The sequence below is a fragment of the Rhizophagus irregularis genome, chromosome 10 (genome assembly GCF_026210795.1).
Source record: "Rhizophagus irregularis chromosome 10, complete sequence".
Classification (NCBI taxonomy): Eukaryota; Fungi; Glomeromycota; class Glomeromycetes; order Glomerales; family Glomeraceae; genus Rhizophagus; species Rhizophagus irregularis.
In genome coordinates this window covers 3,676,716-3,733,228 of record NC_089438.1, presented here as the reverse complement: position 1 = coordinate 3,733,228, position 56,513 = coordinate 3,676,716, and the positions used below count along the sequence as shown (strand labels likewise).

The 56,513-nt window shown below is 31.5% G+C and overlaps 17 protein-coding genes across 18 annotated transcripts; 12 read left to right on the top strand and 5 right to left on the bottom strand.

Annotated features, from left to right (window-relative positions):
• Nucleotides 1-1,277: 1,277 nt before the first annotated feature.
• OCT59_002290 (uncharacterized protein) lies at nucleotides 1,278-2,763 on the top strand (the record flags this gene model as incomplete). The annotated part of the gene is made up of 3 exons (XM_066144404.1): nucleotides 1,278-1,434; nucleotides 1,549-2,661; nucleotides 2,741-2,763. 3 exons carry the CDS (start codon nucleotides 1,278-1,280, stop codon nucleotides 2,761-2,763), a joined length of 1,293 nt encoding a protein of 430 aa, XP_065995568.1.
• Nucleotides 2,764-7,103: 4,340 nt separating this feature from the next.
• OCT59_002289 (uncharacterized protein) lies at nucleotides 7,104-7,520 on the bottom strand (the record flags this gene model as incomplete). The annotated part of the gene is made up of 2 exons (XM_066144403.1): nucleotides 7,104-7,226; nucleotides 7,383-7,520. 2 exons carry the CDS (start codon nucleotides 7,518-7,520, stop codon nucleotides 7,104-7,106), a joined length of 261 nt encoding a protein of 86 aa, XP_065995567.1.
• Nucleotides 7,521-8,963: 1,443 nt separating this feature from the next.
• OCT59_002288 (uncharacterized protein) lies at nucleotides 8,964-10,244 on the bottom strand (the record flags this gene model as incomplete). Its single annotated transcript, XM_025309735.2, has 1 exon — nucleotides 8,964-10,244. One exon carries the CDS (start codon nucleotides 10,242-10,244, stop codon nucleotides 8,964-8,966), a length of 1,281 nt encoding a protein of 426 aa, XP_025189814.2.
• Nucleotides 10,245-15,313: 5,069 nt separating this feature from the next.
• OCT59_002287 (uncharacterized protein) lies at nucleotides 15,314-15,943 on the top strand (the record flags this gene model as incomplete). The annotated part of the gene is made up of 1 exon (XM_066144402.1): nucleotides 15,314-15,943. The coding sequence occupies one exon, from the start codon at nucleotides 15,314-15,316 to the stop codon at nucleotides 15,941-15,943; it is 630 nt and encodes a 209-aa protein (XP_065995566.1).
• A 212-nt stretch (nucleotides 15,944-16,155) lies between these two features.
• Nucleotides 16,156-16,513, top strand: OCT59_002286 (uncharacterized protein; the record flags this gene model as incomplete). The annotated part of the gene is made up of 2 exons (XM_066144401.1): nucleotides 16,156-16,164; nucleotides 16,241-16,513. The coding sequence occupies 2 exons, from the start codon at nucleotides 16,156-16,158 to the stop codon at nucleotides 16,511-16,513; spliced, it is 282 nt and encodes a 93-aa protein (XP_065995565.1).
• Nucleotides 16,514-17,796: 1,283 nt separating this feature from the next.
• Nucleotides 17,797-18,241, top strand: OCT59_002285 (uncharacterized protein; the record flags this gene model as incomplete). Its single annotated transcript, XM_066144400.1, has 2 exons — nucleotides 17,797-17,826; nucleotides 17,897-18,241. The coding sequence occupies 2 exons, from the start codon at nucleotides 17,797-17,799 to the stop codon at nucleotides 18,239-18,241; spliced, it is 375 nt and encodes a 124-aa protein (XP_065995564.1).
• Nucleotides 18,242-19,645: 1,404 nt separating this feature from the next.
• OCT59_002284 (uncharacterized protein) lies at nucleotides 19,646-20,295 on the top strand (the record flags this gene model as incomplete). The annotated part of the gene is made up of 2 exons (XM_066144399.1): nucleotides 19,646-19,721; nucleotides 20,036-20,295. The coding sequence occupies 2 exons, from the start codon at nucleotides 19,646-19,648 to the stop codon at nucleotides 20,293-20,295; spliced, it is 336 nt and encodes a 111-aa protein (XP_065995563.1).
• A 5,419-nt stretch (nucleotides 20,296-25,714) lies between these two features.
• OCT59_002283 (uncharacterized protein) lies at nucleotides 25,715-26,218 on the top strand (the record flags this gene model as incomplete). The annotated part of the gene is made up of 1 exon (XM_066144398.1): nucleotides 25,715-26,218. One exon carries the CDS (start codon nucleotides 25,715-25,717, stop codon nucleotides 26,216-26,218), a length of 504 nt encoding a protein of 167 aa, XP_065995562.1.
• Nucleotides 26,219-26,241: 23 nt separating this feature from the next.
• Nucleotides 26,242-26,628, top strand: OCT59_002282 (uncharacterized protein; the record flags this gene model as incomplete). Its single annotated transcript, XM_066144397.1, has 1 exon — nucleotides 26,242-26,628. The coding sequence occupies one exon, from the start codon at nucleotides 26,242-26,244 to the stop codon at nucleotides 26,626-26,628; it is 387 nt and encodes a 128-aa protein (XP_065995561.1).
• Nucleotides 26,629-28,539: 1,911 nt separating this feature from the next.
• OCT59_002281 (uncharacterized protein) lies at nucleotides 28,540-30,218 on the top strand (the record flags this gene model as incomplete). 2 transcript variants are annotated; one of them, XM_066144396.1, is made up of 14 exons in its annotated part: nucleotides 28,545-28,547; nucleotides 28,641-28,677; nucleotides 28,772-28,808; nucleotides 28,898-28,904; nucleotides 29,030-29,065; nucleotides 29,150-29,190; nucleotides 29,289-29,327; nucleotides 29,422-29,430; nucleotides 29,561-29,577; nucleotides 29,674-29,682; nucleotides 29,807-29,830; nucleotides 29,922-29,959; nucleotides 30,053-30,091; nucleotides 30,183-30,218. In XM_066144396.1, 14 exons carry the CDS (start codon nucleotides 28,545-28,547, stop codon nucleotides 30,216-30,218), a joined length of 372 nt encoding a protein of 123 aa, XP_065995560.1. The 2 variants fall into 2 exon arrangements, with proteins under 2 accessions (XP_065995559.1, XP_065995560.1); XM_066144395.1 differs by lacking the exon at nucleotides 28,772-28,808 and having other exon boundaries at nucleotides 28,540-28,547; nucleotides 28,898-28,937; nucleotides 29,030-29,079.
• A 2,604-nt stretch (nucleotides 30,219-32,822) lies between these two features.
• OCT59_002280 (uncharacterized protein) lies at nucleotides 32,823-33,023 on the bottom strand (the record flags this gene model as incomplete). The annotated part of the gene is made up of 1 exon (XM_066144394.1): nucleotides 32,823-33,023. One exon carries the CDS (start codon nucleotides 33,021-33,023, stop codon nucleotides 32,823-32,825), a length of 201 nt encoding a protein of 66 aa, XP_065995558.1.
• A 2,482-nt stretch (nucleotides 33,024-35,505) lies between these two features.
• Nucleotides 35,506-35,811, top strand: OCT59_002279 (uncharacterized protein; the record flags this gene model as incomplete). Its single annotated transcript, XM_066144392.1, has 1 exon — nucleotides 35,506-35,811. One exon carries the CDS (start codon nucleotides 35,506-35,508, stop codon nucleotides 35,809-35,811), a length of 306 nt encoding a protein of 101 aa, XP_065995557.1.
• Nucleotides 35,812-37,151: 1,340 nt separating this feature from the next.
• On the top strand, nucleotides 37,152-37,658 carry OCT59_002278 (uncharacterized protein; the record flags this gene model as incomplete). Its single annotated transcript, XM_066144391.1, has 1 exon — nucleotides 37,152-37,658. The coding sequence occupies one exon, from the start codon at nucleotides 37,152-37,154 to the stop codon at nucleotides 37,656-37,658; it is 507 nt and encodes a 168-aa protein (XP_065995556.1).
• Nucleotides 37,659-38,825: 1,167 nt separating this feature from the next.
• On the bottom strand, nucleotides 38,826-41,623 carry OCT59_002277 (uncharacterized protein; the record flags this gene model as incomplete). The annotated part of the gene is made up of 6 exons (XM_066144390.1): nucleotides 38,826-38,885; nucleotides 39,316-40,156; nucleotides 40,224-40,730; nucleotides 40,815-41,034; nucleotides 41,107-41,142; nucleotides 41,263-41,623. 6 exons carry the CDS (start codon nucleotides 41,621-41,623, stop codon nucleotides 38,826-38,828), a joined length of 2,025 nt encoding a protein of 674 aa, XP_065995555.1.
• A 1,346-nt stretch (nucleotides 41,624-42,969) lies between these two features.
• Nucleotides 42,970-43,595, top strand: OCT59_002276 (uncharacterized protein; the record flags this gene model as incomplete). Its single annotated transcript, XM_066144389.1, has 2 exons — nucleotides 42,970-43,110; nucleotides 43,455-43,595. 2 exons carry the CDS (start codon nucleotides 42,970-42,972, stop codon nucleotides 43,593-43,595), a joined length of 282 nt encoding a protein of 93 aa, XP_065995554.1.
• Nucleotides 43,596-43,660: 65 nt separating this feature from the next.
• OCT59_002275 (uncharacterized protein) lies at nucleotides 43,661-44,101 on the bottom strand (the record flags this gene model as incomplete). Its single annotated transcript, XM_025331278.2, has 1 exon — nucleotides 43,661-44,101. The coding sequence occupies one exon, from the start codon at nucleotides 44,099-44,101 to the stop codon at nucleotides 43,661-43,663; it is 441 nt and encodes a 146-aa protein (XP_025189820.1).
• Nucleotides 44,102-52,815: 8,714 nt separating this feature from the next.
• OCT59_002274 (uncharacterized protein) lies at nucleotides 52,816-53,742 on the top strand (the record flags this gene model as incomplete). Its single annotated transcript, XM_066144388.1, has 6 exons — nucleotides 52,816-52,903; nucleotides 53,207-53,272; nucleotides 53,340-53,387; nucleotides 53,450-53,512; nucleotides 53,583-53,651; nucleotides 53,735-53,742. The coding sequence occupies 6 exons, from the start codon at nucleotides 52,816-52,818 to the stop codon at nucleotides 53,740-53,742; spliced, it is 342 nt and encodes a 113-aa protein (XP_065995553.1).
• Nucleotides 53,743-56,513: the final 2,771 nt, after the last annotated feature.

Sequence of the window (56,513 nt, the reverse complement as noted above, 5' to 3'; positions counted from 1 at the left end):
TCAATATCAAAGCTATATAAACATAGTTACGAACTATTTTTTACATTTAAATGAAAAAACTTACGTTTGATAGGGCAGTTTGAGATTTTTTTTTTGAATATAGGATTTAAATAGGAATTTTCTCCAAACTTGCTATCTGATGTAAATAAAAGCTTCGTAACTTTGTAGCTGTGGTACGGAAGGACTGATTTATATTCAAAAAAATTTGGAGAAGAAAGAAATTCGTGCTGGGCATCTAAAAAAAAAGATCTTATTTTTTATAGTTAATTTATGTGTGGAGTTACACTGGTAAAAAAATGATTTATCCTACACATATCTTACACATATTGGGTACTCAAAATGTAGAAAATCATACACAAATAATACACATATCATACACATATCGGGTACTAATATATATATCATACATATATCAGGTACCTGATAGGTATACTATATATATAAGTACCCGATATGTGTATGATATGTGTATTATTTGTGTATGATTTTCTACATTTTGAGTACCCGATATATGTAAGATATGTGTAGGATATGTGTAGGATAGACCATTTTTTTACCAGTGTTACTGTAAAGTATATTGTTGATAAACTTTAGCCAAAAATCATTTACTAATTGAAGATCAGTGTAACTACAAATAGCTTTGATTTAATTAGTTGACAGCACACCCCAAATTGTGACGAGTGTTCCACGCGTAGTCCCACGTGTGATCTGTAAACGCGTTTTTTAAAAGATAAATTATACATTATTTAACACGTTGTATATTTAATAAAGAAGCTTTAAATTTCTTATATTATGTGTTGAGAGTTATAACAATAAATTACTTAGATTTTATTTTGTAATGAATTGTAAATATATAAATAAATCATTTTTTTTTTCTTAACATAGACCATTATATTAAATTTTTGAGTATAATCTTTTTTTAAAACAATAGGATATTATATTAAGTTTTCTAAGCAAAATGTTTTTTTTTTTAACAATCAACTACGTTAATAAAGATACGTATTATTTTACACTTTGTATATTTAATAAAATTTCTTATATTGTGTGTTGAGTGTAATATATGTCCAAATTTTAATTATTAAAAAATAAGAAAAAAAAATCTGTATATAAAAAAAATTTATGCTCCTGATGATTTATATGAATATTAAGTATGTGTTCGCGTGTCAATTCTTTTCCCCACATATGTCCGAAATGCGTGATATTTGATTAGACATTTGCATCTGGGAATAACCTTTTTCTGAACCACCGAATTCGATGACGTCCTATCTGATACTCTAATGCCGTCTGGATACGAAAAAAGTGAATCGATTGAATCCTGTCGAAAGAGGTTAGCTAGAGAGAAACAGGCCAGCTTGAGAGAAAGGAGAAAAATCAATGATGAAAATCGTCATCCCGATCATACTGAACAAGAAGTAAATGAGACTCCTGAAATACGTAAGAAGAGATTAGCTAAAGAAAGGCAGGCCAGTTTGAGAAAAAAATGAAAGATCAATGATAGAACGAATGAATTGGAACGTACGGATAATGGGATAACACGTCATGAATTAGGTAGAATGAATCAAACCTGCATCTATTGTGGTGCTAAGTTTTGGATGGAGGAAAAGAATCGGAATTCTTCTCTTGCGTCTCCTGCATTCTCAATTTGCTACGCGCATGGCAAAGTTCGTTTGGCGCCTTTGATTGTTCCACCTCCTTATTTGTTAAATCTGTATACTTCGTCGGACTCTGATGCAGTCTCTTTTCGCAAAAACATTAGACGGTATAATAATGTTTTGGCGTGTACGTCGTTTGGTGCAGATATAAATGTGATAGCTGGCCAAGGCATTTCTGATTTTCGCATTCATGGCCAGGTTTATCATCGAATCAGTTCCTTGCTGCCAGAAGATGGTCTCCAGCCGGCGTTTGCACAGTTATATATCTATGACACTGAGCATGAGAATGCAAATCGTCATAATGTAATGTCTGATTTGAATGATGGCATTCTACATAATCTGCTGATCATGTTGGATGAATGCAATCCGTATATCCGAAACTTTTGTCGTGTGAGAGACCTTATCCAAATGAACGTGCCTGATGAAATTTTTATGGTCATTCATGCTGATCGCACGCGAGATTCCCGACGCTACAATGCTCCCTCAACTTCGGAAGTTGCTGCAATCATGTTTGGTGATGGTCATGAACTGCATGCTTCTAATCGTGATATTGTTCTTAGACTACACAATGGAGGCCTTCAAAGAATATCGGAAATACATCCGTCATATGATCCTCTTCATTATGTGTTGTTATTTCCGCAAGGTGATGATGGGTGGCATATTGATGTACCTCTTGCAGGATCTGAGAAAAGAGAAAGGGTGACGACTATGCAATTCTACTCATACAGGTTACAAATTAGAGAAGGTGATTGGCTTCACAATGCTGGACGTTTATATCAGCAATACATTGTCGACCAGTATACCAAGATAGAGCAAACTCGGTTGAATTACCTTAAATTTAATCAAGACTCTCTACGTACTGATTTGTATTGTAGAGTTTCGGATGCATTACATGCTGTCACCAGTAATGATCTTGGTCGTCATATAATTCTGCCTTCCTCATTTTCTGGTGGACCACGGCATATGTATCAGCTATATCAGGATGCAATGGCCATTATGAGTTGCTTTGGTAAGCCTGATCTCTTTGTAACTTTCACCTGCAATCCGAAGTGGGCTGAAATTACTAGGGAGTTGTCTTCTTATCAAAGTGCTAATGATCGACCTGACTTGACTGCTCGCGTATTTCATGTTAAACTGCGGGAGTTTTTAAAAGATCTGTTACACAACAACTGTCTTGGTAAGGTCATAGCATATATATACGTAATAGAGTTTCAAAAATGTGGTCTGCCACATGCCCACTTCTTACTTATATTAGCCCCAGAGAGTAAGTTGCGAACAACGGAAGATTATGATCACATTGTTTCTGCTGAGATCCCGAACCCTTTGACGCATCCTCTTGCATATAAAACTGTGTCTACCATGATAATGCATGGTTCGTGTGGTGCTATGAACCCTTCTTCTCCATGTATGAAAGACGGCATGTGTCAGAAACATTACCCTAAAAACTTTAATGAATCTACTCAGGAAGATAATAATGGTTATCCTATTTATCGGAAGCGTGATAATGGTTCTTTTGTTAATACTAGAAATGGGAGCCGATTGGATAACAGATGGGTTGTACCGCACAATGTTGATTTGGTCACTAAATACAATGCCCATATTAATGTGGAAATTTGCAGTTCAATATTGTCCATTAAATACCTTTATAAATACGTATATAAGGGTCATGACCGGGTAACATTAGCATTGTACCAATCAGCCCACAATGACACTGGACAACATGCATTGGATCATACTGAACCTGTTGATGAGATAAAAATGTATCTGGATGCCAGATACGTTTCAGCATCTGAAAGCATTTGGCGGATTTTCCATTATAAAATGCATGGTCGTTTCCCAGCTGTACAACGCCTTGCGGTTCATCTTCCAGATCAGCAATCTGTTACTTTTCGGGAAGGAGAGGATCTTCAATGCGTTGTGGATCGTGCTAACTCATGTAAAACGACACTAACGGCTTGGTTCCAGGCTAACTTAGATAATGTTACAGCCCGCTCATATATATATAGTGAATTTCCTGTTCATTGTACTTGGGATGAGACTAATCACATGTGGAACCCCGTAAGAATGCTGCATTTGCAATCGGAAGACTTTATATGGTGCAGCCTTCGGAAGGTGAAAGGTATTACCTTCGCACTTTACTGACACATGTTAGGATGCAACAAGCTTTGATGACTTGAAGACAGTAAATGGTTATGTTTGTAGCAGTTTCAAAAAGGCTTGCGTTCATTTGTCCCTTCTACAGGATGATGACGAATAGAGTGCATGTTTACTTGAAGCAAGTGCAGTTCAAACAGGTAAACAATTGCGAAGCCTTTTTGCGTCTATTCTTCTTTTCTGCCAACCGTTGAATCCTGAAATATTGTGGAATGATCACAAGTTCGCATTATGTGAAGATATTTGTTATAATAATCATATCCCGCTACAATCCCAAAATGATCCTATAAGTCATGCAATTGAATGTGAGGCGCTCCATCAATTGGAAGATTGTCTTTTGCTTAATGGTAAATCACTGAGAGATTTTCCAAATATGCCGATTCCTCCACCAAGATCTTTGGATATTAATCATGGTGGTGAGGATTTGGATCAATTGATTCGTAAAGAAAGATCATATAATATTGCTCAGCTTAGTGATGACATCACGCGAAATGTTCCACTGTTGAATGATGATCAACGTAATATATACGAATCTGTTATGCGTGCAGTTACATGCGGTGATGGATGCTTCTTTATAGATGGACCGGGTGGCACTGGAAAGACTTTTTTGTATAATGTCTTGCTGTCAACTGTTAGATCGTCTGGTGATATTGCAGTGGCAGTAGCATCATCTGGAATAGCTGCGCTCTTGATGATAGGTGGTAGGACTGCTCATAGTCGATTCAAAATTCCGCTTAAACTTAATGAATCTTCTACATGCAACATTTCTCGAAATAGTAAGAAAGCACGTCTAATTCTTTTGTCAAAGCTTTTTATTTAGGACGAGGCTCCTATGATCCATAAGTTTGCGATTGAAGCACTAGATCGTACATTTCGTGATATTACTCAAGTTGATAAACCTTTCGGAGGCAAAGTATTTGTATTTGGGAAGATTTTCGTCAGGTGCTTCCTGTGATACCACATGCATCGCGTACTGAAGTTGTTTCATCATGTCTAAGACGTTCATCTATATGGAGACACATGAAGGTAATGAAGTTGTCAATTAATATGAGACTTCGTCAGTCTAATGACCACGGTGAGAACCACCAGCAGAACATTTTTGCTAAGTTTCTTTTACAAGTCGGTGATGGGAAGTATCCTGTTGTTCCAAATACAGAAGATGTGATTGAGCTCCCTTATGCTATGGTAATTTCTGGTGGTAAATTATCAGATCTTATTGATTTTGTCTATCCGAATTTAAACGAAAATTCTGCCAGTGTGGATTTTATGGTTGGCAGAGCTATTTTGATTCTGAAAAATGACGATGTTGAACGTATCTCAACCTTAATAATGGACCAATATCCAGGTGAATTTCATACATATCCTAGCGCAGATTCTGTGGATTTAGCAGATGGTACCAATACGGACCGGCCTCAATTGTATGCCCCAGAATTTTTAAGATCCTTGCAAATTTCCGGCCTTCCTCCTGGTGATTTGAAATTGAAAGTGGGAGTTCTGATCATACTTCTACGAAACTTGAATCCTTCGGAGGGTCTTTGTAATGGAACACGGTTGATTTGTCGTGGCCTTTATAGTAAAGTCATTGATGCCGAAGTTATGACAGGTCCACAAGTAGGTAGGCGTATCTTCATACCACGGATTTCACTAACACCTTCGGATACCAATTTGCCATTTGTTTTAATACGACACCAATTTCTGATACGAGTTGCCTTTTCAATGACGATTAACAAGTCGCAGGGCCAGATATTAAACCATGTGGGTCTGTATCTACCGCAGCCAGTTTTTTCACATGGTCAGTTATATGTTGCCTTATCAAGGATAACTTCGAATCAGTGCATCAAGGTTCTTCTTAATCACGATCGCCCATGCCAAACAAGAAATGTTGTGTATACTGAAATATTTCGTTAGTTTTATTATTGTATTATTTGCTTATTATTAATAAAAACTGTGACTTGAATTGGCAAACCAGTAGGAAGGTTTTAAGTGTTAACATTCTAACTGTTCGATTAATTTTTAACAAAAAAAAAAATTCTCTTTTTTAAATCTTTATGTGTTACCATGAACATCTGACAGATTGATAAATGCACGTGATTTTATATTGTGATACATGCGTAGCGTTTATTTATTTAACACCCATTAAACCGTTACAAAGTAACAGGTCAACAGCTAGTAGGTATAAAAGAAATTGTTCGCAAAAGCAACGTGAAATCAAAAAATGATGGAAATTGGAAAAAAAGAGCCTGAGCACATTTTCTTTAAATTATTCATTATTTCTTTTTTAATAAAAATATTTGACATTTCTTAACTTTTCTTATAGTTTCAGGTTAAGAATAACAGAATGCGTTTCACAAACTTAATTATCATTTTATGTACGAGTTATGAAATCGTATGATGAGCATGCAAATGAGTTTGATTATATGTAGTTAATTAGATATTATTACTAATGTACTTACTGTATTAATGTACTGTATGCATAATCATTATTATTAGCAATATTACATATAAATGTGTTTACTGACACGTCAATATACACATTTTTAACAATCAATATACGCATTTTTATACGTGTTTTTAAACGACGCCATAAAATTGTTTAATATTTTTAAGTAGCGTTGATTGACATAAGGTTCGTTACTCTACATTTTTTGGTACATTTATTAACACTTTATACGCCATTCAAATTACCATTTGTAATGCATAGTACGTAATTTTATAAAAAAATTTATTTTTTTAAAAAATTATATTAAAAATTATAAAATAATTATAAAAAAAAAGTCTGACCCCTCCCAATCAGACACGTCCAAACCCTATTGGACAAAAAGAATAAAAAATTATAAAATAATTATAAAAAAAAAGTCTGATCCCTCCCAATCAGACACGTCCAACCCCAATTGGACAAAAAGAAAAATAATAAAAAATTATTTTTAAAGCCATGGCTCCTTTCTGGCGTTAAATTTACACAAGTTTTCGCTTGGTAAGATTTGCTGGACCAGCATTTAACACAGTGACCTTTAAACTCGGAAGGGATTTTATCGCAGTAAGCTACCCAGTGGAAACCGTTACAATAGATGCAAGTTAAGTTCCTACAGTATTTTTATGTTTAAATTTAAAAATAAATTATTATTAGATAATTTATAAACTTTAATTTTATAGTAAATTGATAAATACCAGATTGTGATGATGAGACGCGTGGTGAGGATAAGCGTGATGAGACATGCGACCAGACATTCGAGCGTGACGGGATATTTGATGTGGTTGTATCCGCTACTTCCTTTGCAGCTTCTTTGATTTTCATTGTTAAACATCATCTTCATTTTCTTCAACTTCTTCATAGTCTGAATCAGTTACAGAAATTATGTTAGAAGCGATATCTGTGAACTTTTGTGTCTTTTTATTAGACTTGCACGAAGACCTAGTTTTCTAATATAGTAGAATTAATAGAAAGTTTTATTTTTAGTAAATTGATACATACATTTGGGCATTTAAAAAGATGATATAGTTCATTTAAATGTTTTATCTTTATCTATATTTTTATGAAGTAAATTAATTATTCACTAATAGTATTTGACATACTACCTTTAATATTATGCTTATTTCAATCGGTAGAAAATCAATGAGCCTAGCATATCGTTCCAACCAATAATTTCTGCTTGTTTTTCCATAAATACGCCATATTTGACGTATGTCTTTTTTAAAAGGCCGTAATTGTTTCATTCTTGAATTGTTAAATATATTTTATATAATAAAATCTATTACCAAAACCTGATAACTTATTCACGGCTTCATGTCAAAAAAAATAATATATTAAAAAAATCATAAAAGAATTTTTTTTAAAAATCAATTATTTTACTTACTGTTGATTATTTTTATTGAGTTAATAGCCATAAGGAAAACTTCTTTAGCATGTCGTTACGATTTTTTGTGCTTTAAGAACTTGTTCGCTCGTTTATTTCAAAATTCGTTATCTGTAGTTTTTTTTTGATACGTTACTTGTAGTTTTTTTTTTGAGTCATTTTAAAAAAACCAAAGAAAAAAATATTTGAAAAATAAAAATTTCGTTTTTTTTTTATTCTTTTTTTTTTTTTAATACATTTTCTAAAGAAATCACATTTTTCTAAAAGAAAAAGTCATGGCAAAATTCCAATTTAGGGAATAGAGCATTATTTTTTTAACGCTTTTGAAAAATCCGAAGTTTTTAACTGTTGTTAACTCGAAATACAAAAAAGGACCTTTTACCACTTTGTGGGCAGTTCCAAACGTATTCGGTCCGAAATTTATTAGATAAAACTTTTGCCATCACTAAAATAATTTTTTAGACAAGAAAAAATAGATACACCTTAACGAGTTTTATTTGAAAGAGAACCCTTGATAATAATAGATATTTGTTATACACAATTTTATATTTGGTTTAGCTATTGTATAGCGTTTATTCCTACTTTTTACTTTCTTTTTGTTATTACGTATTTCCCTCCTTTCTTTTCTTTCTTCTTTGGGAAAAATTTTTTTTTCCTTTACATGGATATGACGATTTTGGTAATCTAGCTTGTTGAATTTCATGCAACATCTGTGAAGATTGAACCAATCAATGGATAATCAGATAACGTGCAGATTTTACGAATTTATTTATTTATTTATTTATTTATTTTATGTAAAGTCAGAAGAACTATTCTAAGAGAGCATCTATCCAAAGAATATGCCCAACATTTAGTCCATCATCTATCCCGAGGGGCAGACCCTACCTAATTTTTATATATGATAGACTGCTCCAACAACACGACCGATGAAGGAGCAGGTAAAAGGAAACATAGAACTAGGGAACCAGAAAAGAATAAACTGCTATCTAATAGCTACATTAATGTGGTAAATTATGATGTATATATAAAGTGTCGTATATATAAAAATTAAGTGTGGCAAAACTATACATTATAAAATAATGAACTTCTATAAGGGGTGAGAAGTCCCATATTTTTCTTTTGCCTAAAAGGGCGCCAACTGTAAATACTGTCAGAGTTGGAATGATTCACACTATTCTTAATTGTTTTTTGGTTACTCAAATTGGGTATCAATAATAAAAGGAAAATAAGATGTAGAAATAAACTACTGGTAAGTAGGAAAAAAAAATTTTTTTGACTCAAAATATAATATAAATGTTTAATATTAATAAAGCTCCGCTCCTGTTGAGTTATCCATAACGGCAGGAGAGAAACGTCTACGTTTAAATCGATCAGTGTTGTCAATCAAAGGGTAAAGGTTAGTATGCGAAGAAATTCTTTTTTTTTTAGGTCTGAGTTCAAGTTCCTTAGCATCGTCAGAAGTGTCCACTGTCACTTCTGAAGGAAAGAAAGAACGGCCGCCACGTGCTAGTTTGCTGTCAAGAACACGCGCTTTAGCTCCCTTAATCACTAATGCGGTAAATTTAGTCATTTTTTCATAAATATCTGATTTGATCTTATCATCGTCAGATGCCAAGTAGTCATTTGTATAATCCGTCATTTCATAGTGAACACGCTCACTAACTAAGGTTAGCGTAAATGCCAAGTGTATTCGTCTATTAACACGATTAAATGAAGTCCCATGAAGAATTGCATCTTCTTTAGTTTTTCTAATTACTTCGATATGCTCATTCTCAAGTCGTAAGGCACGATGTTGTGCTTTTATAAGTGGTGGAGGCAAGTTGATGTGTAAATTATACATATAAGTAAACCATTCTCTAGAACCAGGAACAATATATATACCATCAGCGGTATAAAGAGGCTCCTTAGGAATTATATTACGATATTTGCGAAGAATAAACATATTAGGGATAGGATTGTACGGGGCCACCGTATGAACAATATTAAGTGATAGAGTATCCTCAACGATGTTAGTCATAATTTTTCTACCAGGATGTCCAAAAAAAGGCGTCCAAAATTTGTAATTTCTATGATGAAGACCTTGGTTGTAGAGTAGATGTTTGATGGGTTTAAGAACAAATTGTGATTCGGTAAACATAAACTGATATCGTTGCGCTGTAGCAAATCGATGTTGCTGATGATCGAGAGGATTGTGTTCTTTCATATGAAAAATGCGTCGTTTAGCCCGATCAAAACGAATCTCTTGAGTCTTGCTCACACGAGGGTTATGACTTCTTCGAAAGGAAAAATTATTAAGTCTCTTTCTGTATATATGTTTATTATTAAGGTGATTAATTGAATAACGATCATGAGCGTGAATCGTTTCTTCGTAAGAAATTCCAGATCTTTGGGAGTAAATTCTTTTTGTTCTGTGTGTATTCCAGTGAGTGTATAAAAGGTTAGCATGATAATAAGCCTTTGGGGTTATTGAAGGGTCTGTGATGTCAATATTTAATTCTTTTTTAGGGTTTTTAATATGTGTAAACATATCATTTTTAAAGAATGTAGGTTGATGTAAGACGCAAGCTCTTCTAAAGTCGGACATCAAGAACAGTGCTGGTACTTTACAAATACTTTTAGCAGGGGTATAATCAGAGAATCCGGGGGTTATATGATTATGAGAACAAGGAGTATAAATTCCAAAGTGAAAGCGATATCTTTTGTAGGTAAAATTAAAAAAAGTTTTAATGCTAATGTTACGTGAGTCTATTTTACAAGCACGTGATATAATGATCGCCTTGCGTGCAATTAATTTGTCTTGGATAAAATTAAAAAATTTTTGTTGTATACGCCTGGGTAAAACTCTTTGTAAAGAAAAAAAGTGCGTGAGCATAACACTAATCTGGTATTTGTCATTGGGGAGTTTACTTGTGTTGGGGTAACTAATCGGGGTAGTTTTCATGTGATAATCATTTGTATGGATCTTAAGATGAATTTCATTGGTGTTTGTGGTCTGATCGACAAGCTCAAAAAAGAAACTTTTTCATCTTCTGATTTCATAAATCTTGTTGTAACCAGCTCGATTAGGACGAGTCATGTGAAATTTGGAAAAAGAAACGTCAAGAGGATATTTTTTCTCAAGGGAAGGTAAAACGTTTAAGGACTTTAAAGATGACATAACTACAAAAATTTTGGTATACTATAATGAAAAAACTTTTTCCAAAAGCAACGGGATGTATAAGGAGTACTTTCCGTCGAAGTCACCTAGTGGTCCTCACTCCTTTTATACCAACGTAAAGGGTTAAAAGTTTATTTTTTAAAAAAATTTGTATATACTGCGGATTTCCATGAAATCTGACGGAAAGGGGGAAGAGTTTTGTTTTTTTCAGATTTTACGAATTTAAGAACTATCCAAGAACACCACCAAAAAATCTCCGGTAACGTGACTTTTGGCCTGCATTACGGCGTTATGCACTAACACATGAAAATAAACAGTGACGAATAAGGGTGCGACAAATATGTTTTTACTTACTTGAAAAAACTAAGTCCCTCAGATAAATATAAAAAGTGGAAATGCGGTAGGGTGTGACGGTTGTGATAAATAAAATGGAGTCACGTTACCGAAGGATTTTTGGTGGTGTTCTTGGAGTAGTTGAATTTAAGTCGTCTCCACGTGCATGATACGCAGTTCCCATTGAAATCTTATGCAGGAGTGGGATACCACATGTGATATAATTATATCACATGTGGTATCCCACTTACCCTAGATTATAGTACCACATATAATCTAAATATCACATATAATCTGAATACTACATGTAATCTAACTATCACATATGATCTAAATATCACATAAAATCTGAATACTACATATAATCTAACTACCACATATGATCTAAATCATATAATCTATATATCATATATAATCTAAAACATATAATCTAAATACCATATATAATCTATCAAGTCGAATTTAAACAAATCTACTGCGCCTATTGTGCCAGTCACGTGACTTTGCTATCCCGCAGGTTAGAAAATTCAAAATGCAAAAAATAAATTACATTATCGGTCAGAGAATTGGAGGTGCGATATGCATTACTATGGCCGCCCATTTGATTGCCAAAAAGTACGCCATCCATAATTATGCCAATTTTGCATCCCAAAGTTTGCATTATTAGAGTGTATTCATATTGTATTTCCAGTTGGTTTGAGAATTGGTGGTGCGATATGTATTATCATGGCCGACCCATTTGATTACCAGAAGTGCATCATTTTGTAACCCAACTATTGCGCCAGTATAAGTATATCATTTTCGCGTCCCAAAGTTCGAATTATTAGAGTGCATTCATATTGCCTTTGGTGGTATATTTTCAGACATATTTGAGCCAAAAGAAACATACCACTTACCTGAATTCATACTAGTGATAGGGTAGCCAAGTGCCAATATTTCCAAAGAAGCCTTCATATCATATCCGGATACATATCTAGGAAGGATAAGTCGCGAAGGCTATACCCACATATACCTGAGTACATGACTAGAAAAGTGTAACCTTTTGCCATTTTTATATAATATAATTCCGCAGAAGGCTACACTTTCAGATACATATCCATTTCCCTTTTATTTACGATTTATCTACTAGCTTGCTATATGTCTCTTTTTTTCAAAGGACAAAAAAATTAATTAAACATTTCAGAAATATATTGTGATATAATATCTTTACCTACTGTCAGCATGTATACCTCAACTATTTCCGACCAAACTGATCAAGGAACTCTCGCCCGCTACGACGGTGCCAACCCCGGTGAATACTTGAGTGACTCAGTTAGCTATAATAATGATTCTGATTGTGGATCAGATGATTATAATAACTACGAGTCTAATTATGAGTCCGATAATGAAAAAGCTCCCTGCGCTTCAACCAGCACTACTGAAGCTGTAAAAGAACGAAAGGTTAATGTGACATATACTTTGAGGCAAGAAAACTTCAATGATAAATTTTCCCCTAAAGATTTGCTAAATACCATTCGGGGGATTCTCTCATCATCGCCTAGAGATATGTCAGACGATAAAGGATCGTTGGATTGCCTTCCAATCTATTCGTTCCTCTTTCCAAATGAAAAAGGCTCTAGTTTATATAATGCTTATGACCAGGATAAAGTGGAAGATAAATTGGTTATCAAAATCGATCAAGACGATTGAGCCCCAAAGTTTTCTGTTGCAGACAACATTTCTGAAGTATATGGTCTACCTGGGATTCACGAATGTATTAATAGACAAAAACCTTTAAGAGCCGTGATTGACATAGATGCTTTGCAAGAAGATATGGAAGTGACTGGTGTTAAGGCACAAGAAGTATTCTTTCGAATCTGCCTATCTTTCATAAGAGCTTTGTATCGAATTCTTGATTGTAGCTGGGAGGATATTCTTAAAGGGTTAATAGTTACTACATCAACGGATCCTAACAAATGTAGTTATCATATTTTTTATGCACTAGCTTTCCTTATTGATCATCATGAACTCAAAGCGTTTACAGAATTAGCATATACCATAACCGGTGAAAAATTTGGCAAGTATATTGACAGAAGGTTGCCTGGTCAGAATTTCAACCTTCGCCTAATCAGATCAGCAAAAAAAGGTCAGGTGAAGCGCATTCTCCAATTCTCTCTAGACAATGACTAGAATGAACTCGATCACGTTAGGGTTCAACTGCCTCCTAGATTGGGACTTGAAGTAAGACCTCAGATGCTTAGTGAAGAAAAAAATAATAATCCACTAAGAATAATCGTGGGTCAGAATGTATTGCAAAAATGCGCGAATCTTATTTTGCAAAAGCATTCTAACTATCTTAGGGATTGGACTATCAAAGAAAAAGATTCGGAAAACTTCGTATATTTCAACCGGAAAGGTCCACTAGAATGTTCACTATGTAAACGTATACATGACAAAGATCAGCAGTGGTTCAGTCGTGTATATGCCAGCAATGGAACATTCATTGTAAAATGCTTCTGGCAAGATACTGATGAACTTAGGGAAGTTTTTGAATGCGACCCATCTATTGCAGAAAAAATTCAGCAAGAAAATAAAAATTCTCCACAATCTTTCCACAAGGTAAAGGCTCCGGGTTTCCCTAAAGCTTTCGTAAAAATGCCATCTTGGGTCAAGTATATTGATCCCCTTACAGCGACAGAAACATATGAGGAGAGATATGTAAGATCATTACCCAATGAAGGCGATATATATGTGAAGTCGCCTTGGGAAACAGGAAAAACATATGTTCTTAAAAATTTGGTTATTCCTGATGACGTAAACTTACTAGTACTGTCTACGCGCTACTCTTACTCGAATGCTGTTACTACAAGGCTTAATCATAGGTCATATTTTGATATTGATGGTAATATAAATCTACCCGATCACAAGAGGGTGGTATGTCAAATAGAGAGTTTACATCGTATTGTTAATAAATGCAAATGTAATAAAAAATGCAAATGCCTCCCAATCCAATATGACTTATGGCTTGATGAAATAGTATCTATAATTGCTCAAGCACAAAGTCGACTGGCGGGACAATCAATAGAGAGATTATATAAATTAATCCAAGAGGCTAGACAGATTATTGTCATGGATAATGATCTTACTGATCTAAATATTGAATGGATTAAGCCCCTTCGCAAGGATAAACCATTTTCAGTTATCTACAATACTTACCAGCCTCAGAATGGTAAAACATTCCGCTTGGCTCTTAATAAAGACGGAAACTGTGTTAGCCGAACTCTGGGATTGGGCTAGGCAAATATCTTCACTGCCTTCTGAGAAATGAATAAGCGCATCGCTCATGCATCTGTCACCTTAGAAAAGACATGCAAGGAATTGTTCGTGCTCTCAAAACTGATTTTCCAGAATTACGGATCAAGGAATATCATGGTAAATCTGATCTGGTGGAGAAGGCTCATGACTTTAGCAACGTAGAAGAATCATGGAAAGACGTAGACCTAGTTGTCTATACTAGTACTCTAAAGATAGGAGTGTCTTGCACCAATCCCAAGTTTGAACGAGCATTCTGCATCTTTAACAGTTATATAGAAACGAATGCTGGGACAAATCAGATGTTATTCCGCATGCGATATATCAAAGACTATATATGTCATATCGAACAAAGATCGTTTAATATTCCTATTACAGAGAAAGGATTATTCCAATGGTTGTTGAATGCCAAACGAGAATGTCTTCCCCGAGAACTTCAGAATAGAGGAATATTTCCTGACATAGACTCTATCATCCAGAATAAGGATGTACCAACCATTCGATTATGGGTAGCATTTATGTTGGAGAAATTCCGTTCTCAGAGATTATTTGGTTAGAGGATGGTTGATTTTCTTCGAAAAGCGGGTATGATTATTTCCATCATAGAACCTATTCCTAAATACGATGAAAATGTTACATTATTATCTCAAGTTGTAAAGTTGAATTCCGCTACTGTTAAGACAGAGAAGATATCAGCAATAACTAATGCTAATATCCTCGATCATGAGACTGCTGAATTATTGGAAAGCAAGTCGAAGAAGACTTTAAAAGAGATACGCTCTTTAGACTGGCATCATATTGCAGATTGTTATGAGATTTCATCTGAATCATTGACCGAAGAGTTCATCTCAAAGTATGGGAATTATAACCATATGAAATGGTTCAGAGCTTATAGGCAGTTACGAGATGCTGGTACTGACAACGAAACGGCTGTTGAGGCTATCACCCATAAAGATTATAGAGAAGATAGGCTTACAACTATAACCCGGGCTGAGAGGCATCGAATTTGTCTAGAATTATTAAAAATTTGTACACCAGCTAGAGATATCGATGATAGAGCCAGATATAAATCTGATGTTGTTAAGATGCGTCTGAATTCTCCTGAATCGATATCTCATCTCCAGGATTTAGTTCTCAAAATGGCTCGGGTATTTGACAATACAGATGCATCGCGTAGAGTTAAAAAATCAGGATTGAAAACAGATCAGGCAAAACTTGGTTTACTGAACTTAGCACTATATGCAACTTATGGGTTGAAATTTAAGGCTGTAGATAGGAGTCACAGGTATTACCGCCTAGATGGATCATTCGATACTAAAGACACTCCTAGATTACCTTCATATCAAACGGGTGAAGAAATTTATTGGGAAAATGGGCAAGATACTCGGTATGGATATAGTAAACTCCCACCTGATAAATTAATAGATAATTTTACTATTTCTAGCAAAGTGGACAATATGCAAATTACAGAAGATATTCAGGACTTATTTGATATATGCTAATACTATTTGGTATGTGTAGCCTTCTGCTATTTTATATAATATAATTCCGCAAAAGGCTACATCTATCGGTAAAAAAATCTATTCATGTATCACTCCGGCCAGAATACATAGTCACATACTTCTGAGATGCAGGCTTCTGCCAATTTTATATGTCTAATGAAATAATATTTTTTTTGCTTTCTTTCTGGCAGAAAATTCAGAGAGGATTCCTAATGCTCTGGGTCGAGCAATCACTAATCCCCAAAGAGGCCGAGACCCATATCCTCATCATCTGACTTGGAAACTGGATCTTCATAGATTCTGGGTGTCTCTGTAGCTGAGCTATTAATTACAACCCTATCACCTAGTATTTCGACTCAGATTGAATCCATTAAATCTCTTCTTAATGAATTTGCAAATAGTTGTAAAGAAGTGGGAAACAAGTATTCATGGATCGAAGCATTATTATCATCTGACTTGGAAATTGGAGCTTCAGGGATTTGGGTTGAAGGGCCTCAGCTTCATACTTCTGCCTCATCCGATAATTTAGCAAATGAAATCTACTCGAATGATCAGGACAATATCTCGTAGTAGAAAGAGTATATTTACGACAACCACTAACAAGGCAGGGTTTTTTTTCTATATTTTTTTTATATAATTTCCAGTGTCTATAATACCCGGTAGGGTCACAGCACTTATTTCCACAAATAGTATTATCCTTCTTAATATGTGCGCAAGTAAAGCGAGCTATGGTCAAAGACACTAAAGCAAAAGTATTTTAGGATATAAAACCCTCTTTCACTTTTAATTTCATAATAAAATATGTATTTAAATTAATCAGCATTATAATGAGATAAATTATCTTTTCATACTAACGTTATGGACATATCAGGCCAACCGTCAGAGCATGAGCCCGCTTACAAAAAAATATATAATCCCAAATCTAATCGCATAATAGTTATAAATGGATCAGTACATCATAAATTACTACTCGAAGGCTATATGCATTGGAGAGAAAGAAGGCTTTTGATTCTGCCTTTACATGAATTACCAATACTAAAAAGATATCTTTCTTTCATCTCCTATCGTATTTGGGGTATCGTATCAGAAAGAAGTTTACTAGCGGTGGTTAACGAAAAAATAAGCCTATTGCAGATTCTACTTAAAGCTAATTGGCATAATTTCACTTTATGTCAACTATTAAAATTATACTGGGAGCATAAAGAGACAAAAGTTTGGAGGAATGACATACTCATGAAATTCCTCTATCACCACAGGTCGAAATATAATATACCAGTCATCAATCAGTCATATAACTGATTGGTACCTGATTGGTAGCTGATCTGTTACTGATTCATTCAATCAGATACCAACCGGTCATCAATCAGGCATTTAGTTCAATCGGCTACACATCAGTTATATGACCGATTGGTGCCAATTGGTGACTGATTGGTGCCAGTTTAACAATCGATAAACAATCAGCCATCTGTCATCTATATTAGACGTTGACTTATTGGTTGCCGATTGGATATTGTTGATTATCAGTCATCAATCAGCTATCAGCAGGTCGAATTATTGTCAATCGGGTACCAATCAGGCATATGTCCGATTGATACCACACGTCAAATGACCAAAAACAGGCAAAAAAAATGGCTAGAATTGCATAAACTATTCGCAAATTTATATAAACTATTTACAAATAGTATAGGTTAATTCGCAAATAGCCAAAAACAGCTAAAAACAGCCAAAAACAGCCAAAAATAGCCACTGCTTTTCACGCCATTTTTTTTGCCAATTTTTAGTATTTCGACCTGTGTACAGATTACAGCTATTTGCGAAAATAATGGACCACCTAATTCATTTTTCGACTGCGTATGAAATTTTCATATGCAGTCATATGCATGGTAATATCTGCCCAGACCGTCAAACTCATTTTTTGAATTTTTCATATGCAATCATAAATACAAAATATAGGAAATCACCACCACCACAACACCACCACCATCACTTCCATTTCAAGATAATCATCGTCAAAAGTTGGCCAGAAGGTTGGCCAGAAGGTTGGTTGGAAGATTGGTCAGAAGGTTGTTGGTTGGAGGATTGGTCAGAAGGTTGTTGGTTAGAGGATTGGTCGGAAGGTTGTTGGTTAGAGATTGGTTGGAAGATTGGTTAGAAGGTTGGTTGGAAGATTGGTTGGAAGATTGGCCAGTACTTGTTAATAAAACAGTCTCTTCTCCTTCTTCAACATCAGCGTCATATCCATCATTAAAGGACTTTTCACTTTCCGCAAATTTCATCAAGTCATACTGCTGGTCTTGACGCTGGTCCAGCTGCTGGGTGACCTTTAACTTTCCTTATATCTGGAACGAGTCCAATGCGGTGCAAATAAAGGCGCCGCCTATACATGCTGCCCAAATTATTTTGGGATGCCATAATTATAATTTGGGATGCCATAATTCATTTGGTTTATATATAATTTACTATGTAAAGTGCTAAAATAATTTGGGATGCCATAATTGAATTTGGAATTTTACTTATAATTACGGCAGTCCAAAATAATTTGGGTGGCATGTATAGCGCCGCCAGTTCATTATTACAAAAATTATTGCCCATAACTCGCTCACAGTCAATATATTCACGTAAAAATAATCGTAACTTAAAATTAAAATAGTTAGTAAAATTAAATATAGTTAGAAATAGTTAGAAATAGTTAGAAATAGTTAGTAAATAAATTAAAAATAGTTAGAAATAGTTAGTAAAATTAAAAATAGAAATGGTAAAATTAAAAATAATAAAAGCAGGAAGAAATACTCACTGTGTTGAATCAAATTGATGATACAATTGTCGGTAGCGAACCATTTCCTGGTGAAATGCTTATGCCAAGTAGAAGTCGGATTGCTTTACCTGATAATATTTAACCGATTATTATAACAATTACAATTTGTAACAATTGCCGAAATAATAGCCAGTCCAAGAGATTCAATTGATTCAATTGTTGTGCCGAATATGGTTAATCAATTTGGCTGTGTTAGGATTTCAGCAGAAATTTTTGGATCAGCAATGGCATCCTGATACTTGAAAAATTCTAAAATTTTATCAAACGACTGATTTATTTCCTGGCCAGGTGCAATATTATTTTGAGCAGATTTCCGGTGAGCTTAAAACTCATCGATTAGCATTTATCAAATGGTACAAACCAGCACCAAACCAGCAAACTCGATTTTATACAAAAATTGATGAAAAAAGCTCAAATATTGAACTTTGGCGAAATGAATTTTATGATATAGCATAATTCCAATTCATTACTTATATAGCCGATTTGTATCTACTAAGTTTGTAATTGGTAAAAAGAATCCTATTGCATATAATGCTGTAATCCCAATAAATCAGCAATTTCACTTATGAAATTAATTTTATTTTAAAATTGTATTTTTTTTTATAGAACAAAAATATACAAAGTATAACTATGAATGTGAAAATTCTAACCACTAAATTAATTTATCAATTTATCAAAATATTGGATATTTAATTAACAATAGAAAATTGGACATTCAAATATAAATTTCACATTATTTAGCTGATTAATGATTAATCAAAAAATATAATTTTTTTTGATTTTTATTAATCATTATAATTGTTAAATAAATAATTGATATTAAAAATATATAATGACAGATTTCTTTCTTTCGTTAATGTAAAGAAAAAAAAATAAATATCGTTAATATGTCTGATAAATCTAATAAACCTAATCAATCTGATAAGTCTAATAAGAATATCGAAAATGTTGATGAAATAGTTGGTAAGACCGGCAATTGCAGATCATGCTTTTTTCCTTTTTTTCAAAAAATAACTAAATTTTTTTTAGCTCTAACGGAACAGGTTAAATACCTGGCACAATGTATAGAAAAGTTGACTAATTTCTAAGAGTCGCGAGAGTCGGCAGGTTTGCCCTACAGAATACCAGGGCCTTCCTGAATAGCTGGCTTTCAAGAAGATCCAGTTATTATAAGTTCAGATGACGATGTAAAAATAAAAGTGGAAAAAAATAATACTAAAAAATCTGCTGACAAAAAAGATACCAAAAAAAAAGTTTCTAATAAAAGAAAAAAAAAGCTCCGGTTCATTCATCAAGTAGTTCGTCAAGTAGTTCTTCAAGTAGTTCGTCAAGTACCAAAAAAAAAGTTTCTAATAGAAAAAAAGAAAAAGCTCCAGTTCAATCATCAAGTAGTTCATCAAGTAGTTCATCAAGTAATTTATCAGATTTAAGCGGTTTAGAGAGTGAAAGTAGTTCACATTTAGTTTTTTATTTAACAAGAAATGACATGCCAAAAGAACTTGACGATGCTTTGAGGGTAAATAAGGATTCCATCTGATCTGATTCATTTTGACTGAAATGACTACTTTACAGAAACCTTGAAAATTTGAGCGATGTTGAATTGATATGGTTACGATATAAATTTCATGTCATAATGGTATCAATTTCCGTGATAATATTGTTATAATGTTGATTCGATATCGTTACTTCATCACCATAATTTATCGCGAAAATATCGTGGCGATATCTATTTAAAAGAATATCAAATCGGCACAGTCTTGATATCATTACGATGTCAGTAATTTCAAAAAAAAAGATGTAGTATTTTCGATATTGATTTGATATCGTCACTTCATCACCATAATTTATCGCAAAAATATCAGGACAACATTTATTTAAAAGAATATCTGATCGGTATAGTCTTGATATCGTTACGATATTGTTAATTTCAGGGAGAAAAAAGATGTATTTACGATATTGATATGATATCGTCACATTATCACCATAATTTATCACGAAAATATCGTGACGATATCTATTCAAAAGAATATCAAATCGGCACAGTCTTGATATCATTACGATGTCAGTAATTTCAAAAAAAAGATGTAGTATTTGCGATATTGATTTGATATCGTCACTTCATCCCCCAATTTATCGCCAAGATATCATGACAATATCTATTCAAAAATATCTAATCGGCACAGTCTTGATATCATTACGATGTCGGTAATTTCAAATAAAAAAAAAAGACGTATTTACGATATTGATTTGATATCGTCATTTCATTGCCACAACTCATTTGTGGTATCGCAACTCATCCGCAATACCGTAAATATTAAACTTTATTTTTTTACAAATTAATAAAAAACTTTTAAATGTATAATGTGCTGTCATATTAATAAAATAAAATTCTGATATTTTATGCGATTTTGAGAAGCTATTACTGATAGAGTTGCGTTTTACCTTCTAATTTTAACATTGCATCCTTAAAACATACGAATATCGTCAAAAAATCCATGATTTCTCAACATTGATTTTATTTGTGATTATCTAAGTAATATTTTTAAGTAATATACATTAGTTATCTCAAAAAGTAACTTCTTTTTAATAGACTTAGAGAATACAATATTGCAAAGCATCTTTTAACGCCAAATTAAGCTTGTGCATTCATACACTGTCATCCACCTTGTCTCCACGTACGATTTTAGACCTCCTCCTTGTATATTTTTTAATTGAATAGCGCTTTAAGTAATGCCGCGCCTATAGCCGAATTTTTGAAAAATCTTGTGAGATTACATTTGCGCATTTAATCATGTCAGAACTGATTAAATTAACGTAGCGCGCAATGCACCGTATATCGAGAATTGATGGATGATTTTGAGAGATAATTCGGCGGTGTGGTCCCATAGAGCTGATAAAATGATCATGTGAATCTTAGAATAGATAACAAATAGAAGAAACAAAATTAAAATCAGAATATTAATAAAGAAATAATAATGAAATTTACCAATCGTACAATTAGTTTCCTTAGCTAATTCATTATAGATTCGTAAATTTACACGAGCCAATTCAGCTTGTAATAACGTTCCACTTAAAATTTGTTGAGTTGGTAGTAGGTTGTACGCTGGTTGTAAAGTTTTAATCATATCAATAAACTAAGGTTTTCAATAACACTAAATGGGATGCTACTCAATACTCATATCAAAAGCTTTAGTAACCGAACGGTCAATAGCATCAAAATATCTCTTTTCCAATTTGTTGTTTTTTTTGTTAAAATTTTGAATTGATGTATGTTTGTAATTTTGTCTTTGCTTTTATTTGGTGATTACCTCCAGTTTAATTAATCACGATATTGCAGATTAACTGTGATTAATTATGGTATTGCGGAATAATTGTAACGTTGCAGAATAAATGCGGTTGCGAAATTGCGAAAATTTAGACATCATAATTCATAATGTTCGCAATATCATAACCGTCATCCTTAATTATAACAAAAAAAAAATTAATTTGCAAAAAATTAGACTTTTGTTTATTTTATTACTAAAAGCATCATGTGGTATATTACAAAATTTCCTTGAATATTGAACTTCACGTGATACAAACCTACAATTAATCAAAAAAAATCTTGATATCGCTAATATCGAAGCGGTATATCACGAAGACATCCCCATGGTTTTTTTTTTTTACTTTCCCTCCTACGTTCAAAAAAGATTTTTCAGAAAAATTATAGATATTAAAAAATTGTTACGATGTAAAAACTGATAATTCCACGTGTATAAATATATATAATAATAAAAACATATAATATACAATATACCTTATTTCGCAATCGTGATTTTCTTTCATCATTACTACTCTCTTCATTATCAACAGAACGTCAGCGCCTATGTAATAGCGAGATAAGTCCAATGATCTTGCAACATTTATTTTTTCAGCTACGAGCTGTCTTATCGTCTTTTTTTTAATTAAACATATAATCCAACAACATTTCGAAGAGCTTTTTTCATTTCTTCAGGTAATTCATTTGAAACACACGTTAACCACTGACGAAATATAGCCAAAACTTCAAGGGGAAGATTGCGAAAATTAGCGCCAATACTACTACTATTTTGATACGCGCTACCTATATTCAGCCACAATTCACTCCTCTTAAATTCCTAGCAGAATGGTCAAGATAGGACCCCGAAATATACATAAAAAGGTCAGATCCGAGTTTGCGTACAACCAGCCAAGAAAAACATGAAAATCCTTCCTTTTTTAGATAATTCCTGGTGAAAATGTATTGCCTTTTTTGGTCATTCGCCAAAAGTATCATAATTCTGGCCCTAAAAGAATGCGTACAGCTATTAGTAAAAATTTTTTGGCTGCCTCTGACCTTTCTATATATATTTCGGGGTCCTGTCAAGATGCTGTACGAAGAAATAATGCTCTTAATTCAACGTATATGATGTTTGATCCCCATTTGGGAGGGAACTATAACGTTGCTTTCTAATAATTCGCTCATCTATTTCTGACTTTATTCACTAGATCTTTGCTCTTGGAAAGGACTTCTGGGTAGTAACGGTCTTTAACAAAGTAACTCCAATTATTAACTAATAGTAGTTGTTCAAATTCGTCTCTATAATAAAAATTAAAATAGGTTCGAAATATATGAATTATAAATATTACAGATTTATTATAATGATACTAAGGATGGGTCCACAAATGATTTTCAAATTCGCAATATTGCGGATTTTGGAGTTGAATTGCGGTTAGTAGCCCGCAATTCCGCAATTCTAATTGCTGCCCATAACTGTAGTTTCGTATATTTATAAAAACGCTGGAACTATGGGTTCTGGCGTTTTCTTTTATTTTTTTTACATAAAAACACTGGTACTATAGTCCCGGCATTTTCTTTTATTTTTTTTACATAAAAACGCCGGTACTATAGTTCTGGCGTTTTCTTTTGATTTTTTTTGCATAAAAACGCCAGTACTATGGTCCCGGTGTTTTCTTTAGAATTTTTGCATAAAAACGCTGGTACTATGGTACCAGCGTTTTCTTTTATTTTTTTTTACATAAAAAATGCCAGAACTATAGTTCCGGTATTTTCTTTTAACTTTTTTTTACATAAAAACGCCAGAACTATGGTTCCAGCATTTTCTTTTAACTTTTTTTTACATAAAAACGCCGGAACTATGGTTCCGGCATTTTCTTTTAACTTTTTTTTACATAAAAATGCCAGAACTATGGTTCCAGCGTTTTCTTTTAACTTTTTTTTACATAAAAACGTCGGAACTATAGTCCTGGCATTTTCTTTTAACTTTTTTTTTACATAAAAATGCCGGAATTATGGTTCTGGCGTTTTCTTTTAACTTTTTTTTACGTAAAAATGCCAGAATTATGGTTCTGGCGTTTTCTTTTAACTTTTTTTACATAAAAACGCTGGAACTATGGTTCTGGCGTTTTCTTTTAACTTTTTTTTACATAAAAATGCCAGAACTATGGTTCCAGCGTTTTCTTTTAACTTTTTTTTACATAAAAACGCTGGTACTATGGTTCTGGCGTTTTCTTTTAACTTTTTTTACATAAAAAACGCCGGTACTATGGTTCTGGCGTTTTCTTTTAATTTTTTTTACATAAAAACGCTAAAACTATGGGTTCCGGTATTTTCTTTTATTTTTTTTACATAAAAACGCCAGTACTATGGTCCCGGCATTTTCTTTTGATTTTTTTTTACATAAAACTGCCAGAACTATAGGTTCTGGCATTTTCTTTTATTTTTTTTTACATAAAAACGCCAGAACTATGGGTTCCAGCGTTTTCTTTTATTTTTTTTTTACATAAAAACGCCGGTACTATGGTTCCGGCGTTTTCTTTTGATTTTTTTTTACATAAAAACGCCAGTACTATGGTTCTGGCATTTTCTTTTAATTTTTTTATGTAAAAACGCCAGAACTATTATTTTCGGCATTTTTTTTTATTTTTTTTTTATTAAAATTGCTGGAACTATTAGTTCCGGCATTTTTTTTTGCAGTTGTAATAAGAGAAAATGCCGTTTCTGGCAGTTTTTCCAATTACCAATCCATCTTTTTCTAAAAAATAAAATCATTTTTATTTAAATTTTGTTAATGAAAAATGATTTTTTTTTTATGATTAATAATAAGAGGAAATATATTTTTTAGTAGTTAAATTAAAAAATTATATTTCATTAAAAAAAAAATAAGTTTTTTTTGTGGACATTCCTCAAATCCGCAAATATTCCGCAATTGAATTGCATTACTTTAGATATTTGCGGATTTGCAGAATATTTGCGGGATTGCGGACAATTGCGGATTTACGGATCTGTGGATTTTAGATTTAAAAATCCACAATATTCCGCAATACCGTAAATCGCAATTATTCCGCAATTACATATTTGCGGCACCATCCTTACACATATCTAATAGAGGTGTAACTGGATACGCAAAAAACCGAGGTCAACAGGATATTCCTAGGGTGTTTAGATCGCTAAAAAAAATGAGAAGTGGGCAAGGCAATTGCTTACATAGATTCAGGAAGCAATCGTCTCCAGAGTGTTAAGGGATCCAGGAAAGCCTGAATCTACATACTTAAGTGCATTTCTGAAAAAAGAAGAATTTATTCCTAAACCTTATAAGCCACTAGTTCCTAGCTCTTTGCGCAAATTAGGAGCGGTGTTTGCAGTTGTAGCGAGTGGGATTAGGAATCTGTCAAAAGCTAATACTATTGCTAGTCAAGCACTTTGCCACTCTCCCGACAACCATACTGCTCCATCTGATAGATATACTATAGTTAATTTCAGGCGAAGAGGGCAACCTTATGATCAGGCAGAGGCATTCAAGTTTTTCGATGAAAACTAATCAAATACTGTATATGGATTAGAGAATCGGAAGGACTGATTTATCAGTCTGATATCATTTATTAAATTTTATTTTTTCGCCCGAGGCAAGATATAGCATATATAAAGTATTGTAAAAATGGTAACCGATCAAAATCATTCATCTGACGTATCCAGCGAGCAGGAAGTTATCAGGCGTACAGAGAAAATAGCCAAGTTATTAGGAACAGATAAGCAGAATGCGGAGGTATATATTACGCTTTCTGACAAAAATAGGGTGCTAAAGAAACAGTTAGAAGAATATCATTCCCAATATAATACTTTAGAAAGGAGAGTAAAAAGGTTAGAAAGGGATGTAAAAGATCTGGACGAATGCGTAGATAGGGAAACTGTGGTTGACTTAATACAAAAAATAGTCCTCTCGCTGGTTAGAGAAAAAAGCCTAATAAAGAATAATCCTTTCTCCTCTTCGTCTGACTATTCATCTGATTCTAATATTGATGAAATAGTAAAAATGATTAAGCATCAAAGAATTCAAATCAGATCCGGGAGCGCCAAACCCAAAGGAAGGTTTCAGAAGAAAAATGTATATCATCCAACTAGTCTGGATCAGTTATCACTCCACACTATAGCTAACCGATAAATGCTATATATGCCATAATAAAAATGGTATTTGTGAATTGTGTAATCGAAGAAACCAGCCCCAGCCAAGCAGTACTCTATACAAGCGCTGATGTAAGTTGTGTTAGCAAAAAACATATTGGTGAATTAGGAATTGCATATCATGATGAAAATAATAGCATTAAAACTCTGGATGCAACCTATTCCATAATAGGAAAAGTTAATCTGCATATCGGCTTTAATGATGGCGAGAAACATAAAAGCACATCCAGTGAATTCATAGTTGTTAGACCAGATTGGCCGGGACCTAATTTAATTTTAGGAGGGCCTTGGTTTCGAGAAAATGGTGCAACTTTGGATATATGCAATTCAAAACTATTATTAGACGATAATTTTGCGATCCCATTCAAAGTATGGACCCATGCAGAATAACGATTATCTGAAGTACTAGTGATCATCAATATGCGTAATTTTATTTTTTCGTTTAAAGATACAACATATAACATGCACTATGTATGGCGCAATCAAGCATCTTTTATTTACCAGAACTATTAAAACAGATTTTACATTTCTTATTGATAGATAAATCCCTCTATCCTGCTCTATATGTATCCCGATTGTGGTACAGATGCGGTGCCCCTATTCTGTGGAAGCGTATCGAATTGAGAGGGAAAGACTTATATCCTGGACAATCTCTTCCAAATGATTATAAAAATTACTGTGCAAAGGATCACCCTCGATTAGAGTTCCGAATGGGTCAGGTCAGGTCAGGTTAATTGATAAACCTGACCTGAAATTTTTTTTCAGGTCAGGTCAGGTCAGGTTATATCAGGTTGTCTGTTTGACCTGACCTGACCTGAAACCTGAAAAATTTCACACAGGTCGAAGGGGCACCATTGTCCAAAATTCAAAAAATGCAAATTCCACATTTTTCTGGAAAATGGTGGGAAATTGTGGAAAATGCTGCATTACGCTGAGCAATTTTTTGGAATAGCATTGTTACAACATTGTCCGATTTAGCAAATTTTATGAAAATTTGGGAAAATGCTACATTATATCTCAAATGTAACATTTCGTAACATTTCATAACATTGTTATAACATTGTCATTAAAATCAAATTTTGCTTTTTTTTTGTCAAATGTTCCGATTTTCTGGCAAATGGTGCATTTTTTTATGAAAATTCTATATTTTTTGTCAAATGTTGCATATTTTCAGCAAATTTTATGTTTTTTTGGTCAAATGTTTCATTTTCGTCAGAATGTTAAAATGTTACATTTTTTTTTTGAAAATGCTCAATAATATGGCATTACACTGGAAAATGTAGCATTTCACCAAATTACACTAAAAAGCATCACAATTATCACATTTTTTAGAAAATTCCACATTACACTAAAAAATGTAGCAATATACTAGATTATGTAGCATTACACTAAAAAATACCGCAATTACACTAGACGATGTAGCATTTCACTAAAAAGTACCACAATTATCATATTTTTTAGAAAATTTCGCGTTATACTGGAAAATGTAACATTATGCTAGAAAATGCGAAATTGCATTAAAAAACGCGGAATTGCACTAAAAAATACAAAAGAATACTACAATTACACAGGATAACGCAGCATTACACTTAATTACATTAGATAATTTTTTATTTATTTGTAAAATTACAGACATTATTAAATTTATAATATTTATATTCTAACACATTATTTAACATTAAATTCACATTGTTAATATTAACAATGTATCAACACGATGTGTTGTTTAATTTATATATACGAAATCTTACTACTGAAGACTCCCTCTTTTTGTCACTATAAACAGGCGGAGGGAGCAGCAATGGCTCTCCCCCTATAGGTACTTTATGGCCTCTACCTGTTTACAGAGGAGGGGCTTTTCATAAAGTTATTAGATAGATATATATATATGTATATATATAAGTATATATATACATCTATCAAAAAAATTATAATAAAAAAAAAATTTTTTTTCGGGGAAAATGCCCCTATTTATATAAAATTATATATCACGTGCGTCACGTGATATTACTTAATAATTACCGCAGCTTCAACTGCGGTATAACGAAAAAAAAAATTAAGCTTTTTTTAGCAAAAAGCTTAATTTTTTTTTCTCACGGCCTTTATTTCTCCTTTCTTTCGCCCTTTACCTTCCTTTCTCTCTCACCTTCCCCTTCCCTCTTTCTTTCACTTTCACCTTCACCTTTCCTCCCATTCTCCTTCGCCCTTTTCCCTTCTCTCTTTCTCTCCCCTTCCCCTTTCCCTTCCTACTATTATTAACAATAACCATATTAATTATGTAATCAGCGTCGGAATCTTCCAATGAAATGGTAAGTTTCGAAGCGTTTCGCTTCGAAACTTTTAATAATTTTTTTTTATTTTTTAGAAGCATTTCTAACGCTTCCTATACTTTCTTTTTTTAGGTCTTTCGGTATTCGTCTTCGGAAAGCCAGGAAATGGGTAAGTTTCGAAGTGTTTCGCTTCGAAACTTTTAATAATTTTTTTTTTATTTTTTAGAAGCGTTTCTAACGCTTCTTATACTTTCTTTTTTTAGGTCTTTCGGTATTCGTCTTTGGAAAGCCAGGAAATGGGTAAGTTTCGAAGCATTTCGCTTCGAAACTTATTTTTTTTTTTAATTCCTTTTAGGAAACGTTTCTAACGCTTCCTTTTTTTTGTGTAGGCTTCCGGTGTTTTAATTTCGGGAAACAAAGAACTGAAAGGTAGCTTTTCGTTTCGAAAACTAAAAAAAAAAAAAAAAAATTTTTTTTTTTTATAAGGAACGTTTTTAACGATCCTTTATTTTTTTTTATAGGTCTTTCTGGCGTATTCAACTTGGAAAAACGAAATGGTAAGTTTCGAGGCGTTCGCCTCAAAACTTTTTCTAAATTCTTTTTTTTAGGAAACATTACTGATGTTTCCTTTTTTTTTGTAGGATTTACGGTGTTTGAGTTTGGGAAATGAGGAAACTAAAGGGTAAGTTGCGAAACTCTTCGAACCCTTTTTTAAAAAATTAAATTTTTTTTTTATTTTTTTTAGGAAACATTTCTAACGTTTCTTTTGTCTTTTTGTAGGAACGCCGGACGTTTGGATGATGAATTCGAAACGAACCGGTGAGTTTCGCAACATTGTGTTGTGAAACTTTATTTTTATTTTTTTTTATTAAATGAAACGTTAACTAACGTTTCTTTATTTTACTTTTTGTAGGTTCTGGACGTTAGGATGATGGAAACGACTTGTAAGTTTCGCAATGTTACATTGCGAAACTTAATTTTTTATTTTTTTTATTATAAGAAACGTTAACTAACGTTTCTTTATTTTACTTTTTGTAGGTTCCGGACGTTAGGATGATGGAAACAACCGGTAAGTTTCGCAATGTTACATTGCGAAACTTAATTTTTTATTTTTTTTTTATTATAAGAAACGTTAACTAACGTTTCTTTATTTTACTTTTTGTAGGTTCCGGACGTTAGGATGATGGAAATGGCCGGTAAGTTTCGCAATGTTACATTGCGAAACTTAATTTTTTATTTTTTTTTATTATAAGAAACGTTAACTAATGTTTCTTTATTTTACTTTTTGTAGGTTCCAGACGTTAGGATGATGGAAACGACCGGTAAGTTTCGCAATATTACATTGCGAAACTTAATTTTTTATTTTTTTTTATTGTAAGAAACGTTAACTAACGTTTCTTTTTTCTTTTGTAGGTTCCGGACGTTTGGATAATGGAAATCGAAACGAACCGGTGAGTTTCGCAATATTGCGAATCTTATTTTTTTAATTATTATTTTTTTTTTAAAGAAACGATACTAACATACGTTTCTTTTACTTTTTGTAGAAACGCCAGACATTTGATGATGGAGTTCGAAACAAACCGGTGAGTTTCGCAACATTGTGTTGCGAAACTTAATAGTTAATTATTTTTTTTAAGAAACGTTAACTGACGTTTCTTTTCTTCCTTCTTGTAGGAATGCCGGATGAAATTACGACCCGGACTTTGGTGAAAGGTAATAAGGGAAAGGGAATTAGGGGAATTTTTCGTTTTTTTTGTTTATCTAATTTATTAAATTTTTGTTTCTTTTTCATTTTACTTTAAGGGAAAGGATAAAACGAAAAGGAAAGGGTAAAACGTAAAGGAATGGATGAAACGAAAGGGGAAAAGGGTAAAACGAAAAGGAAAAAGTAAACACAAGGGGAAGAGGAAACAAAAATAAAAGGAAAAAACGAAAAGGGAAAAGGAAAAACGAAAGGGGAAGGTGAAAATGAACGGGGAAGGTGAAAACGAATGGGGGAAACGAAAGGGAACAGTGAAAACGAAAGGAATATTTCGAAGGTATACTTCGAAATGTTTGTTTTTTATTTTGATTTTTTTCAACGAAACGTATATTAATGTTTCATTTTTTTTATATTTTTTAGGTTTGGCGGCTCATTGGACAAACCGGAATTCAATATTTCGAAAGTATACTTTGAAATATTTTTTTTATTTGATTTTTTTTAACGAAACGTATATTAATATTTTGTTTTTTTATTTTTTAGGTTCAACGGTCTTTGAACGTATGGAATTTAACATTTCGAAGGTATATACTTCGAAATGTTTCTTTATTTTGATTTTTTTCAACGAAACGTTTATTAACGCTTCATTTTTTTCTTTTTTTTTAGGTTTACACCAGCTTCTACTTTGGCACTGGACATTTGATACATGAATGAATTAGAGGTGCAGATTATCCATAGATTATCGTTAAATAATAATAATTGTACATTTATTAATAAATAAAATTATAATAAATTATGTGAAATTATTAAAACAGTGTTTTAAATTGTCATGGAGTTTACACTAAATTGTTTAAAATTATTACTAAATTTCACTCAATTGTCCAAAATTTCACTAAATTGTCTCTGAAAATGTTGCATTTATACCGTTTACACTCAATTGTCCAAAATCAGTAAAACATTTTCACTCAATTGTCCAAAATTATCCTAAATTTCACTAAATTATCAAAAGTTTAGCTAACATTTACCGAAAAAATGCAAAATTCACCACAATTTTCCACAATTTGTATTACGTTTGCACAACATTGCTGAAAAATTCACCTAAATTTTCAACAATTTATATAACATTACTAAAAATACACTACAATTTACCACAATTTGCATTACGTTTGCATAAAATTACTAAAAATTTGACTAAATTCACTACAATTTGCATTACGTTTACATAAAATTACTAAAAATTTACCTAAAATTTACACAATTTACAATACGTTTACATAAAATTACTAAAAATTTGACTAAATTCACCACAATTTGCATTACGTTTACATAAAATTACTAAAAATTTGACTAAATTCACATTACGTTAACATAAAATTACTAAAAATTTGACTAAATTCACTACAATTTACATAAAATTACTAAAAATTTACCTAAAATTTCCCACAATTAATGATAATTTACTGAAAAATTTCTCAACATTTGAATTAGGAATTCTGTAGGAATTCCGCCATTTTGACAAAATTTGCCAAATTGTAAGACCTCCATTATCCCAAAATTGTAACACAATTTACCCTAATTTACCGGGATAATTCTCAATTTGCCAGAAAAATTCCAGGCAAATTTTGCGACAATGACATCTGTTCGACCTGTGTCAGGACTATTTTTATTAAAGTATTGAAAAAAAACAGTACAAACCTTTTTTTTTTAATATAATATTATGAAAAAAAACGTTTTTGCAACATTTTTTATTAAAATATTTGAAAAAAAATATTGCAAAACGTTTTTTTTAATATAACATTATGAAAAAAATGTTTTCGCAATGTTATTATTGAAATAACAAAAAAAAAATGTTACGAAACATTTTTTTAATATAATATTATGAAAAAACGTTTTCGCAACGTTTTTTCTTGAAATATTGCGATTCAACATTTTTATATTAAAATCATATAAAAAAGTGAATCCCAATACTGCAATTCACTTTTTTATATGATTTTAATATAAAAAAAGTGAGTTGCGGTATTGCGATTCACTTTTTTATATTGATTTTATATAAAAAAGTGAATCGCAATACTGCAACTCACTTTTATTATATAGTAGAATCAATAGTTTCAGGTCAACAGGTCAATCAGGTCAGGTCAATCTTCATACCTGACCTGAATTTTTTGAATTTCAGGTCAGGTCAGGTCAGGTTACCTGAATTTGGCTGACCTGTTCAGAGCTCTACCCTCGATTAAATAAATTCATAAGGATAGAACATGCAAAGGATCTCTCTTGATTGAAAAAATTCATAAAGTTAGTACGTAGAAAGCAAACGCCAATTTATTGCTCAAATGTAACTCATCTCGAAGTATCATACTACCATTCACTTTCAGATAAAAAAATCATAAGCATTGTACATTCATATCCAAATATAACCCACTTGAGTTTCATAAATAGTATAGCATTTAGTAATAGAGCATTAGAACTGATAGCGGGTTTATACTCGAATCTGAAGTACCTCAATCTATGTATTGATCAGCCAGGTGGCTTTAGGAGCTTTCGTACTTAAGAAGTAGATGGCAGTGGTCTATGGGGAATCGCGAAGTCATACCATAGATTAGAATATCTAAATATCTCTAATCGTAGAGAATATTCTGAAACATCAATTTGTATTCTTTCTTATTAACTTCTTTTATTACTATTTTATATGTAACATGCCATTTTTCAATTATTACATCCTCTTCATTATAAATATCTATTTCAATATTATCTTCTGTACTCAACTTATTTTTAATTCTCTCTAATTTTTCTTTCGGTATTTCAAATTTCAATGGCATATTTTATGGCTTTTACTTGTATTTTATTTTTGTTAATTATATATCAGAATTTATTTTATTATTTTTTTTTTAATTTCAATCTCCTCAGCTCTGAGGACGTCCTATATATATTATTTCTATGCTTACATAATCAATCATATGACTTGTACTTTCTCTTATTTCTTTTATCTTCTTTCTTTATTTTCTCAACACGTGATCTGTATCACTCCAAAAATTATAAATACACTCCCTTTTCCTTTTAAATTTCAATTTTTCGCATTTTATTTTTATTCCACTGCATCAAGGTATGTATTATCTTATTGTTTTCATCACTTTACTGCGCTTTGTGTAATCTACTTTTATAATTCATATGATTTGTACTACTCATGTGATTTGTATCACTCACGTGACTTCTTACATAATATTCTTATGTAATCTCCTCAGCTCTGGGGAGGTCTATATTCTCATATAACTTTATTTTTCTGAAAATAATCTAAGTCCACAATCTCCTCAAACCGGGGAGGTCTATATATGTATTTTACTGCGCCTTATCACATGACTTATACTTTCTCTGGTAATATCAATTACAATTCTCTTATTAACATCATTTTCTTTATTATAATAAATAATTTTACATTTCTTGTAATTGTTAACATCATTAAATTTTCTTTTCTTTCAGTAACCTATACCGGGCTTGCCTTTACCTTCATTATTGAAGTACGGTAGTTTACGGGTTTGTCACTAACAACTCCTTTGTTTCATTTATTCTTTTTATTCACGCTGAAGAAATAACAGCTAATCTTTTCATATTTGTTCTTTTTATTCAAGCTGAAGAATAACAGCTTCTTCTATCTCATTTGTTCTTTTTATTCAAGCTGAAGAATAACAGCTTCTCTTTATTTTATTTCTGATTCCTTTATTCCAACTGCGGAATCTTTACAGTCTTCTATAACTTATTATAGTACACAGGAATTCTCTCTTATAATAAGTTTCATATTTCTTATTTTTCTCAGGGTCTTTCATACAATACTAAATCTGTTTATCATTTTCATTTCTTTTAGTAACTCAAATAACCACGCATCTTTAAAATAATCAACTACTTCTTATACATTAGTTTCATGTATAAGGTTCTTGTCTAAAGACAATGTTTTATTAACATATTCGCTGGCGATTGAACCACTATCACATCTTTTAATAAACCTTACTCAACCCTGTTCTCTTTTATTTCTTATGGATCTTTCCTATACCATATTTCAATTAATAACTTGTTTTCTTGGTTTATAGTACACAGACATCTCTCCTATAAACCCTACTCGATCCATATTTCATTTATTTTCTCATTGTACTTTTAATAACTTTTTTTTTTCTTTTATATACTCGAGTCCAGATTCTCAGAAATACCACACAGGTACCCGACTATATGAAGATAGTCAGAATAATGACACACAGTCAATCATTTCCTTTCTTGGAAGCATTGCACCAAATTGTCACCGATACCTGCCATATATCAGCAGACTAAACTTATACTCAGTTCAATATTATGCTTGGTTTAGATTTCATTTTCTCTTAACTTCTCGCTCTCTTTCTTTTACATTCATAATATTCCCAAAATATTATTCTTTATGTAATATTTATTCTTTCAAATATTACCACTTTATTTCAAACTGCGAGAGTTCACTTAACTTCTTATTACAATTCATATAATAATCAAACTGGGATAATTTCCCTTACTTTGCTTCTCTGGACTTATAATATAATATTAATTAATTCTCAAGCGTACAATGAGCATATTCATATTTGAATAACTTTTAATAATTAATATTTTAATATTATTTTATTTGAGCCAAAAATTGACTGCGGAATTCCTATCGAATCCCACCTATATTTATACATTTTTAAGAAAATTATTTCTACTATTTCTAACTTTTCTACTAATAAAAATTTAAGAATAATAAGAAAATAAAGATGTATTATCATATGACTATCTCGTGACTAAACTAAACTAAACTATAAATATTATTTTATCGGTTAATTATTTATCCTTCGGCTAATTATTTATCCGTATTATATTTTCAGTTAACTAATTATCACTTTCTAACATTAATTTCTGTGTAATCTATTCCATATCTTCAGTTACAACGGCAAAAACATATGCTATGAAAGGCTGAGGACTTTAGAATTTTGAGATCGCCAGGCCTAAAGCCAACTATATGTCTTTCCGGTAGATCTCCATGTGAAAAGGTATGAAGATTCCATTTGCATGTGCCTTCATAGAACTCTTGGCATCATACGACAATGCTAATCACTATTCTTATCTCCTTAACTTTGGCTTGACGCTCTTTTTTCCCAGCAAGATATAAAGCATGTAGGAGTATGTGGAAGTTCAGCCAACTTTCCGCAAAAAATTTTAAGGTGCGTATGTGATAGAAGTTATGTATGGGAGCGAAGTGCGACATAAAAAATACTCACTATGGGCTCTTAAATTTAGGAAATTCGCTACACAATGACCGATAACAATGATAGGGATGGTATTGATATCACTCTCAATTGTCTTATCATTCCCATAGGGAACCTCTTCGATCTTCCAAGCAACCAAGTAGCTCAAGCAATTACAATCAACACAGGTCGAATGGTTGGCGGACTTGAAATTGCAATTCGTAACTGGTTAAACCAGTTAGGCCTGTTGGGGGTACAATTTTCTAATCTTTCTCTAAGTATTCGTCAGATCTATCCCGGAACAGTTAGCGAAAGACCAATGAACTCTCAAGCCTATATTTCTGATTTTTTTAATGATCAATTTCAACCTTGAGCGGGCCACTTCCATGTCACCGTATATTCTCCATAATTTTAGTATTATGTAGCAATTTTTATGTATTTTAGAGTTGCCTCTGGCAACCAACTATTTTATTTCATAAATAAAGTATTATTTTATCGAACGTTTTTAGAACGTATATGAGAAACGGGTCACACTAGTCGAAGACGCTAAAGCATAAATCTAACATTTCCAATCTAGCCTATATAAAAAACGTCAGGTGATAAGTGAGAAGAGTCTTTACGGTTAGGGAGGCGCAGTGATTAGGCGATCGTTGCACCTATGATGCAATATGGCCGATCATACGGCAGGCTTGTGAAACAGAATAATTTCTCACATATAGTACTCACTCAGTATTTTTTTCACAAATAAAATCCGTTTTACTCTTGTCCTCACATACCGCACTTTGAGCCAATAACATTTCGTAAAAAATACTATATAAGCCGAAAACATGTCTATCACTTTACTATGCCTCGTTAAAGGAAATACTCTAGCCAACGCTTTTCCTGTCGATATAGATAAGGACCAGCTTGTTGGCCACCTCAAGGACGCTATTAAGGTAAAAAAGTCACCAGAGTTCGACAATTTTTCTGCAGACAGGCTCAAGCTATGGAAGGTGATGATCCCTGATGATCAAGACGATCTCTTAAGCAATCTCACACTCAATGACGGGGACGAACTCCTTGCAACAAGAGAAATTGGAGACTACTGGACCGAGAAACCGCCTAAGAGGAATATTCATGTCATAGTGTCCCCGCCAGAGGCAACCACCGCTTCGAGCCGTGAACAGGAATTACTTGACGAGGTCGCCTCTTTGAAGGCATTACTTAACAAGTCCACACATGGTATGTATTTTTTCCTGTCCCGAAGTAAGCGAAATCTTCAGTTCATGAGAAGTTTTACTAACCAGGTAATTGCATTTCAGCGTTCGACGTCGTCGTTAGTCCTAAACAAAGGAAAAGTTTCACGTGGACCGTAAATATCGAAGAAGCAACTCTCGATAGCCTTAAAGAGCATATATGTAAAATGGAGAAACAACCAGCACCTGTAAATGATGGGGCGGTGCTAAAAATAGTAAATGACAGCGGAAAATATACCCCTCTAAATGATAAAGAACTTCGTGAGGTGCTCCAGCTGTTCGTATCAAATAAAAATCTCAAGTTTACCGTGTTCATTGAGACTCCCTCGAAACCATTCAACGAGTGGACCTTCCCGAAAGTGTGTAAACTCTACAGTCTTAGCGATGATCGAATCCTAGTACTGACGTGTACCAACTTTTTTCATGTGGTTCTGCTGATCTAAGTAGCGAAGAATCCAAAGTCGTGGTTAAGCATCTAATGGCCGAACTGAACCTTCGTAAGAAGACTACCCCCCTTGACATTGCATATGAGGCAACCAAAACCATCTATTTTTACTGTTACCTGGCCAGCGGAGTATCGTTCTATGAAGAAAATTTCAAACTCATACTGGAAAAGTTTGTCACAGGACGCAATGGACAAGGTAACCTCGATTATGCAATAGAATGTCGCTCAACTAATAGGATCGTGGGTTTGGTCAAGGTAAAAAAGGATGACTTTAAGCAAGGTTTCGCACAAGCTACTGTACAGATGGAAATAGATGACGAACATGGTTTGGATAAAGTATGGGGGATTGTAACAGATGCGGAAAAATGGTATTTCGTGGAATGTATACTAGATAATGAGGGGAAGCTATCGTTTAAGTTATCGAAACCAGTGATCGTTGTGTACGATGATGCTGATATGGAAACCAAGGTAAAAAAAGTGCTTTCTCATATTGTATGGTTGTTGGATGAGGCACAGAAGCCGGACTCAAATGATTCTTGAAGTGAAGAAAGGGTAATAAAAAAAACATAGGTCATCGAGCAACCTTACCGGAAAGTTAGATAAATAGGTTTTAAAATAGAAACTTATGTATCACGGGCTAGGTCCCGAACATTTGTATTTATTTTTCGCATGTATTAATAAAATATTTTTCTTGGCAAAAGTGATCTGCGTTCCAAATTGGAACGGACACGTGATTCTTTTTATTGGTTATGAAGACCGTGACATTTGATCAAGTTACTGTCCGAAAAAGATGAAGCTTTGCATGGTCGCCGTTCAGATTGTCTTCATTATCTAAAGCAAACATGAGTACAATACGGATAATAATATATGGGGGTAATAACAGATGAAAGGTAAAGTCATTGAGTAATCTCGTGGAGGAATAGATAGGCGGATAGATGTAGTAATGTAATAACTTCATGTGCGTCTTGACATGAGATAAGCGTTCAGGTATATCATGGATGCGTTTAAATTTTGACCTGAATACTCATGTGATTTTCGATCGTGAAGATTCTTCACAGTTGCACCTATGATGTAATAATGCATGGAAAAGCTTTGATCATAGAGCGGAGTCACATAGTCAAAGTCAGTGAAATATTTAGTAAGTAGCTTTATTTAGCATAGGATTATGATGTACTACGGGTAAAGTCCCAAGCTTTGTATTTATTTTTACTTGCTCACCACTGTACATGTAGTGATGTATGGTGAATAAAAAAAAAGCGAGACCTAAAGTCCCACTTGGATAAAATAAATCGCGTCCTATATGAAAGTCAATAAATAAATGCGCAGTAACGTTAGACATCGTATCCTGGGAACAAGTAATTGCATGTAATTTATTTCTCGTATAGGCGAAAATTTTGTAAATATAAATAGGGTGAGAATCTCGTAGTTAGCAATAAAAAAAATAGCACCGGAAATGTAAGAACAAAGAAATAAATATGGCCTACCTTGAAAGTATCATATATTTCTGAAAATCATTTATTAATAGATCTGGGCTTCAAAATTTTTGAAATATGCAAAGATTTTTATTTTATATTCGCTTTTTTGAATCGCAATACAATAAATAGGAAACCAAGCATAATGCTAATTTAATTGTAATATATATAACACAAAGGATGTTTTCTACATTTTCTATATTTTACAATACAACTCAATATTACTACCAATAAGCTAATCAAGTAATTGAATAACTTGATCTGTAATATAACTAAAAGTACCAGAGGACATACACTAGTCAAAAACCAATATATCGGGTAGCAGATATGTATCAGATATGTACCTGATATGTGTAGTATTTATGCAGAAAATCGGGTACCCGATATGTGTAAGATATGTGTAAATATATATATCGTCTACATATCATTTACATATCATATACATATCAGTACCCGATATGTATATGATATATATATTTACACATATCTTACACATATCGGGTACCCGATTTTCTGCATAAATACTACACATATCGGGTACATATCTGATACATATCTGCTACCCGATATATTGGTTTTTGACCAGTGATATATCGGGCGCTCATTCGTACATTTTCAAACTTTCGATCGTGAAAGAAATGAACGACATTCACACTCTCAAACTTTCCATCATTGGGTGGCCAATGGGGTTTCTTTGTTGCATCATCCTCGCATGTAAAATTTACTATCCATATGTCATTTGCTGATAGCATTTTCGCATAATTGAGCACTCTTTCAAAGTGTTCGTTAAGTTCATTTTCTGTCGCAGTTGCTAAAAGCTCAAGAACAACTGTTTGGTGTAGAGATATAATGATTATATCACTATAATAGTGTTTGTCTTTTTCGTCATTATCAGTGTGATCTATTAGATGCCACTGTCCAGTGACCTCGAAGTTACATTCTTTGACGATCCAGTTCACCAGGATTCTATTTAGTTCTGTATCGTAAACACTCTCTCGGAGAACCTTCACATTACGACAACCATCATCCACTTTCACAAGTGCAGTTTTAAATGATCGGTTGAAAGCGTTACGAATGATAGTTTTATCAAAACAACGGATGGCCTCTATTAAAGCATCAAGGACTTTCAGAGAGCCTTCATCAGTTTGGGGAACTGGAAGAGCTGGGCTAGATTTGTACAATACAGGAATAACCCGCTTCTGAATCAATTCGTTTACAAGAACAGATGACATTTTAAAGTTTTTCTTAACCTTTTCGTCCCTCATTAGCACCCCCTCAGCTACCAAGAATTCTGCTAGCTCTAACTCTCCTTCGTCATTGATCTGCACAAAATCGAAAAATCCTAGGAACACAGATCGAAGTAGGTCCACAGCAGATTTGGCTTTATTATTGGTTTTAAGAAAATTGATCATATTTCTGAAGGTAGCATAATCAAGTATCGCATCTTCAATAGAATTGGTAACAAATTTTGTCCAATTTACGAAGCTAAGCTTGTTATCTTTGCCAATTTTCTTAATTAAGTTATCAAAGATAGAACGTCCGCAAAGGCAAACAAGACCAGCATGCCTGTTAAATAACGGAATTATAAGAAAAATGAATTTTTGATTTTGATTTCACGTGAATCTTCACATACCCGCTTGTCCGAGTGTAAATGTCCTTGATGATCTCCGGGTCAATAGTGAAGTTGTATTCATCTCCAAATGCTTTATATAAGGTCTTTACTTGATCAAACGTGAAATTTGGGTTCTGGTACGGCTCATTTACATTAAAGGGCGATGTAGACGTTCTTTCTGATTTTAGATGTAGAATACTGAAGGTGCCAATGGCGACAATAGACTGTATAGCATAGTTATATTTTGAGTTTTTAATGCCATGAAAAGTTTCCAGGCACGAGGTTATGACAGCTTGATCCGCTTCATACAGTTTATCAAATTCATCAATGAAGAGAACAACGTTAAGATTACGACAATTGTCTTTACCAAATGCTCCAATAAAATCTCGAGCAGAATTTATATTCAAAACACTAGAAAATTTGAAATCATCGGTATCAATGTTGGGTTTAACATCTCGCACGAGAGCAGAGCCTAATGTCGTCCAGAACAATTCTGAAGTTTCCATCGTAACATGCTCAAAAGTTACACTATCCCAAAGAAAAAAGAAATAAAAGTAACAGTTAAACTGCATGAAATGTGACCAGTTAGCTTAAAAGAGAATCAGAACTTACTAAATGCAATTAAGACCTTCATCTTTCAACAATTCTCTAATTCGTTGCACTCGTGTAGACTTTCCAGAAACCCGTGCACCATACAACGCCACATATTCACCTTTCCAAATCATCGAAGAAAGTTCATCATTTCCCTCTGGTTCAGAATAGTAGAATAAATGACGATCATCTCGCATAAGTGCACTATTAACCGCCCATCTTCTTTTCTTTTCACTTGTTGCTGTAGAGAAACATTTGTAAGAATAATAGAATGGAATATATAGCTACGTATAGAAACAAGAACATTTCTTACTTTCTACTTCCGTATTCTTCCTTTTCCTCTCGAGCTCTAATGGTTGTAATAACAGTTAGAAAGCATATTCGATATTATTAATAAATGACGAAATATATATCATTGTTTTGACTGCAAATTTCTTGTTCGAAAGGTAAAACGTTGGGAGACACTTACTAGTGGCGGGCACTTGTACGAAGATGAGACTTTTGTCAACCGCATCTTGATCTGGAAAATATTTCTTAAAATGGGTGATAGGCACCAACTGTTCGCTATCTTTACAAATTTGTTCTTCAGTAAGATCTTTAAGCTTATCACCGAAAGCGATGTCAGCCTTCCAAAGGTTTAGGTCATTATAGTCATCATTATTAATATATTTTTTTATCTCATCATAGATGAGATACTTTAGGCCTGAAATTTTGAGTTGATCAAATAATACTTCAATTCCATTAATATTGTTTTTATCACAAATGCGAACCGTAAAAGAATCATTAATAGAAGTCTTTCCTAAGAGTATACAGTTTGGTTCCATTAACATTTTGGGTATAATCCTTTAAAGCGATAGAATGATTTGTTAGAGAAAATATTTTTTTTAGAAATAATGATAATATTTTTAGAGAAAATAGAGAAAAGTTTGAGGGTATATATACTTTTCTGAATACATCGTGATTAATTATAAAATGATCTTTATAAGCTATTAATTGGTGACACAAGATATGATATAATGATGTAAATGATATAAGCATAGTAAGAAAAAAAGTTATAAAATTAAATGATCGGCAAGCGAAAAAAAGTGATTCATACAATTTTATCGTTACTCAGATTGCATTCACGAGGTATTTATTAATTCTTCGGTTGTACAACAACAATTAGTAGCCAATAAAATTAATTTTAAATTATGTCATAAGGCGTTTTCTTTGATAGATTTTACGTATACAACTTTTTTTTCTTATTCCGACCCGTCATGCTATTTTCTCCGAGCATGAACCTATCGCAGTTTAAGAAGTGTTGACGAAAAAATTATTAAAGTCCGGACGAGACACTTCACAATTAAGGTATGAATGAAATATATTTTTTTCGGCTGTGACTGTGCATTTGCAAGGGAGTGATTCATAGCTTGTAAAGCTAATCTTTATTTTTTTGTTCAGAAATTTCGAGGACCTTATTAGGCGGGGAACATACTTTCGGTGAGTTTTACTAAGGCCAATATTGTTAATTTATTTCTGATGACTCTTCTATGCATAAACTAACGACCATTTTATTCTATCCAGAATATCGACGTTGAGACAAATGAAATTGGATTAGAGTTAATGTTGGGATATATTAGTATATAGATAGCTTAGATAGCTTAGATGAACGAAACACCGGCAGGCATTAGTATAGAAACACCGTTTCACTTTGTAAAACAAGTCTATGTATCATCGAGTCATGTAATTTTATTTTCTATATCAATAAATCAGTAATTTCGATGAGGATATCACCTTGTTTTTTTATCTATGCTAACGAACTTTTGAATTATCCCATCTCATATAAAAAGTTATTATCGAATATGCAATCCATCGATTTATTGAGAGAATTAAATTCCAAGCTCTTAGCTGAGATTGCCGAGCTTAGGAAGGTGAATGCTGAGCTTAAGGACAAGAATGCTGAGATCCCTGATCTTAAAAGGAAGTTTGCTGAGATTGAGTCCGAGAAAGTTGAGCTTAAGGCCAGGATTGCTGAGCTTCTAAGACAGGCTGTGGAAGAGAGTAAGAGACGTGATGTTGAGAATGCCGAACTCAAGGCCAGAATCGAGGAACAGAGAAAAATAAGACAGTTACCACTAAACTCGAGTCTAAGAATGCTGAGTTTAGAGATAGAATTACGAAAGTGGAACAGAGGCAAATGCTAAATGATACTTCCTCTAATAACAGTTTACCTAACTTCAATTTGGTTGCAGATCAGTTATCCATGGCAACACATCATGAGAAACCGTTAGTGGATAAGAAAATGGATACTTCATTACCTGAAGAACTGATTCCAGAGGTGATTGCAAAGCAATCGGTATCAGCTGTTAATATATCCGTTATGGACCAATGTGATCAGAAGACCTTAGAAAATAAAGAAACAAATGCTTTCTTGGATGAAGTGCATAAAAAAAAGATTAGTGATGAGATTAGACAACGCAATAGGGGAAAGAAACTTCAAAGCCAGAAAACAAAGTATTCTATTTATCTTTTTCTGAGCAATGTGAAGAAAAAGGGCCTATCACCTTCGAAGCAAAACCTGATTCAGAGTTAATTATCAAATCCGTGTTAAAGCATTTCACATACTTGAAATTCCGAAATAATTTTAGAGGGATTGATAATTATAATTTTGCATTTGCTTAGCCGTGGAATTCACCATGTCCTATTTGCGATGGAAAACATGGGAATTATGGATTACATGGTGAATGGTATAGGAATGGAACGGAATATTGTCTTACCTGCAACACTTCAAGCAATAAATTCAAGTTCGCAATTGTAGCATAGACTTCATAATGTGGACCGAATATAAGTAATTGCGTCACAGGCATAATCTGCCGGGAATTATCCATTCAATAATTATCAAGATCCCAACCTTTTACGGGATCGGCTAACGTATCCAAGAGTGCATTATGTTCTTTCGCCCCAAATGCATTAGACCTAGAGAATGCGTCGAATAATCTATTTTTTTCTTTCTCAGATATATTTGGAAGACGTCTGGTAAATTCCATGAGTACGATATTCTGATGATGAGCTTCCCGGGTTTGATAAAGTTTTTTCAAAGCATCTTCACCAAAACGTCTTTTATAATCCCATCCGGTATATGTTTTCCTAGGGTCCCAATAATTCTTTTGATCATCATCACTATCTTCTTCGTCGATGTCAGATTCGTTATTGTCGTCATCATCCATGTTGATGGGTGAAACTTCATTATCTAATAATCCCAAAGCCTCCAAGAATTCGTATATCTCAATCTTATCACCAGCACTAGTGTCAGAATGGGTTTGTTCCATGATGATAATATACCAAAATATCTTATCTTCAATTTAGGTTATTTACCTTCCCTCATCTATGTCCGCTCTGCGCTGTAGTAAATACCCAGTATCAGGCGAAAATATGTTACGTCACTAAACACATAATACTACTTCCTAACATCCACAGTGAATAAAAAAAAATCTTGCCAGAGATATTCTTGAAAATTTATATGTTTCCGCAGTGCTCTTATTTTTAGATCTAGATGTGCTATTTTTGTAATAATGGTTAATATATGCTATTTTTGTATTAATGGAGCTAAGATGCCATCGATCAATAAAAAATTATTCCGGTATATATCATGCGCAGTACTCCCATAATATGTCATTATTACACTTCTTCACAGTAACTACACATAGACTACCCCTGCGTACACTTCAAAAATGTCACGAAACGGCTGGCATTACGGCGTTATGCACTAACACGTGAAAATAAACAGTGATGAATAAGGGTGTGACGAATAAGTTTTTACCTACTCGAAAAAAACTAAGTCCCTCAGATACTTATAGAAAATGGAAACAAGGAAGGGTGTGACGCATGTGACAAAAAAACAGTCACGTGAATTTTCGTGACATTTTTGAAGGGTACGCAGGGGAAATCCTACACATATACTGTTTTGAGTGTCATATGATACCACTTGATCCTTACACATATGATATTGTGAGTGTCATACGATACTGTTCCCCTCTGGGCTCAGTGTCAAGTGATTCTCTACACATATGCCATTATGAGTGTCATATGATATTGCTCCCTCTGAGATCGGTGTCAAGTGATTCTCTACACATATGCCATTATAAGTGTCATATGATATTGCTCCCTCGAGGTTAGGTGTCAAGTGATTCTCTACATGTATACTGTTATGATTGTCATCCCTTTAGGCTAAGGATCCGTAAACATTCTTTCGATTTGAGCCAAAAATTTCGATTCGTTTAACCTAATGATATTGGCAAAATCATATGTTTAGTTAATTAATAGCCAATCGTTTTCTGATCACATGATAAAAATTATATCGATCTTTGAAAAAATAAATCAGATCATTTATTAAATATGTTCGGCTAATGCTTTCTATTACATATAAAAATAAAACAGATCATATATTAGAATCTATGTAAAATAAAAAACTATTGATAACTATAAGTTTTATTATTCAAATATATTATAAGCAGATATAATGTTAACAATTGTAAAATTTATTAGAGATTTATTAATATAATTCAACTTTTTGTAATATTAAACTAACTGTATGTTACTAAACATTTTTAATTTCGCATTATGAATAGAAAATTACTAAATGAACAACTTTATCTATATAAAAACACCAAATTTTACACTAATTTATTACTTTTACATACTATCCTTTATTATATCAAGTGTTTGACTACATCAACTCCGTCTGTTAGCTTCAGGTGTATGATATGTTCTTTAGTACTTATCAATATGTGTTCCTCACCCTCTAAGTCAGTCATGGCTCTTCCACTGCAGCCATACTTTTTTCTGAACTCACAAGACCAATAATATCTTTGGTTTATATTTTTTTCTTTTGTATACAAATATCCATATACATTGATTTTTGGATTACATTATTTATTTTAAGTATTTGTTTTAATACAAGTTAGTTTATTACATGCAGTATTATATTTATACACATTATATATAATTTATTGATTAGTATACTAAACAAAATAAAGGTTGGGTTTATGAAATTAATAATTCTAATTTATGATGTAAAATTATACAAGATAATATTAAATTCAGTAAAATGTCCATTCGGAATGTCAGGGTTCATGATATTGGAATTTGGGGTAAAATAATTCAGGATAAAAGAATTTGGGAAATTGGATGCTTCATATAATTCCAGAAATTGAGATTCGGGAAATTGGCATTCGGTAAAATAGAGTTTCAGGAAATGATCAATTTCTGGAAATAGGCATTCAGAAAATTGGATTCAGGAAAAGGTATATTCAGGAAAATGGTATTCAGAAAATGGTCCGACAAGGTTGATTTTATTAATTTTTATTTTTTATTAATTTTTATTAACAAATTATTACTAAAAATTTATATTTTTTTTAATGTTATTTCAAATAAAATATTACCTTTAATGTAATTTAAATATGTAAAATATGTAAAAATGTAAATTTTCTTCAATAAAATATGAATAAAGTTTTTTAAATACTAACATACTATAATTACAAAAATGTTAATTATGATAAACTTTAAATATTACACAAGATTAGTGCTCCCACCGGGTCGGGTTTGGAGAAAATATTTGACCTGACCTAAATAAAAAGACCATAAGTGATTGGGCCACATATTTTTTATAACCCGACCTTAACTCGACCAAAGTACAGTTAACTCGAATAAGCCCAATAGATCTACAAAAGATCAAGTAGATCCCAAACTCAAATTTTATTAATCAGCTTAAAAGCCTACATGATAAGGTTAGCAATTAATACTAATTAAACTAATATTAATATTTAATAAAGAAATTATTAGTTAAATTTACTAATAAAAAAAAACTATTTTTTTTACTATTTTACTATTAACCAACTACTAGGTTAATTCCGACCAATATTATAATTTAGGGTCAAAACCCAGATCAAGGAAATATATGACCCGACCCATCAGGTCGGGTCATGCGAGTCATGGGCCGACCCGATCTAATAGTCAGGTCAAATTAACCCAGGTTGATTTGTATCCTTCGGAGCACAAATTGAAAGCCAATCAAAACTCAGATGCCACATCACAGGTCATATGTACTGAGATAGCTCTGATCATTTATTTGAAAAACATAAAAACTACTGTGTATAACTATAAAATTTTTCTGATGGTCCAACAGACCAACCCCATCTTAAGCTTCTTTTTTATATTTTATCTAATTTTTATTATTTTTATTTATTCAGTTTATTATGAGTGATCAGTGATAATTAATACTTAAAATATATAGATTACAGACAAATTTAATTTTAAACAATCTAATGTAGTGGTTCTGTATAATCACTACTTTGGATGTAACTGATAATTTTCTTGTTTTAACAAAGAAAAATCAAAAAAGTGATATTAAAAACCACCTTTGCCACTCTAAGTAGACTTGCAAAGTAGCTAAAGATACATCTAATTAATGACTTTTATAAGTTATATATTATGTATTAAGAAAACTTTTTTTGTTTTTGTGATTTTTGCTGTGCAACAATAAGGCTTGATACATTCCAGATATTCCGAATGTGCAAAATTTGTTTGTCATTTATTTATTTATTTTATGTCAAGCAGGAAGCAGTTGTTGTAAACTACAATACAATCAAAGAAAATATAGCGCTACAATAGGACGGTTAGCATCCAAACTAATGTCCAGATCCTCAGTTGTAGAATAAGGAACCCTCCTGTCCAGTAATACTTCCATTAAAGGACAACTAAAAGACAAACGAACAGAAACTAAAACTAATTCCACAAATAGGGAGTAACTATACTATAAGATGTAGGTGACTAAACATAAAATAAGAGTTGTCTACGTTCTATTTTATTAAGATTGTTTGTATGTGTCAACAATAACGCGTCGAGACGTGTATAAAATGGGCCACTATGTAAAAAATTGGAAGAAGAAAAAATTTTGTTTGTTACTTGTTATCTTGTACAATAACCTACTAATGTAACCTGTGTAACCATTTCCTTGATCCGGTGGTGTTCTAAGAGCATCCCTGTTTCTTCAGTTCGTCTTCCCACCAAGGTGACATCGCCTTCGTAGTGGTTTAGTTTTCAGTTTTCTAATTGCAGTTTTAGAATCTTTGTAATTTGTACTGTTAGTATCTTGTTCACTTTGTGCAATAAAAATAAAAAAAATGTAACCCATTTCTTCAATTTTATTGAAGGACAAAATTACCTTTTTTTAGATATTAGAAATTTGGCTGAAATTAAGTTTAATCTTATTTATGGCATATATATTTATGAAATCACAGCATCAAATTAAATTATGGCATTATAGCATTACATTTATGATTTACAGCATTTAATTATAGTGTTATGGCATGTGCTGTAATCATAAAAATAATTCTGACAGCACCTATACATTCCACAAAAGAAGGATGTAATACCTATCGCCTAATACAACTAACTAACCAGATTTTAAATCAACATTTAACAATACTTTTAACAATAATGATGATAATGATGGTGAACTATTTTTTAGAATTTCTACCTCAAATTAAACTTCAGAAATATTTAAAAAGCATGACTTATCAGTTTCAGAATCTTCAGAATCTTCAGTTGCTTTGTCAGAAAATTCAGATTCCACAAAATAAGAAAAAAGAAAAAAAGAAGAAAACATCCACAAATGACGTCAACAAAGATTAAATATGATACAAATACAGATAAAAATTTCTCGCAAACTGATGCCTTAAAACCACCTTCAATACAATTACTATAATCCTAATATTCCACCATCAACATATTATAATCCACCCTATTATCATCCACTTCCACATGATTTTAACCTCATAAACCTCTCCTACTCTAAATAAAGAAAGTAATTCTATATTTGAAGCCACTAACAAATCTAGTTCTTTAAAAATAAAAGGGTTGTCCAATTTAATTTACCAGAAAAGGATTTAGAACAAATAAGAATAACAATGCAAATGAATTCTTAGATAATAATAAGAGTACCTGTAGTAAAAGAAAAACTAAAAACATAAAAAGCAATAAAAATTCTGAAAAACAACCTCCTCTTAGAAAGAGTCCACAAAAGAAAGGTGGGATCTTAGATATTGCAGTAAACAAAATTATATAGAAATCAATGATGATGATGTCATGATGTCTCACAAAAGTCTGATAGTTTTATGAACATGGCGTCAGATTATTATACTCAAAATGAATTAAATATACTTAATTTTTTTTTATTTTTTTTATTTAAGATATATTTTTATTACAAAGGTATAAATGTTAAGTCCTATATATGTTTATTGCTCCGTTATTTCTGTAAAAACTCCGTAAAAATGAGCCTTTCACGGATCTATTTGCGGAAAATGTAATAATTCGATAAATTCCATGATATAAGGTTATTGATTCCGGAAATATGAGCCTTTTACGAATATAAAAACGGAACAACTTTTTTTACAGCGCAAGTCAAAATAGTAAAATTTTATAATAAGATTTCAATAGCAATGTTACAGAAATGCTAATTTTCTTATTTTACCACTTTAATAAAAATATATATATTTAAATTCAATAAACCATTATTCTAAAATATTAAAACAAAACTTTTTAATAAATTTAATAATCTTTACTAAATCTTGCATCAGCATTTACACTAACCCAACTCCTTATTTACAATTTTTAGATATAAATTAATTTGTATAATTGTTTTTTAAAATAAATGATATTTATGATCTTGTTCTTTTTTTTGAATTTTTTTTGTTTGATCGAAATACAATAACAATACACTCGTTGGTACAATGTCATATTATTTTTAAAATAAAATAAAAATATAATCTTACGTGATAATTTATTACATGTCATAAATAAATTATTTAAATTACAAACTAAGAAGTGAAGTATGGAAGATGTCTTATTTTACTACTATAATCTTAGTGTTTTAAACAATTTACTGTATAATACGATAGTAACAAAAGAAAAAAAATTATGAACGTATATGATTATCAGAAATCTCTTGAATTAAATTTGACATCTATAAAATAGTTTATTTATAAAAATTTTTCTTCGAATCAATTATATCGCTTACTAGAGCAGGATCCCAAAAAATATAGGTCAGGCGCAAACAAAACTTTACTAGCTGTACCATTTTTCAGTGATAATTTCAGTCAGTATCTAAAAAAGGTAATGAAATTTCCACCCGCATTATCTAAAAAGGAAAGATTTACATGATTTTTTTTTCTCCGTTTTCGTATGTACAGTACTGTATATAATTGATATGATATTTCAGGGCTACAAATTTAGTATTTTTATGGCGTATAATACGTTTCCAAATTTACTGGAAATCAAATTTTTGGATATCTGGATAGATAGTCTCAATAGATAAATAAATAATAGTTGATAAAAAATTATCTTGTTGGACCAATTATCTGATAAAAAAATTTGTTTTTTAGCCGTTTAAAATCGTTATACACTGTAAAAAAAAAATATTTATTTGTTAAAATCATCACTTATTTTGTTATTTAATAAAATATAAGTCTCATTTTCGAAATGAAATTATAAGGAAATCCACTGAAAAATAAAATATTGGATTTTAATTAAATATAAAAAACAATTAAAGTGTACGTGTTGCCTGTCACACAATCTAGGATTTTAATTCTGGCCGGTATAATTATAGATAAGTAGTAAGTATAGATAACTACTTTTTTTTAATACCATATAGTTACTATAAGCATAATAAAAGATTTTAAAATATAAAAAAACTTTCCTTTCGATCTCTTCACCAAATATTTCATAGTCAAAAAAATGACAGTCATATGAAAATATTACAAATTTGAGTCTCTTTATTATAACCAAGGTTTGCCATTTTTCATTATGGATTAGAGAAATATTGACCAAAGATGTTTCACACAAATAGTTGAAATATTTTTGGAAAAATGATAAACCCAAGCTTTCTTTCAATAAAAAGATCAACAAGAGTGTTAAATGTCGGTACGATAGTGTTCTATTCAACTTTTATGGAGTAAAGATGACGGTTATATGACTTAAAGTTTTTTGATAAGGAGAAACTTTCAACCTTTGGAGACGGCTGCGGTGGCGAAGTAAGGATGACATAAAAGAAAGTTGTGATGATTGTTGTGGAACGGAAACAGCAGATTTTGTGCACCATGCAGATCCTTAGATCAAGAATGATAAGAACGGAAAAATAATTTAATATTCTGAAAAAAATTCTATTGTCAATAGGAAGAATAAGAAGATTTTGATTTGTAACTGCGGAACTTTTCTGGATGTATGGCAATACTTATAGTTTTTAAATTATAAAACAAAAACATGGGAATTTTATCAGTATGTGGCGCTTGTAGTGCTTTTATTATTCGTCCTTTTACGTCTACATCGTTGAAAAGTATAGCATTTGCATAACTTGATGATCTTCAAAAAATAGAGAAATTAAGAAAAAAAAGATTTTAAACATAATTTGTATAATGATCACCTTTTTTTTTCTTTTGTGTACATTGATTTGCATGCATATCATAAATTTAGGTAGTACAATGTTGCTTTATGTAACATTCACTTTGGTTACACATTACTATTTTAATATGTATAACTTCGGAGCTAATCACCGGTTCCAACTTCCAACCCTTTCTTTTCTTTTATATAAAAATTAATAAACGTATTTATAAAAAAAAATTTAGCCTTACAGTATAACATATTTCATTATGTCATTGGGTGAAAATAAAATTTATAATGCAATTAATAGATCATATGCATTAATAGATTCAAGTATTCGTAACAATGTACACAAAGGTTATGAATTCCAAAAACAAACAATTCTTGATGATGAATTACTTACAGAAAATGAAAAATCTGAAGCAATAAGAATGCTAACTGAAAGTTATGATTATAGCAAACTTATTCTTAATGAAGGAACAAAAAGAATTTGTGAAAATTGCAACCAAGAATGTTTAGCTACAACATATTGTGAAATTTGTGTTCGAAATTATTTAAAAGTAAAATTTTCAAATTGGACATCTGGAAATGTTATTATTGATAATTTAATACAAGAATGTCAAATGAAGACAATTTATCCAAGACTAATACCAGAATGGATTCCATATAATAATCTACAAAATATTGAATACTTAACAAAAGGTGGATTTTCAGAAATTTATACGGCAATACGGATTAATGGGAATTTTGCTGAATGGGATTCTGAAGGGCAACAATTAAAGAGATTTGGAAGCCAAATTGTAGTACTTAAAAGATTAGAAAATGTTGAAAATGCAAATCAAAATTGGATTGAAGAGGTTTGTAATCTGAATATTAAAACAGTTGACAAATTAATTTGAAAATTTTATAATGGTTTATTTTATAGGCTAAATCACATTTAAATATAAGCAATAAATGGAGTGATATTGCCCAATGTTATGGATTAACACAAGATCCATCAAATAGAGATTATATGCTTGTAATGAATAAATTTTATATAGACTTAAGAAAATATTTACAACAAAATCATAAAAAACTTACATGGAAAGAAAGAATCCAAATTATTACTGATATAATAAGTGCACTTAGAAGGATTCACGATGAAAATGCAATTCATAGAGATTTGCATTCTGGAAATATATTATTTAAAGATAGATTTTTTATTAGTGATCTTGGATTTTGTGGACCTGCAGATAAACCATTAAAAAGTATATATGGAAATCTTCCTTATATGGCAACTGAGGTTATTATTGGAAAAGAACAGACTTTTAAATCCGATATTTATAGTATTGCAATGCTTATGTGGGAAGTTTCATCAGGACAACCACCATTTAATAATTATGAACATGATTATGATCTAGCAATGAATGTTGTTAATGGCATAAGACCAAAAATTGTACCAGGAACTCCTTCAGAATATAAAAATTTAATGAAGCAATGTTGGGATGCTGATCCATCAAAAAGACCTGATACTATTACACTTGAAAATAAAATTAAAGATATTAATTTATTTTATCAAAGTAAATCAAATGAATCATTAACCCAACTAGAAGAAAATAATAATTTTGATATGGAAAATTGTACCAGCAGTAGCAAACTATTTACAAGTAAACTTCATCAATTTGATAATCTTCCTGAACCAAGAAATGCGACAGAAGGTATTTATCGATTTATTAACCTTTTTGTTTAATTTCTTTAAAAGTGTATTAATATATTTAATTAATAATGTTTATTTTTTTATTTAAATAATAATAGAAGAACAAGAAGGTACAAATTAAATAAAATTTATAATTTTAATCTATAAATATTTATGGTAATAAGGGTTAATTTTTTTTTAAAGCATTTCATAGTAATAAATCTTATGTTTTTTATATTCCTAATAATAGTAAGTGCAATTACATTTATGTTAAATATTACTATATAATGAAGTGTTGTTTATTGACTTATTTTGCTTTTTTTAGTTGATGATTTTAATAAATCAAGTAGTAAGAAAAATAGTACTTCAAAAGTAAATAGCATATTTAAAGGTAATTGAATTACATTTTGTTTTAAAATAATCAAATAAATGAATAACTTATATTGATGATTATTTAGTTAGCAACAAAAAGTTATCCAATGTATTTAAAATAACCTCAAAAAATGGCAAGTAAAATAATTTAAATATGTTAATTTTATTACAATATTGAACATGATTTATTATTTAGATGATGATTATAAGGTTGAATCAATGCGAAAGCGAATAAAGAAACTTCATATTAATGATAATGGTATGATAAAACAATTATTTAAATTCTTAAAATAATTATTTGATTTTAAATTTTAATTTATATTTGATAGATGAAGTTGAAGCACATAATAATCCAAATCTTCATTCAGAAGAACAAGATGAATTGGAACTTCCTGAAAGTAAGAATTATTTTTTAAAATGTTTAAAATTTACCTCTTAAATTACCAAATTTAACGTAATATATTTTTTTTCTTTATTTTAGATATTTAAATACAGAAGAATTACAAATTAGATAACCGACATTATTACACCTGATTTTTTTTTCTTATCATAAATTATTTAAACACTATGACTTGATGAGATTTCTACAAGATTCTTAATTTGTAATTTGAATAGTTTATTTTTTTATTTTTTATTTTTTTTTTTATCTTTATGTTATTTATATTAGTAAAATATCATATGTGCAAACTGAATATGTTTTTATTAAATAAATTTTATATTTTTAAATGTCTATAACTTTTCATGCATCCACTATTGTGGATATGTGGTTAAAAAAAGGGAATACATACGTCATATATATCATATAATATATATTTAAAAAATTTCTTTTTTCTCGTTATCCTTTTTTTTTAAAATACTTTATTGATTAAACATGAGCAGATATTTTCATAATATAGTCCTTTATACAGATGTATAAATCAATTTAGTATATATTAAACAAGAAAATATAGTAACGTAATGTAACATAATATTGAAGAAATTAGAAAATGACGAAAAAAAAATGTTTGGCAATCTAAAGAATATGATTAATAAAAAAAAAACTACATTATCACACCACTTCTATTACCGATTACCCGATTACCACGAAAAAATTTTATTAATAAAATTTTTATATAATGATTATAATAGTATATGATATATATACAGACTTTTGATTTCTGATTTGATCTAAAATTAAAATAGGAATTAGATAAAGTGCTAAGTAAGGAAAACTTCGACCACAATAATATGAAAACAACTACATTTAACCGGGAAATTAACCGATGGGCAGAATTACATAATTCCAAGTCAAACCATTACCAGCATTAACGTTAATTCCTTACCGGTAACTTTACCCAGGTTCCTAATAATTTGTGCCTAGATATCCAAATGTTTTTATTTAAAAATATAATAATTTAATAACCTTTAAAAGTTAAATAAAATTTCGACTCTTATAGAAAAAAAATCTTACCACCAGGACGTTCCAATTCATTAGTTTGATAATTAGATTAAGCTTATCCATTTCATCTAAAAGTGGGTGTATATCAGGTCTTTTTGATGGACCAGCATTCCAGCTTTGTTTCATTAAATTTTTATATTCTAAAGGAGTTCCTTCAGGCTTAATATGAGGATGTCCGCCCTGTTGGACTAACTTATCAAAGTTAATTGTGTGTAACCCAATGATCGTAGGTACTACACGAGTCAATGTAGGTTTTATTTTAGAAAATCAAAGAGTTTTATTAAATTAGAAATTACATTATAATAAATTATAATGGAACGGTTATTTCCGGTATAAAATAATAAAATTTTTAATGATTATTGTTCAAACTAAGTAATAATTTTCATAAGGAAAATCTTAAAAAATTTTATTTACATTTGAAAAAATAATAATTTTTAGATTTTTATAAATAATTTTAAATTTCTAAATATTTTACTTCATTCTTGGATTAATTTTATTTTTATACATTGTATGTAACAGTAAGTTATCATAATATAAACTCTATAAATAATTCGATCAAAATTTATTTTATACAAAGCAATTTAGCAAAGAAATATAAGATATTAAATTTGATTAAAGCGAGTAATGAACGTTTCTTGCTTTTAAGTTTAATTATTATTTTTTTTTTTTTACAGGACAAATGTCTTGTATATTAACTAGTATGTAAATATTTTTATTTTCAGAAGGTTGTTATTATGAACTGAAACATTTGAGAAATAGATTCTTACTGTAATTAAGATCATTATTAATAAATTGATCGCGTATAGTCGTATACGACTTTTTAGGTAAATATTGTAGTTGACAATAAATAATCACAAACTTTTATGTATTGTACAAAAATTTTTATCATTTAAAAATTTTACCACAATGTGCGATTTAGTCATGCGCAAAAATTTTATAAATTTTGTTTTTTTGTCTATGCATAAGTTTGGAGAAAATCCAAAAGACGATTAAAAAAACATCAAAATATTTTGCATTGTAGAATATTCTGATGATAAACCAAAATTTATATACTACTAGATCAGTAAATAACTAATACGTGGCGACGTCGTGCCGTCGTGGCGTAATGTTGTGTAATGGTTGAAGCCCATCATTTAATATTTTTTTTTATGTTCAATCATATCATTTATAAAACCTTATAAATCCAAAACCATGGGAATTTTTAAGAAAAAAAAAACGAAAGGGGACTTTTAAAAATAAAAAAAAAAAGAAGAAATAAAAATACTGTATTTTTAGGAAAATTGATTAAGTATATTCTTTTATGAAAATTTTATGAATAATTTGACGTTGATACTCAATTATTTATCATTGTTATATTAATAGAATAATGAATAAATAAATATAAAAAAAAAAAGTTTGATCGCGACATGTTTGTTTATGATTTTCAAAATAATAAAAGAGTAAAAATATCCATAAATGTAATCTCGATTATAAATTATATTTGTTAACGATATTCCAAATTAAGTTCGTTAAAATGATTAATTCTAAAATATTTATTCTTTCTATTTTATTACGAAATAAATAAATATTACACCTTTGTTTATATTAAGGAAAAAAAGATGATTGATAGCGCCGGCCGACACTAATTGTAATTCCGACCAGCATTATAGTCTTTACGTTCTATGTGAAATTACATTTTAACTTTGATGATGTGCCTTTATAGTGAATAAATTAATTAATTAGAAATCATATAAACGTGAGATTGGATCAGAATGCGCCTTTACGAAGATTATGCATACTGATTGTATACGCATTATTTTTGCTGTCAATTTATCTATTTTTC